Source organism: Argentina silus (genome assembly GCF_951799395.1).
Source record: "Argentina silus genome assembly, chromosome: 1".
NCBI lineage: Eukaryota > Metazoa > Chordata > Actinopteri > Argentiniformes > Argentinidae > Argentina > Argentina silus.
Window position 1 is genome coordinate 35,340,713 of NC_139655.1, and position 64,575 is coordinate 35,405,287.

Here is a 64,575-nt window from a genome sequence, read left to right on the forward strand (position 1 = left end):
GAGCTACAGTAAGTGAAGTGGATTTACATCCGGTAACAGAATGACTAAATGGGTCCCCCACAGAATGCATGATTTATGGATTTGAATGTCATTCTGTACATGAAATAAAATAGGGAAAAAAAGATATAAATATACAATAGACACTCTCATTCAGGTAATAATTTATTATTTTATGAAGTTATATATGACATTAAAAAGGATTATCTTTTTTTTAAACACTCACAAAACACAAGAAACATAAACCACAAAAAAAGCCTACACTTTTTCCACCAAAAAACAGAAACTGTTGGCCTATCATGTGCAGACACACACAGAGACACCCAATCTGCTCCTAGTTTGTCTCAGAGATAGCCTCTGCAACATGAAAACCTTGTTTATGGTCTGCAACAGGTGGGAAGGATCCTAAGAGTCTGTCTTAAGGACACCACACCATATGTGTCAGTGCGCTCTTTAATGATGAAGACAAATCCCTTGCTGTCTTTTTTATAGATGTGTGCAATGTGTGTTATCATTCTCAATGGCAGTTTGCAGTTGGCATTTTGTGCTACATATTTGTGTGATTTGCTGGCTTTGCTTTCCCCACTCTACTCAAAAACAATTAAGTCTCCATTTGGAGCATGAGATGAGGATGTTTGGTGAGGATGTTGATGCAGTGGTTTTTGTAACTACTACTGTATGATTTCTCACTGTTTTTCAGTTGTCCCTGTGGAAGAACCCTTTTAGAACCCTTTTAAGTTCCATGTAGAAACCTTTTGGGTTCCATGTAGAACCCTCTGTGAAAAGGGTTCTACATGGAAGGGTTCCTAAAAGGGTTCTCCCAAAGGGACAGCCGAAGAACCCTTTTAGGTTCTGTACAACCTGTACAATAAGTAAAATTCAATTTCAATAATTCCATTACCAATTTGATTTGATCATTCTGTTACTGATTGCTGTTACTTTAATTTCCAAAAAATATAGACTCTGAGCCTTCTATGAGAACCCGATTTGATATGCTCTGATGAATTTCACATTTTGGTTCTCATGGATCCTTTTACATGGAACTGCCCTCATCGATGAGCCAGGGCCAGGGGGGTCGATCAGTATCATTTGGAGGTACGATGTCTTATAGTGATTTTTTTTGTAATAGATATATATACACTCACCCTTTACTTTATTAGGAACACTATACTAATACTGGGTTGGGCCTCCCTTTGCTCTCAAAACAGCCTCAATTCTTCGTGACACTGATTCCACAAGATGTTGGAAACATTCCTTTGGCAATCTGGCCCATGATGACATGATTGCATCATGCAATTCCTGCAGATTTTTCAGGTGCACTTTCAAGCTGTGAATCTCCCGTTCTACCACATCCAAAAGGTGTTCTATTGGATTCAGATCCAGTGACTGGGAAGGCCACTGAAAAACACTGAACTCATTGTCATGTTCATGAAACCAGTTTGAGACGACTTTTGCTTTATGACATGGTGCATTATCATGCTGGAAGTAGTCATTAGAAGATGGGTAAATTGTGGCCATGAAGGGATGCACATGGTCAGCAACAGTACTCATATAGGCTGTGGCATTCAAGCAATGATTGATTGGTATTAACGGGCCCAAAGTGTGCCAAGAAAACATTCCCCACACCATTACACCACCTCCACCATGAGAAGGTGTACAGGTGTTTCTAATAAAGTGCTCGGTGAGTGTCTATGCCCCTAGAGTTGGAAAATGTGTGATAGCATTGCTTCTTATTTGGCCAGATGGAGTACGAAGTTTAAGATGGGTTTCAGCCACTGCAGTTCTCTACTAGGCCACATGGTATAGCCGGCTTCAAAATCTCCGGGCAGGATTGCTCCACTCACTGCTGGGTGTGATGACGCCTCGGGTTGCAGTTGCAACTAGGTAGGTGGTATCGAAGTACCGGCATACCGTGCACCACTACAGTGAGTGAACATACGGAGCCTGATATTTGTCGCTATTAAAATGATTGGTTAGACTATCCATCCAACGATAATGTTACCTCTGGGCAGGCTGTGTGACTGTATTTCTATTTGGTGGTATACTGGTAGCTAGCTAGCTAGGTAGCCTAGCTAATCCTAGGGTTTAGCTAGCTACACCAGCTACAACACCACAATGATAACAATAATGTTGCCAAGAGGCTAAGGTAATACATGAAGTTATACACAGATTAAAATCTAAAACACTTTTTATTTAGCAATCCGGCTACTTACGCGTGTGCTCTCTCGCTGTCACCAGCTATGAGGACACCCATAACAACGGCCATATTTGATTGTTTATTTATTTGGGACATGCGCAAACGGAATGCATTGTGGAAACCTACACGAGAACAGCGGAGGGTTCAGTCATGGGGATATGAGCTCCTTTGGCTTTGGTTTTGGTTTTTCGAGGTCCAGCAGTCTTTTCAGTTGATTACTCGCTTCATAGGTAGATAGCTTAGCATTTATGGTTGCTGTAATAACTCTCATCGCAAATGAAATAACGATCGTATCTTGTACGTGCCTAGCCAAACAGCCCTGGCTCCAAAGTCGTCAATGTACTAACTGTCCCCGTCCCGTTGTCACGCCACTTGTGAGTTCTTCAAGAACCATGTAGAGATTGAAAAGTGTGTTTGCCTAATGCTATTGATCACTGAAGAAATGTGCATCTCCTGACCTCGACCTAAGATGGTAGGTAAACACTGATCATTTTCATTCTGTGTTTTAGCCTCTACGCAGTCCCTCTGTGTCCCCATCCATGAACGCTAGAGGATGAGTCCTGTCAAAGATGACTACCAGGACGTCAAGCCAGTCACACTATTGCTTTCAGAACAGAGGGTCACCTCCAACTTGTATTGTGGCACTGCCAAGGGCATGGAGGCACAAGTGGCCACTTTAGTTGAAGCCTTCTTGGTGGAAGTCTACCGCTGCAGAGTATGCCAGTTCACCAGTGGTCTAAAAAATAGTATAAACACACATATAGTGGAAAGGCACAATGTGAGAGCCCCCTCCTGCCCTGGTCTCCCCTGTCTAGGAAAGGATGACGGGGAGGGCCTGGAGGTGGAGATGGGGGTAGGAGTTGATGGAGAGGACGATGAGCTGGAGCCAAATGGATCCACCTACAACCTGGAGGAAGACCTCCATTCTGGCTCTAAGGATGGTGATGATCAGATGGACCGTATGTCTTTTCTGCTGCCCATGTATGGCATGCTGCCCAATATCAGTCCACGGTCATGTGAAATGGGTCTAGGCTCCAACTCGGATGTGAGTCTCCACGTTGCACAAACTTGTGAGGTAAGAAAAGAGCTCTCTTGGAAAGGTTTCTTTCTCGTGCAGTGGCAATGATGTGAGATGCAAATGCATTCTGCTTCTCTTGAACAATTATAAGGTGATGTTGTGGTTGTCTAAAACATTGGTTGTCTAGTAATCTCGCTCCCAGACACTTCCGCCCAATAGCCTGGTGACGAGGTTAAGGATTTCTAGAGACACTGATTTAATGTGGCCTACAGTGCACAAAATACACATGATACAAGTAAGCCGCCAACATATCAGTTGTCATCACTGTGTAACAATGTGGTTATTGTAAGAAGGGACTGAAAACAATCCCACTACCACTGTTAAGTAGAAACAAGCAGGTTATTATTTAGATTTGTAACAAAAAATCTGGTTTGGTGATCCAGTTCTTCTCTTTTATAGGTAAGCACTCTGTTTGAGGAGGGAGAGGAGGGACGTGGTGAGGATGACGAGGAGGAAAACGTGTTTAGATTTGAGGGCAATGGCTCCGTCAGCCTGTCCTGTCCAATGGGTTCGGTGGTGGACAACCCTGAGAACCAGGCTGAGGAAATGGCTCAGTCGGCTCACCTCATGACCCTGGGGCTCTGTCGCATCTCCACGGCCAAGGCCCCCCCAACCCAAGCTGGGACCCTAGACTCCAGACTCCCCTCTACCCCTGTCGGCCAAGAGGGCTCAGATACTTCTCTGGATGAAAAGAGTACTCAGCAGGCATTGCAGGCACTGCTGCCTGCACCCAAGCAGCGAAAGTCAGCCAGTGAACGGGCGCTGTCATGTGTCCTCTGCCAGGCCGCCCTACCCTCCAGACATTTGCTGGAGATCCACCTGAAGTGTCACAATGTTGACAGGGGCTTCAAGTGTCCCGAGTGCGGATGGATGACTGTCAGGTGGGGTGAGATGGAGCTCCACTGGAGGGGCCACGGGAAGAGGAGGAGAAGGGGGGAGAGAGAGAGGGAGAGGGGGTCCAGGCCGCACGGCTGCCAGGTGTGCCCCCGAGCATTCAGGAGTGCCAAGTCCCGCGACGCCCACGAGCAGAGACACAGCCTGAGGCTGAGCACTCAGGCCTGCTTTAAATGCCTTCACTGTAACTACAGGGGTGAGAGACACAGCTCCAATTATACTCCATATTAACCAAACTCCTCTACAGTATAGCACATGGTCAGCTAGAAAAGTTCCTGAAGAAACTTTGTGGGCTTGTAAATTCTTATTTTGATAGTCGATAAAGTAAAAATCTATTTTGGACTGTAGATAGTCTGATAGATGGATAGAGAGAGAGAGTGTAAATGTGCTGTATACCCTATTATATTCTATTGATACTATTTAGCTATCCCCTCTGTCATCTCTTCCATCCCCTTATTCATCCATCTATCAGTCTATTTTTTATACTATTTACACTTCAGCTTTAATTTAATTTGCATGAAATCCTATTCATGCCTATACCGCCATGTGCACAGCCTAAACTGCTTAACCTATTCACTTATAATCAACTTTTAAATGCCCAGACTTGTGTAACTTGACTTGCTTTAAATCCTATTAATTCCTATGGCTATTTGCTCTGAAAGGGAAAATGCATTTCCATTTTCATCTTAAATGTGTAGACTGACTACATTTAAAGAACTTTCATTCAGATTTTAGATAGATTTTTTAAAATGTTAAGCCTTTTTAAGTTGCATGAATTAACATGGGTTTCTATGAGGACCATTGGGTTCCTATAAGGCATTTTCATCTTTTAAGCTTGACACCTCAATCCTACTTAAAGAACTTCTATTTAGACTTGTTAAACATAAAGATTCTATCTTCCTATGTACACTCACTTAACACTTTATTAGGAACACCTGTACACCTTCTCATTCAGGAGGTGGTGTAATGTGTGGGGAATGTTTTCTTGGCACACTTTGGGCCCGTTAATACCAATCAATTATCGCTTGAATGCCACAGCCTATTTGAGTATTGTTGCTGACCATGTGCATCCCTTCATGGCCACAATTTACCCATCTTCTAATGGCTACTTCCAGCATGATAATGCACCATGTCACAAAGCAAAAGTCGTCTCAAAATGGTTTCATGAACATCTTGTGGAATCAATGCCATTTACAGATAATCATGTATTCTTGCTAAGACTATATTTGTAATGAAAAATATGTATGTATATTTAATGAGCTGAATTACAAATGAAAGGTAGATTCAGCAATGTGACGTTGTTATGAGTAACAGTGTGACTTAAGAGCGCTTTTCTAAAAACAAGCAAGGTGTTTTACTCGTTTTCATTTGCGCATGGGCACGCCAATGCTGTGTGATCTGTCTTGAAGCATTTTTTTGAACCATTGAAAGAAAGGTTTTGTTAGTTGATATTATTTTGCCTCCTTTTTTTAGGGGTGTATATTCATTAGTGACCTTTTAGTCACAGCCAACTCTCTACTCAGTGATATTCCACATCTTTATTTCCATTTTAATCTCTATCTTTGTTATGTGTCTCTGGCAGGACCAACAAACACAATGTTGCATTTATGTCTATTTTGGCCCATGATTGTCTTACAGATAAGTCATGGGACAAGCTCCATGGGCACATTCTCTCAGAGCATAAAGCATTTGGGGACAGACGGGTGGATGCTGTTACAGATGGACAGAGTTCCCACATTGTGTAAGTGGCTTCCCTTTACCACAGTTTCAAATCACCTAACCTACTCACTCATTGGACACACCAACAAATGACTTAGAAGCATTTGTCAGGAAGGACTATATAGCTTACTCCCATTCCAAAATGAGTCCTTAGCCCGTAGCCTTAAACACTCTCATTAATCTGAAAGGATCAGATGGGTGTAGGTGAAGTGGTGGAAACATCACCTCACCTTTCATATTTTGTACAACTTTCTTTGAGAAGGGAGAGCAGAGCGAAAGTCTTTAATCGGGACTGAGCAATAGTCAACTATCAATTCCATTCTGATTACTTGTATAGTTTCAATAAGTTTTGAGTGTATATGGTGAATTTGAAGTCACTATTACCAGAGAATCTATATACAGGAGAAGTCCCACTCCTGCAAAACATATTTTGTACCAGCTGGGGATGGTTGCATAACATATTCTGTTTATTCAGGAAATGCTAAAAAGGGCTGTTCTACCTGCCTCACTTAGCAGAGTGCTAGCAGGTTTTACAATCAAAAGTGTAGTCTGTTAGTATGACATTGTCTATATTTCATTATCAATGGAAAGATAATTTAGGAAAATGAAATCAGGTAAGGCACACGGTTTTTGAATACATTTTGGAGATCGATTTTTTTGCTTTTTTCGCTTCATTACTTCAATGTCAACTGTCGTTACTGATGTTTTACTCACTTGAATGGGAAAGATAGGGAGTGGACCAGCTGTCCTTAACAACCACTTTGAGTACATGCATTATCCCCCGATGGGAGCCAGTGATCCCTGAGCCGGGTTATTCTTTGCTGTGATCCTTCTTCGTCCCTTTCTCGTGGGCCCGATGCCATATTAACAAAGCTAAATATGGCTACTTAGTATCTAAGCAAGCAAAATAGACAACTTAAGGCCAAAGTAAATGTAAAACCAGGTAAAAACATTTCAAAAGTGTAACTTATCTAAACCTTTTTACCTCTCCAACTCACAGGCATGCTTCAAGAAAGGAGCTCTGCCATGAGAGCAGTCAGCCAGGAGACCTCCCAGGGTCAGAGCCAGAGAAGTGGTTCCAGTCAAGGAAGAGGAGGCTGAAGGGGAGGAAAGGAAGAAGGGGTGGAGTGGAGGAGGGAAAGGATGAGGGCCAGAACAAGGAGGAGTCCGCCAAAAGGAGAGGGAGGAAAGAGTTCTGTTGTTCCCTCTGCAACAGGTACAGGCTGAATCTCAAGGCATCCTCCTCGCTGCCTTCCTTTCATGAACACTGATAGGTGAAAGGTTTGGAGAGATTTTGGGTCTGAAACTGCTAAATTCTTTGAATGTGTTCAGCAAATTCCTAGTCATTATGATCTCCTTGAATTCTAAGTTATACTTAATTTAGAGAGACTTGCTTCAAGAAACAAAACAAATTAACATCTAAATAGTTTGTAGGGTATGAGTGTCCAGACTTGGGCCGTGACCGAACATTCATACTGCAACCTATTTAGTTCAGTATGCAAGATTAGAACATACCAAAACTGAGTATGTATAAAATGCCAGGTTGTTATACTTAGATGTACCTTTCCATTAAGTATAAACACTACAGGAAGTGAATTTAGTTTTTAGTTCCACAATTCAATGGAGCAGGCTGTAGAGAAATTGAACAAATTACAGTGAACAACATTGTTGAGCTACAGATGATGATTTCTCACTATGAATGAGATGTTGTATGTTGTCGCTTACTGCTTAAATTTTTACTGAACAGTATGGCCTAAATAGTATGTAGTATGGTGAGTAAGTATATAGTATATATATATACGTTTAGTATTCAATAGGCAGTTTGAATGTTTGGGCACGGCCTTTGCCTTGTTTCCACAGGAAGTTCTCCACGAAGCTGACCATGCGTAGGCATATGGGCATCCACCAGGGGGACAAACCCTTTCAGTGCCCGCACTGCCACTACAGCACCCGACTCAAGGCATCACTGATGCAGCACCTACGCGTTCATACAGGTAGATATACAATCCACTCCTGATAAGTACCCCTCAGATAAGTTCCTCAAAAACGTGTGACTAGAGCAACTATATGGTCTCCATTAGAACCCATGTAAATTCATGCCACTTTAAAGTTCTTTAAATAGGGTCAATCTACACATTTTAAAGTTGGATTGAGGTGCCACGCTTAAAACGTGAAAGAGGAGATGCATTTCAAAATGTATCATGGAAAACCAGGTCCCTATGAAAACCATGTTAATGTATGCGACTTAAAAAGGCTTAATAGTCTATATCAAAAAATACTTTGATTTAAAATCTCAATTCAAGTTCTTTCAGTGGGATCAGTCTACACATTTTAAAGTTCAATTGAGGTGTTCATCTAAAAATAGATAAGAGAAAGTTAGAGGATTGTTAAGGCAAGATAGATAGAGTGGACAGTGGTTTTATTGGGGTAGAACTGTTTACAAGAATGTGTTCTGCAGGTCTCATGCTGTTTTTATTCAAGAGTTCTGAAAGTTCCATGGCAGTTGCAATAACAATGGAGCTCACAGAATGTTGGCCTAATTCAATATCTGAATCCTACTGGATACAATAATCAGCATTACATAAGTCTTACAGCACATTGTTGTAATATTATAATATTACCAATGTACCACTGGCATCAGTAACATAACAGTACCTTGTTTGTAGCATATCAGAAGTGTGTAACTTTCATAAATACAGTAACTACCAGTGGAGGCTGGTGGAGGTAGAAATCGGAGGACGGGCTCATTGTAATGCATGGAATGGAATGAGCCTGTTCCATGAGCATCCATGCATTACAATGAGCCTCCACTGGTATCTACAGTGTGTCAAATGGATTTGTTATCCTTGGTATCATTACTCCTAAGAATAGCAGTTGGGGAGCTTATGGCAGTAACCTAAACAAGAACACAGTTTTACCATCATTATCTCAATCACTTTGTAAAATTTAAAGTCGCTATACGGAGGATTGACAAGATACTTAAAGCAATTATGAACCTTCTGAAATGGAGCTATAACATGATACATGTACAGTATAATATATCATATGGATCACTCCCTTATTATAGCCGTTAAAATCGTCTACTGTAATCTATACATTTTCCTAAAGCAATTTCCTGGTTGACGAATTTCTCTCACAGTAGAAACACCCATTAAAACTCTGATAATCCTTGCAAGTGCTTTACTCATTCCTTTTCACAATTCCAGTAAAAATGAATCCCATGTATAGATAGAATGTTTTTTTAGTTTTTTTTTTAGTTTTTTCTTTTTTTTGCAAAGCTTTCAGAGCAAGCAAGTACAGTCTAAGTGCAACAGGGGGTTTCCCATTGTAGTTCAGTGTAGCTTCTTAATTTTCTTCATTTTTAGCTACACAGGCAGATGTACAAAAGTATATTTTTCTACCTTAATTCCTCTTGGGTCTCAATTATTCCATTTCAATTTTGATTGAAAGAAGCCAACCCTAATGAGAATTTAATTGGTACAGTCCATAAACACGCAGCCTGTGCACTACAGATCCACATGGTACGCACATTTTGGGGACACGTTTTTTGGCTCAGCAGTGCCAGGAATAGCAACTAAGGCTCCAGGTTAGAATTATATACATTATAGAACTGTTCTGTTGAGTAACTTTAACATTTTAAGTTTAACTGCCATTTCCTTGTTACAAAGCTTATTGTGCAGACAAGACAGGAAGAATAAACTGGCCAAGAAAAATCCAGTATTTATTGGGAACAGTTCAGTTTGAGGACTAAGTGGGTCCTCCATCATTAGTCCATTGTTTGCTTGTTCTTACAGAGGGGAGAATTTCACTGTGGCCAAATGTATTAGGGAACTTTTCCCACATACTCACTCAGAGCAATTACTTTGAAAGCTGTGCCCATGGCAACACTAGTAGGGTTACATAATGAGTTTGAAGACCGAGGCTGGAATCTTCACCCTGGCCTATGTAAGCCTGTTCTGCTGAGGTTATTAACACATCAGAAACACTGTTCAGTGGAATTCAGTGTTTTCCTCTGCTTTTTCCTTCTTTTAAAAGTGGGGCTAGAGACCCCAAGCATCATTCAATAATGCAGAAACCAACATTTTAAACTGAAATTGATTGCAGACAAGTTTTTTCGGTGGTTGGATAAGCTGGGGGGTAGACTATCTGGCCTCCCATTTAAAATTATCCACAGAATGTGCCGGTAAGACAACGTCCTCACAGAGGTGTGTGCATTAGCTCAATGGTTTTCATCAGGTTGCCTTGGACGTGATTTCAATATTAATTTATGAATATTCTAATCATGTATATACTGTTCACCTCATTAATTTCTTGGTGTTCAGGTTGCAAACTTTACACTTTTCCTATGTTAATGCTCGTGGGCATGGAACTGTCTACTACTTTTAATTATCCTGTAGGTGAGAAACCCTTCAAATGCCCCCAGTGTCCCTATGCCTCCATCGATAGCAGCTCCCTTCGTCGACACTCCCGCACACACACCCAGGAGAAGCCCTACTGCTGCCAGTACTGTCCCTACAGCAGGTACTGTAACACCCAGACAATACACACACACACACACCGCTCTATGTATCATGTTCCTTCAGTGCATGTGGTACAATGATTTATGCAGAGGTAGCTTTCATGTGAATTGTTACTAAAGTCTATTATTCCTTAATGACAGCTTTTGTCATTAAGGACACTGGTCCATTGTAAGTTACATTTCTCTCTCATATTTCCCTCTCTCCCCCTCCATCGCTTTCTTCGCATCTCTCCCTTTCTTTACCCTCTGGTCTCTTTCCATCGTTCTCAAACACACGGGGCTGTAGCATCCAGAAGAAGAGTTTGGACCTGCATGCCCGCCGCCACCACACGGGAGAGTCTTTCCCCTGCCATCTCTGCCAGTACTCCAGCCCGGATCGCCAGCTTCTTGTGCGCCACCTACGCAAGCACCACACCTCAGAACAGTCTCCTATACTAGGACAGCAGGAACCCAATTGCCCAAACAACTCCACCTCCACAGGGAGGACTCAGAGCACCTAAGACCGGAGTTTGGCACTTTTCCATTACACCATTCCATTTTTGTATTATCCAAGTCTATTTTCTTTTCCTGAACATACTGAGGCTACCAGTATATGCTGTAACTCCTTTAAAGATACAAGTAGATCTCAAATGTATTGCAAAAGTTCACAAATTGTTTTATCACTTGAACAGAAATCATAAAAACGTACATGTACAGGGTTTCCATTTAAATGAATTTGAAAAGCTTCAGTGTGTCAATACGATTAGGGAGCTTTTTGTTCTTACAGAGCATATTATGCAATGTGGCAAAGTCTACATTTGAGAACATTTAGTAGGATGGCTTATATCTTTTAGATTGTCTTTTTATGGATCTATATACTTTCCAACAATAATGAGTAAAGGTATACTATTCATGTATCCTGATTTATCAAACATGAAAAAGACATCATGACTTTGAAGATTGGTTTGTTCCAAATCGTTTTTCTAGGTCTAATTGAACATCTACCCAGAAAGTGGTGTCAAGCTATCAGGAAATGTATAAATAAAATTGTGGGACTAAGTTTTCATTATATTCAACTAAATCCAGCACTCTCATGGAAAGTCATGCCTTCTACAGATACAGTACATCATAGAAATCAAGTGCTGCATGTGAAAACCTTTTCTACATTGTTTGCTTGTCCAGTGGAGAGGAATGTTGCTGTGGCCAATGTTGTTTGGAAACTTTTCCAACTGTCTCTCATTTTAGACCTGTATCCTAGGCGATGGCAGTGGGGTTACATAATGTGGGGGTGAGAACTGTGGCTGGAATTTTCCCCCTTACCCAACACATTTCTGTTTAGTAGCCATTTCTGTGGGAAGGAGAGACTCACTTATTGTACAACTGATATTTGTATGTATTGTAAGTGCACAAGACGTCAGCCGGCCTTAATCGTGACCTCATCAGCTCACAACATGGAACAGAACAGTTGTGTGGAATGCTGGTTGTTGCCGCTGAGAGGGCGTTTTCATGTACCTTCAAAGGAGCATCAGTAACATTCTTATCCCCTGTTGTTTATAACACATGGGACACAAATACTCAACCTCTCACTCCTATGGTTCATTCAATACATTTTTACAGGAAGTTAGGCTACAGTAGCTGCAGTTTGCATTTTTTATGTTAAAGTAGGATGCTACTCTTTTTGCTTTGACTCCATGAAGCCTTACAGAAGGATCACAACAGAAGATACCTGGTGACAGGTGTAAGGCCACCATGCTGCATCTAAATCCCACCACCAAAACATATAATTGGAAATCATTTATTAGTTAATTATTGAGTGTTCTTTGCAGCATAATTTGCAGAACATCTCTAATTGCACATTTCTTGGTCGATTACTTAGGTTTACTCCAATACAGCCTACAGAACACTTTTGCTTTTACAGTGAGGCACAGGGCAGAATCAAGTGATCTACCTCTGGGAGAAGGGGCGGGGGTGAGAGTTCAGAGAGAAAACCAAGTCTGTCACTTCTGTCATTCCATGCTGAACACTCGCTGCTACAGGACGTAGCCTACATTTGTGGAATAAATGCAGGCTGCTGTCCGATACCCTATCATTAGGCCTACATCTTTTTTTCAGCAAAATTACTTTCCTACGAGGAATCTTTTAGTTTGTGTCCGCCCGTGTCTTTGTCTGATGGAATGATGATGAGAGAAATTAGTTAAATTGCAGACATGCGTGTCAAACTAAAACTACCCTATTGAAATTGGAGTAAATATATGAAAATGGCATCGGGTGCTTTTGTGGGAACTTCGCTCATGAACATGTTTGTTCAAAACTGTTGGGTGGTCGGCACTCAGCGGATGATCAGCCAGCACGGAGACGAAGAATTCATACAAGTCCGGACCGAGTTGTCGGATAGAAGCGTTCTCCATTTGCACAGGACAGACGCCGACCTTGTGGGGCTTCTAAAGAGGCTAACGGATTCATTCCCCGAGGATAGAGAAACTCTTTCACAGTCACATCTTCTGGAAGGTCTATATTTTCACAAGGCTAATTCCCTCATACTTTACCTAGATAGCCCATCTCATGTGTTATGAATTAAGTAGAACATCAAAAGTAAATGTTTAGAATTATGTATAGCCTATTCATTCGATGTAAATGTTAAGGTGTATTAAACCAACACAGATGTATTTCCCACTAGGACTAGGACGGATAAGAGAAGCAGAAGAGGCCAATGATGTTGAGGGCAGATTGCATGAGGTGGAGAAACTACTAAGGAATGCTATCAACATGCCCTGGAAGGTATAAGTTAATTTAACATAATTACAGTGGGCCTATGTCTACAATGAATGCTTGAACTCAGACAAAAGTATGAGACTATTCAACTAGATATCCCAACAGGGATAGTTAACATATTGCAGTATGTCTGTACTGTAATAGGTATTATGCATGTTTACATTCTGTTTAGGATGCTGAGCTTATTGATTAGGTTATGATGGACTTCATCATGTTACTCCTGTAAGTGTTATCCGAATATATTCCCATTGATATGTTCCCCCTAAGACCATGTGGATGTTACCTTTTGCTCCGCAGTATTCACGGTCAGAGGCAGTGCTCACATTTTTTGAGCAATCGCCGCTGGACCAGATGATGAGAGAGAATGACTGCAGCGACTTGGAGCCGTACTACCAGAGTCCAGTAACAATATCTGGTCTGAATTCATACAGTACAGTATAGGCTAACTTCTTAATAGCCATGTTTTACTGCAAACTACTTCTAGATATTATCATATTATTTTTGGTCTTAAATGTTCCAAATCATTGGCATTCTAACTTTTGATTTCTGCACAAGAAACCAATATAGTGTGGACTGCTATGATACAACATTATAGACTACTCTGGTATCATTAATTCAGATAGGGGTCTATTCTCATTTCCTTGCGCATCACCTTACGCCAGCGGATCTGTGCTTTACGCGCCAAATGTGCGTGCGGAGCTGCAGCGCCTATTCTAATATCAGCCCCAATACGCGTCATTGCGCCTATTTGGGGCGGAGAAACTCACATTTAAGGGGTGTATCTCATGAATATCATAGATCATATATGATATTTTACACGCAAAATCTTCATGTTCCCTGCACGCTGGAGAAGCTGCATTAAGTCCAGCAACACTATTGGTAGGGTTCGAAATTGCATCTTTTGCAAATCAGTATCAGTATCAAATCAGTATTTTATGGATGACGGTGACACTGGAAAGAATTGACAGACAGCTGAAGGCTTACTTTGGCAATGTTTCCATCACTGATTTCGCAACGAAATATGAGCTCCATGAACAACGGTCATGAATGATTGCATATACATCTTTCTGTGTCTGTGGTTTAGATGATTTAATTGAAATGCGATCATATTAAATGATAGAGAGGACACAAACACTGCTTTGAAGATCCCCCACAAGCACAATGAATCTCCTCATTAGAAGTTTCATGTGGCAAACTTGGCGCATTATTCTTCACAATTCAATTCCATTCCAGTTGGGTTATGGCAAATAACATGCGATTTAGTTGTTGTTTATAGCCCAATGATAATTATGAGATTCCAGTTTTTATATTTTACTATCCAGAAGGACTGCCTTCAAAATAAAGGTTTTATGGCCATAGGAAATAGGAATTCCTCAGACCAATCTATCTTGAATTGAATTTATAGATTATTTCTCTTGGCTACCATAGTGGTGGGATTTTGAGGCAGTGTGTGATTTTCCAAGTGCGTAATGTCTGGAACGGCTATTTGGCGAGATATGCGCGCACCTTTTCAAAATGGGAATAACAAACCTTGGAAAGTGGGAGGCAGAAGTGCGTAAGAGGCGCGGAACGCAATGAAATCAGAATAGACCCCATACATGTTAGAACCCAGATGTTTAATAAAAATATGTCTAGGAACAGTGTTAACAATTGAGCTAGAGGCTCAGATCTTCATCTTTAAGCTTACACCCGTCCAGCTTTGATACTTTGTTTATTGGTACTGTGAGCACCTTCAGGGTCATATTTCAGAATCATTGTATGGGTTCTTGTAAGAGGATTGCATATGAACTTGGTGCTTGGTGAAGTGGTGAGACATGACATCACCCTGCAAACCAGCTTTGACAGGACTATACTGTAGTAGTGAGCTCAATTTAGCTCGTCCAGCAATTATACTATACTGTAGTAGTGAGCTCAATTTAGCTCGTCCTAGATTCCACCCACCTGGTGCACACCACCTAGGTCACTTGACAAACTATCACTTGTTACAGTTAGTGTGTGCCTGTATTCAATATAGTCTCTTTAAGTAGCAGAGAGGCCCCACATACAGTATGTAGCTCTGCACTATGATAACGTGTCAAGGATAAACAAAGAGTTATATTGGGGCTTGATTCATTGTCCCCCACGATGAAATGGGAGAAGGCTATGGATCATTCGCTGTCCGTTCGTATGTCACAAAATTCTGTCCCTTCGTATGTCACACGCTTTATCTCCAACAACACTGGGACCATTTTGACGAAACTTGAATGATGCGTCTTGCAATAACGATTGAACGAGTTTCGAGGTGACGCCGGTTCACCTCGTGATGGTGTGGCTGAAGTCGTAGATAGTTATTAAACGGCATAATAGAGTGAAAGAGGAGAGCGCATCTCAGACCGCACCTTTTGGCCAATTTACTGTTTTCAAATAATACTGTTCAATCCTTGGAAATGAATCAAATAAGCACTACAAGCTCTGGTAACTTTTTAGCCTACCTCAAATCCATGGACTGCCTTCAAATAAATGCAAAGCTGTAAGAAGCAAGACTGATTATGAATCAGATCGGCACTACACGGTAACTTTTCAGTCATACGTTTGAATAATTTGAATCAAATCACACATGGAGTGGTGCTAAATCATTCGTGGGGGACAACATGTTTACTGTAGGCCTACACTTGTTTCGAATACCATTTTTGTTCTACAACCACCTGGCTTCATCGTGAAATTATTTAAAATAACTTATATTATATATATTTTTGCTTTGCAGATATCATGAGGTCCAATGGATTTTGTCTGGCCAACACAGAGACCATCTTCTATGACTTGAGTCCACAACAGACTAGGGACAGACCCCCACCAACTGACTCTGCAGGTTTTGAGTGAGTCCTCAACCATGGTCTTTTTGTCACAATTCATTGAGGTAATAGGGCAATAGGGCAATCTGCACTCACAATTAATTCTTAGTGAATTCACCCCTCAGTGTTTAAATAAGAAGAAATAGGAAAGATTTGAAATGTCTATTCTTCCCTATTTTCTGTCTTATCTTGCACAGAACAAGTCATCAACCTGCAACATGCCTGCAACTTTCTTACTTGTGTACCAGTGCCTTGACTTCAGAGTAGTTTTCATATTTTCCATTATTTTTCAGGCATGATAACCAATCTGGACAACTTGGACCCAAAAAGGTGGTGGACCACAAGACAGCATCACCGGAAAGCAGTGTTGACGACTCAGAAATGCATTTTCCCAACCTGACCTACTACCAACTAGTGACCTATGAGACTGACATTCTGGAATGAATGGCAGTGTTGATGTCATATGAGGCATTGTTTAGGCACAGCATACAGACCCAGCACAGACTAGGCAACAACCACTGTAACTAACCACTCTTGCATACAGTAGATGGCTACAAGTACTGCATTTGGTATGAGCAGGGTATCAATCTACCTTTGATAGTGAAGGACAGTGCTTTTATTATACCTGGTGAATGTCATGTTCTGATGTGATGGTCTGAAAAGGTTGTTTCTGCTTCTTTGGTGGTCAGTTGGCCACCCAAGTGATAATAGCAGAATGGGAATAGAACATAGGAATACAGTATTCCCATGGGAATAGAGCATCCGACCACAGGGAGAAGGAAGATGGAGGTAATTGACATTTTTCAGATAGTTTGGCAATAAATGGGGAAGAGGAGGTGGTAGGAGCACACTCTAGATGGGTAGTAGCTAGTAGCTAGTGTTGGAAGTAGTGTTTAGACCTGAATAAGAGTGTATTCTGATACAACTTAAAAATAAGTTGTTGTTATTAGATTAATTCCTAGTTGCTTCATGAAATATAAATGAACTTCATATTTTTGTAGTTTATTTTCAACTTTACAGTGAACTTGGCATGAGCTGACCAAAACTAAACAATGTTTTAACATGAATAATTGGAGATGCATAACATCATGGTCTGGTGCTTTACCTTTGAATATCTGTGTCAACTAAAAAAAAAAGTGAGAAGTATGTAGTTATCACTATGAGTTCTCTGTAAAATGTATGCGTGATTAAAGCCATGTCAACAATGAAGTTTGTTGTCTTCTGTGCGCTGAACTTATGCCATGGTAGTATGTAAGTTGCACAACACTGCCCCCAACTGTCCTACAAGGATAAAGACCATACTGCAGGCTACGGTACACAATGACATACCCAGTCTTACCCACTTTTACCCAGTTTGATTTCTTGCTGCTCTTTTGCTATCTCCATAAGGAGTGAACAAAGGTATAAACAAAAAAAGCGAAACACAACTATGTTAAAATGAGGACTAACGTATCAGTCCGTGACCTATGTCAGTTTTTTTTTAGACTTTTTATTTCACCATTAGCCTGATCAAGGGTTTATGTCTGTTTTCAGTGACGTAAATGATAAACAAGGAACTGGTATACATTTGTTACCTGACCTGCTCTTTGATTTCTGTTTCCCAAATAGAGATAGGACACTCTACAGTGCCCTCCATAAGTATTGGAAAGCAGAAGCATTTTGTCTTCTTTTAGCTCTATACTCCCAACAGTTATCAGAAATCAAACAATTACTATGTGGTCAAAGTAGAGATTCTCAGCTTTAATTCATTTTTTTTTTTCACCATTTAGAAAGTTTGAACTATTTCAGGGCTCCAAAAGTATTGGAAAAAATTGTCACAGATAAGACTAATAATATCATGTACGAGAGTGATTGCAAGAGAACATTTTGGAGAACAAAAAGCTATGGTTTGGGCATGTATAGCTACCACAAGAAGTGTCTAACTTGTCTTAATTGACAATAGCAGCAGAACGTATTCTGAAGTGTACATCTTGTCTGATCGACTATAAGCAAACACCTCGAAATTCATTGGATGGTGTTTCATCATACAGTAAGATAATGACCCCAAACATACTGCCATAGCAACTAGGGAGTTTTTCAGGGCCAAAAAGTGTCAAGGTCTTGACTGGCCTCGTCAAACCTCAGATTTAAACGAACTGAACATGCGTTTCATTTCCTGATGATAAGATTTTAGGCAAAATTGATTCCTATGCAAATCAGAGACCCTATACAAATAAAGATATTCATTCCAAAATTGCATGAACTATTATCCTTGCATTAAGATGGACTCAATTCAATTTATTGAGTGATTTGTTGATAACATTTTTGCATTTTAGCTAATTTTAAGAGTGTCATAGCAAAGGGTCTGAATACTTATGTACTGTATATGAAGTAACAAATCTATCTATCGTCCAAACCATCTTTAATCTATTTCCACAACCAAAATAAGACTGTCAAGTTTCTTCTGGAACTTTTTTTCCTCATTATAATTTATTTTTACTTCTATTATTGCCCTCCTTAATCCAGCAACACGTGGCCTACCTCCATGACCATTCCTTAAAGGGCTTTTAATTTGACAGAAGGCTCCTGACAGGTGTTCTACAGCGCTAAGAAACAGCGGGTCCGGCACAACACCCATGTATTTGCTGATCGATCACTTCGTAAATATGAAGACAAATAGAAAATTCGGCGTCATCTGGACAGGTGCGTTATGTCGGAATAACACTCGGTTGGTTAATGTTGTAGGCTGGTTTGCGCTCGGATTTATTATTCTGTAATATCATAACTACGAAATGAATCATTACAAGAATTCCGACTAGGAGCAAGATACACTTTTTAATTATTCTCGTTAGTTTGTGATATTTGCCACGTTCGTTTTTTTTGTAATATTTGCCACTATATTCCCCTGCATTGACAGTTATATTGAGTATTGCTGCGGTGTCAGCCTTCGTTGAGGAGCTCGATGACACGTACGTTACTTCGCTACTTTTGCTGTTATGATGAATACACTTTTGTGCTATAGTAATTGAAAATAATGATGGGGAAAGGCTATAGTGGTCTAATGTAATGGCTTTATTAGGCATATATCCGATAACCCTAAGTAACGGGACATTTAACCTAAATCCTTGTGAAATGTATGTGACTGTCAGTATTATAAGGGATTACAAATACAGTACCAGTCAAAAGTTTGGACACGCCTTCTCATTCAGTGGTTTTTCTTTATTTTTTATTATTTTCTACATTGTAGATTAATATATATATAAGACATCAAAACTATGAAGGAACACATATGGAATTATGTAGTAAACAAAAAAGTGTTAAACAAACCAGAATATGTTTTATATTTTAGATTCTTCAAAGTAGCCACCTTTTTCTTTGATGACAGCTTTGCACACTCTTGGCAAGTTTGTGTCCAAACTTTTGACTGGTACTGTAGTTAATTGTAAAAAAAAAAACAATATTGACACTGTCAACACTGTTCAATGTTATTACTATTTTGCAGGTTTCAGGACACACGGATGGATGAAATATGGCTGATTCAAGTATGCATGCATTGAATTTTTCTAAATTTAAGAAATAAATATAGCTCATGGTTGTGTGAGTAGAGAAAAGTAAAAAGGGTCGAATAACATGTCAACGAAATGTTGGAATAGAAATACATGTCAAAGGCTTTCATGTGGCCTGCATTACTGGGGCAGTGTTACCTACTGAAATGCTGTCAACACTACATGTGTGGCTTGTAAAACTTTCTTCAGTGTCCTTGCTTAGTGTGTCTGTGTGCAAGTGTGCATATTAAGGGGTCCTGGTGTAGGAACAGTAGACATACAGAGATAGTTTGCAGTCTTGTGAAATGTAGGCTATTGACACAAATAACCATATTTCACTTTCAGATTCATATCCACTCAGGCTGAGGGTACAATAGATGATACAGTGGTTAAGCAAATATTATGCACACAAGGCCAGTGGCCACACATCAAACAGATAATACAGTACAGTGGTATACTTGTGAGCAGTGGCCATAGCCTATCAGCATACTGTATGTCCCAAAAACTACTCAAAAGTAGGAATTTCCATCTAAGGACTCTAAGGGTCTTGCTCAAGATGTGAGATACATTCCTATAAAGTGAAGTGAGTTCACATTCTCATCTTGTACAGTTCTACGTTCCTGGGTGTGCATATTGCAAGGAGATGAACCCAGTGTGGTATGAAGTTGGAGCGGAGCTGAAAAGTTTGGGGTCTCCAGTCAATGTGGGCAGGATTGACGCCAAAGCCCATCAAAGTGAGTAATCTGCCAGTTGGCGTGTGTAGGTGTTTTTTGTAATTTTGTCTTTGTGAGCTTGAAAAACATTGGTCCATATAATTTGAATTAGAAGCCATTAATAAGATTCTACTTACTCAATTTTGCCTCCTTTAGTAAAGTTGGGGACGTTTTGGTATGTTAAACCCTTTACAACAGGTCCAAGGACAGTTTTATTGTTTAACTCTAAGCATTGTTTAAGCATTGATTCTTCATCAGTTGTAAATGGCCGGAAAGACACCAGAGCTAAATAGAACATGTATAAGCCCACAACAACAAATACTAGGAAGTCAACAAAAGTTTAATCAGTGTCTATTTTGTCACTCAGAATCCACTATTTACACTGACCACACTGACATCTACTGGTGGTTGGTAAATCTTTACTGAATGCAATGTCATTTAATCCATACATATGATTGGGTATTTCTTCTGATAGCATATTAAAACTAAGCTGAAATATGAGTAGAGTTAGAGTAATGGTTAGAGTATGAGTAGAGTTAGAGTAATGGTTCATCGAATTGTGCAACGAGGCGACCAGCCACAGAGTGCCACGTCAACATTCGGTCTAAGCCTGGGTGCTAGTATTAGTCCAGTCTGTTCACACTAATAGGATGAGTGGAGATTTACGGTACAGGTCTGAAGCCATTATGGATACGGCCCATTCCAAGTGTGTGTGTGTGTGTGTGTGTGTGTGTGTGTGTGTGTGCAACATATGGTAAGCCATGCTAACCAGATGGGCTAACAGCCTAGTTAGCATTTTCAATGGTTGTTCAACCTGATGAAGCCTTTAAATCCCCCATTTATCAGCTCATGTAAGAGGTGTAATGCATGATGGACAGTTTTTAGATATATTTTTGACTTGGGTTGAAATAGTATTTGTTTGTATTTAAACACTTTTGGGTTCCAAGTGCAGTAATGCAGAAATAAAATTATTTTAGATTCTCGTTAGAACTGTTTTTTCTAAGAGTGTATCAAAACTGGAAATACAATATATTTGTACCTTCATATTTACCTTCTCATAATTTGGTTTCAGGTATTGCAAAAGATTTTCGTGTTGGAGGCTATCCTGCTGTTAGGTTGTAAGTAGTTCACTTCCCAGCTGTAATGCCATTGACTACCTACTTACAACAACATTATTATTATTATCATTACTATTACTATTATTATCATTATTTATTAGCCTTGAATGTACTGTATGTTGTCATCAAAAGAGTGTTTGATAATTTGGCTAATGTTGGTATTTTTCTGTTGCAGTTATTAATGTGTGTCTGTTGTTTAGGTGGAAGGATGATATGAAGTACCAATACAGAGGTCCTAGAACCAAGGATGGCATCATCGATTTTGCAAACAGAGTATCTGGGTAAAACTGGGGATGGCTGCACTCTCTCTTCTGATCATTCTGTCACTCTATGTATTACTCTCATATGCTGTCTCCATCTGTCCTCATTCCTCTCTTGCTTTAGACCTGCGGTGAGAGCACTGACCAGCCAACAGTTATTTCAACACGTTATGAGTAGACATAATGTTCTCTTTGTCTACATTGGAGGGCCATCCCCCTTAAAGGTATGGACACAACACTTTACCAAGATCCTAACCTATAATGTAATTCTACCAAACCTGTTGATTTTGATATCAGTAAGTAATGTGTAAGTAATGGGGCAGTGAAGCATTTTTTCTTCTTTTGGCTCTATACTCTATATTGAAATCAAACAATTACTATGAGTTTAAAGTAGAGATTCTCATCTTTTATGTGATGGTATTTGTGTACATATTGGTTTCACCTTAGAACAAAAAAACAAAAAAACAAAGTATACTTAAGTATGATATTTCTAGTATACTTGAGTTTAAATATGCTTAAATATATTAAAGGATACCTAACCCTAACCCTAAACCATCTTAAATTGTAATTATGTTGTATTTAACATACTAAAATGGTAAATTATGTATTTTTTCTAGCATATTAAGTATACTTGAAATATGTTAAATTTAACATAACTGAACTCTTAGCAATTCTTCTAGTATTGTGACGGCCAATGGCCCCTGGTCTGAGCATAGATTTGTTTTTCTTATGATGACTGATGTATAGATTATTCACTTACTTGTGTTCACTTACAGATGTACTTGTTGTAATTCGCTTTGGATAAAGGCATCTGCTAAATGTCTAAAATGTAAAATGTATTATTCAAAGCGACCGTCAAATAGTATGAAGTATATTAGAAGTGTGTTAATAATGTGTCACTAGCATATTTCTGTGTATTCTAAAAGACACTTCAATTACATCGAAAATATACTGGTATTTATGCTCATTTTCATTTTAATATTCAACCTTTATTACTGCAAGAAGTCCCATTGATGTTGAGGGGGACATGACATGTAACCATGTATCCCTGTAACTCTTGCAGGCTTCTGACTTGTACATAGGACTGAATGGCATACCGTACACCTTGGTCCTATTTATGGTCCTAATTATTTTCAGTTATGGTTCGCAACTTAATACACATAATTGAGGGATAGCAGGAATCGAAGTATACAAAACTGTAAGTGTTGTTGTTAACAAAAAGTTACATTTGAGACAAGAATACTGGGTAATATGTCATGAAATTATATTCTAAACATACTTAATTTCATATGTTTTTATTGAGATTCTTTCAGGATATTCTACAAATGTTTTTGTTCAAAGTTATCGCTGAGATGGTTTACTCATCGCCCAGGACGACCAAGATATTTACTTGTCAAAACGGAGTTTCTAATTGATCCCATTAGAGGTGCAACTGCATTAAAGTTGAAGGGCCAGGTAACCTAACACTCAGGGACACATTTACAGACATGACATTCAAGTATACTTTTTGTAAGTATACTAAAATGCTGATTCAATTACATGACAATAAAGTATACTTTTTGTAAGTATACTAAAGTACAATTTAAAATACATTAAATTCTAGTATACTTTTTGCAAATATAAAGCACAAATTTAAGGGCATGAAATTAAAGTATACTTTGAGTAAATATGCAAAAGTACAATGTCAGTACAACTTTAGTGTACTTCAAGTAAGTATAGAAAAACATGAATATATTTTGAGCATATTAATTATTAATAACTATTTTCAATACAGCTATGTCTTTTCACTTGGGAAAACAGGTTAATCAGGCGTGTTTTCTGCCACATCATTTGTGCAGGCATAAGAGAGCTGTCACTTTCTAGTATTGATTCTAAGCTTTGCATTTGCCTTTGGAGTCTGCTATTGATGTCTGTCAACATGAGCAAAGAGGTGCCAATGAAAGTCAAGGAAGCCATTAATAGACTGAACCATCAGAAAAAAATATCAGAAACATAGCCAAAATCTATGGCTTGCCAACAAACATCATTAAAAATAAGGGAAAAAAAGTGAGCTCAGTAATCTCAAACGGGCTGGTAGGCCGAGGAAGACTACAGCGGATGAGCAAAGAATGCTCACCATAATTAAGAAAACCCCCAAAACAACTGTCCCACAGATCAGGAACACTCTCCAGGAGGTAGGCCTGAATGTGCCAGACTACTATTCGTAGAATACGTCACCAGCCGAACTACAAAGGCTTCACTTCAAGATGCAAACCACTAGTTATTCTATTCACTTTATTAGGAACACTTGTACACCTTCTCATGGTGGAGGTGGTGTAATGCTGTGGGGAATGTTTTCTTGGCACACATTCGGCCCGTTAATACTCAATCATCACTTGAATGCCACAGCCTATTTAAGTACTGTTGTTGACCATGTGTGATTGTGTGAAAAAGAGATACCATGTAAATCACAGTTTGAGTCTAATCAGGCAATGGGTCTGGATCTGAAGTTCCCCACCTTTTATCTCCCCAGGGGCAGTATGTTTTGGCTGCCAAGGAGCTGATAGTGCATTCAAACTTCTTCTCTGCCTCAAAGGCCATTTTACCCAAGGTGAGATTTGAATATAAACATTCCAAATGAAAACAGTAAAACAGTAAAACAGCATTAGAACACGCTACAAATCTAAATCTCAACATCTGTGGCTGCCTAGATTGTGTCAGTGCTTCGAGTTCCAATTCATTCATTCATTAAGGCATATTTTGCCTGTAGAGTAAATAAGTTTCTCTCTTTATCCTCAGGCAGTTGCTCTTAATGATGTCCCGGCTGTCGCTGTGTTCAAGGATGGGACTTATTTAATTTATGATGGTAACAGACGTAGACCCTGCTCAAATACTCTTAAAATTCATCCGTCTCTCCTGCAATTAGTGCAATGCAGTTGAAAGTTTAAGTATTTACCTTTATCACACATACTTCAAGTTATTGTAAGTAGGGTAATGCATTTTTGTCTGCCAGAGAAATAAATACAGAAGAGAAAAATTCCAGAGCCACTTAAGGGTCAGGTATGCAGCCAATACAGGAAATATCAGAGTAATACAAATCATGGAGAAAAGCCTGAGGTGAGACATTTTTAAAATGTCTTTTCATGATGATACAAGGATCAATATTTATCTGTTTGGTGTTTCTAATACAAGCAATAGGGCAGTGATCACTGATGTCATTTGCAAAGACCCCACTAGATAAGTCCTTATGGGGGCTGTTTGTAAAAAAATTAGGTAAACCAGTGAGGAGTTTGCTCCATGAATCTGACCGTAGGTTTAGTGATTATCTGAGTCTGAGGTCAATACAGATATTTAAGACACTCAGTGCACATTACACACACAAAGACCCCTCCCTCTTTCTATAATAAATGAATCTACAGATGATACATTTAAAGGGATTGTAAGTGCTTCATCTAGTCATATTCATTTATAGTAGCTATCCTTTTTAAATTTCAGCATCCCAGGATGGTAGCCTCTTATCCTGGATAAATAGAGAGCGTTTCCAGAGTTATCTTCCAATTGATAGCTACACCTTGTATGCAATGGGGGATACAGGTATGTTGAATTCAGTGGACTCAATTAAGCTGTAAATTGAAGTTTCTGAGGTAAGTTTTCACAAGAGAGTGTTAGAATTAAAAGGACACTTTTTTAACATTGCTATTAACACAAACTTAACTTTTCAGTTCAATCAAGCAGAATACCAAGCCTTGTTGAAAGATTATAATAATGTATAGTGTTGTTTGTTTTGTTTTAGTCAAAGTCTGAAAAATTATCTGATGTATTTTGCTCTGTCTTCAATTTAGGCAAACTGTTGGCTCTTGCTGTAGTGGATGAGAAACATGGTTTGGAGGATAGTATCCGGTATGAGGATACCAATTCAGATGATCTGATAGTGAGCTGTATACACACTTGAGATACGTGACAATAACACAATAATTTATGTTTTAGTTCCATTGTTCAGCTCAAGTTTGTACACAGTCAATGTTAGCAAAACAATTTCTAATCAACTGTCGTTCCAGCAATTAATATTGTCTTCAAAACATTGTATTAACTGTCTGTCTTTATTACCAATGGCTTAAATTAAATATCCTTCTTCCCTGTCCAGTTACAAGACACTGATGAAAAAAGTAGCCACAGAATATAAGGAGCACTACAGCAAGTGAGTAGAATTTCTGAGTTTGAGTTATCTTGTTAATCTTATTACAGTACCACCTACAAAGTGCTTTGTTTTATCAACAATGTACACTCACCGAGAACTTTATTAGAAACACCTGTACACCTTCTCATTCAGGAGGTGGTGTAATGGTGTGGGGAATGTTTTCTTGGCACACTTTGGGCCTGTTAATACCAATCAATCATCGCTTGAATGCCACAGCCTATATGAGTATTGTTGCTGACCATGTGCATCCCTTCATGGCCACAATTTACCCATCTTCTAATGGCTACTTTCAGCATGATAATGCACCATGTCACAAAGCAAAAGTCATCTCAAACTGGTTTCATGAACATGACAATGAGTTCAGTGGTCTTCAGTGACCTTCCCAGTCACCGGATCTGAATCCAATAGAACACCTTTGGGATGTGGTAGAATGGGAGATTCACAGCTTGAAAGTGCACCTGAAAAATCTGCAGGAATTGAGTATGTCATCATGGACCAGAATCTCAAAAGAATGTTTCCATTCCATTCCATCTTGTGGAATCAATGGCATGAAAAAAAATTGAGGCTGTTTTAAGAGCAAAGGGAGGCCCTATCCAGTATTAGTATAGTGTTCCTAATAAAGTGTTCAGTGAGTGTATAGGATTGTGTTGGTGTGTTCCGTTACATCATTGGCAGTTTTTCATTTCTTAATAATTATGTGTAATAAATTCGACTCTGGCTGAAATTAGCTGTTTTTTTAACAATAAATACATATTTCCATTTCCAAGTTCTACTGTCGTCTTCACTTCAGTTTGTTCCTCAATTCATGCACCTTGGTTAGAGAGTGAGGTAGTGGCAGAGTTCCTTTCCTGTTACACTAATACATTATATTTAACATGTAATGCTCTCAGAAAATTCCAATTTGGTCACATGGACGGGAACGAGTACATCAACGGCCTTATGATGGGGTGAGTGGAAATGTCTATTTTTCACCTCACTTTTCATCAGTTTGGAATGTTGGAAATAATCCAATGAACAAGCCTGGGTTGAGAACTGGGTATGGTTCCTCATCACCACAAACTCATTTGGCAGTGGTGCATGAGATTTAATGTAATTTCATATGAGTGATGGTGTTTTTTGCGCTGCACCACATATAACTTCTATGCAGTTCCATGGATGAAGCAGAGGGTTAATGGTCCGGCATGTTTGAAAGGGACAACCACCCCTAACCACCCTTACCACACAGTATCTAACAGCATGTTGATGAGTCAATGTTTCTGTGTTGACAGGGAACTGATCATGCCCTCCATCATCGTGTTAAACATGTCTACTGATAGCTATTTCCTGTCTGATGACAAAGTGGAGACAGAGGAGCAGCTGCTTCGGTTCATGAACAGTGTGTTGGCTGGTCATATTAAGGTAAGACAGTCCCACTTTGAATGAATTACAGCTTTAAAGACTAAATGAAGCCTTCTTAAACCCATTAGGCCTACATCGATACTTAACAAAACATTATAAACAAATTTGTACAACGTTAAAAGGGTGTTATAACAGGTCCTTACATCTGGCACTTTTGCCCACTTTTGTATAGCATCACATTTGTGTATAAAACATTAAGTGAAGCATCTGCAGTGCCTAGAGAAAGTCTACACAATCTTTCAAAAATGTTCACCTTTTGCTCTCCCAGAGCCTGAAAACTAAAGACATTATATCAGGTTTTTTCCCTCCTTGAACTGCACAGCCTACTGGACACTTCAAACTTGAAAGACATTTTATTAAAACAATTAAATGATAAAACATTTAAAACAAAAAAAACAACCTGTTTACAAGTCTATACACCCCTTGTTGTGGCTCTCTTAAAATGAGCTCAAATGCAAAAAGGTCTTTAAAAAGTTACTTCATAAGTTGAGTCAATCTGAGTGCAATGATAATAGATCACATGATTTCAGAATGAATACCCTTTTCTTTGGATGGTCCCTCATTGGAGTAGGAATCAATTACACACTGTGTTGATCAGGCTGTCACTACGAACTCGGAAAGTTTCTCAATTTTCTCTTAATATTTTCCTGCATCACTTGAATTCATTGTTGCAAACACAATTATAGATTTGAAATTGATGTATTTGATGCATTAAGGGATTCCTTCTGGTCACTCAACTGTTATATACAGTCATGAGAAAAAGTTAGGACACCCCCCAAAATATTAAGTTATTCTCTTAAAAATATGGACATATCAATATGTTATCTTCTTTCTAACAATGTCTATAGATAAAGGGGATGTAATTGAACAAAAAACTATGAAAATGTAACTTTGTAATCATTTATTTAACGAAAAATTAACAATAATGCCAATTCCTACTGAGGAAAAAGTTAGGACACCCTATGCCCTAATAGCTAGTATTGCCCCCCTTGGCTGAAATAACCTCAATTAGACGTTTCTTATAACTGTCTACAGGTCTCTGACATCAATTGGGAGAAAGTTTTTCCCACTCCTCCTTGCAGAATTCTTTCAGCTGTGTGATGTTCGAGGGGTGTCTTGCATGCACAGCCAGTTTCAAATCAATCCACAGCATCTCAATAAGATTAAGATCCGGGCTTTGACTTGACCATTCCAGAACTCTCAATTTATTTTTCTTGAGTCATTCCTTGGTAGATTTACTGGAATGTTTTGGGTCATTGTCATGTTGCATGGTCCACATCTGCTTCAGCTTCAACTTTCGAACAGATGGTCTCACATTTTCCTCAAGCACCCTCTGATACAATACAAAATTCATAGTGGATTCTATGATGGTGAGCTGACCAGGCCCTGCTGCAGAAAAGCAGCCCCAAACCATGACATTTCCACCCCCATGCTTCACAGTTGGTATGAGGTTCTTGTTCTCAAATGCTGTCTTGGTTTTGCGCCAAACATGTCTACTCTTACTGTGCCCAAATAGTTCAACTTTGGATTCATCTGTCCAAAGCACATTGTTCCAGAAGTTCTGGTCTTTCTCTAGGTGTTCTCTGGCAAACTTTAGTCTTGCCCTGATGTTTTTTTTTGACAGCAGGGGTTTCCTCCTTGCACACCTCCCATGTAATGCAAACTTGTTCAGTCTCTTTCTTATGGTGGATGCATGTACTTTGACATCAATTGTGGCAAGAGATACCTGTAGGTCTCGTGATAACATTCTGGGATTGTTGGAGACTTCTTTAAGCATCTTTCGGTCAGCTCTTAGGCTGAACTTGCTTGGGCGGCCTGACCTGGCCATGTTGGTGGTGGTTTTAAATGTTCTCCACTTGTAAATTATTTTCCGGACAGTGGAATGGCCAATTTCGAATAGTTTGGAGATCTTTTTATATCCCTTCCCAGACTCATATGCATCTACAATTTTTCTTCTGAAGGCCTCAGAGAGCTCTTTTGATCTCGCCATGGTGATGCAACTCACTTCAACAATCAAGAGCAAACCAAACTAAATATCTGAGGTTTAAATAGGACAGGCTCCTCCAAAATCCTCTGTAACGATGTTCTAATCATTTGCACCTGATGTGGTGCTCTTTATTATAATTTTAGGCATTTTAAGTGGAACTAAATGTAGGGGTGTCCTAACTTTTTCCTCACAAGAAAAGGCATTTCTATTAATTACATTTTACCAATCATTTTTTAAATAATTTGTTTCAGTTGTATTTGTTTAGTTATATTACCTCAATTTTTCAATATTGTTCAAATGAATATCAAATGTCCACATGTTTGAATATGTTGAAGAAGACAAAGGTTTTCATAGGGTGTCCTAATTTTTTCTCATGACTGTAGACAGGTTTTGTAGAGTGACTGGCATGATGTTGTCCATCCACTGTGCTTTTCCCTCTCAGCCATTCAACTTAGATCTTTTAAACATCTCTCCAGGCCTCGGAGTTGCATTTCTGAGCAGTTTTGCTGGGTTAGGGTTAGCTACATCAGCTCAGTTTGTAGCCTGATCAACATGGTGGGTAATTGATTCCCATTCAAATGTGGAACCATACAAAGATTCCAAAATCGTGTGAACTATAATCATTTCACTCAGATGGCCTCAATTCAACTTACTGAGTAACTTGTTGAAGGATTTTTGGCATTTGAGCTAATTCTAGGAGGACCACAGCAAATGATGTTTGGCCTTATGCAAACAGCTCTTCTCAGTTTTTCATTTTTAATACATTTCTGCTTTTTTTTTCTTTCTTTTTTTTAATCCTAATTTAATGTATTTCAATTTCAGGCTCTAGGGCAAGTAAAGTTGAACACTTTTGATAGGGTGTCTACACTTTCTAAAGGGACTGTATGTTGGCCTTAATACAGTGTTTATAAATGGTTCATTTAATCTCATCATTATTACCAACAATACTATATGAAAACAATGAGTCACATGGTCAAAACGAATAAATCTGAGGGTGCCATCAGAATTGGCCCCAGCTGTATATGTCCTCTGATGGCTGTAAATGTGCTGAGAAAAACCTGTCACCAAATTATTTTTGAAATGCATTGATCAAAGGAACTAGGTTTACATTCTCCCAAATCAATTAGTTGTATGCTTAGGAAACTATAACGTTGCTGTAACGTTGTCCTATTATTATTTGATTTGACTTGACAGCGTTGTAGGAGAGACAATACTGTACATTTGACTTTGAGCAACTATATGCGATGAAAACCATTTTGTGCTTAGCACAAGAGCGCAGAGATTATAATAATCAATAGAGTTGTCACACAGTCTACTTGTGCAGACTAGAAAGCTTGATACGGCACCCACTATGTGCGGCTGTCTACTACACGCTGCATAGCCAAAATAAGGTGTTGAAAGGTTATTTACGAATAAATAATGCCCGATTTATTTTATTTCTCCAGTCGGACAAGTTGACCACAAACTCTTAATGTTGAGCCCTGGTAGATCTAACATACACCCACTGGTTTGTATAATCATATTCAGTGTCGAGCCAAGTTACCTCCGAGTTAACTCCCACCTGAAATGTTCAGGTTGCCATATGGTATACCATGTGACAAACAACATTAATCACCCCTCTGGAGGGTTTTTAAACTTCATGCTGTAATATCTTGCTTTAAAATAATTTAATTGCCAACTGTTTTGTTTAAAACAGTCCCAAGGAGGAGATGGATTCGTTCAGGGCTTCAAGAGGTTCGTGTATGATGTCAAAATGACGGCGACGGTAAGTGTAGAGCATTGCCCAGAGACTGGAGGGATATACTACGAATCGAGTTTTACATATTCAGGATTATCCAAAATTAGCAGGCTTGATTACGTCAAATTCACGTTCAGGCTCTAGATTTCACGAACGCTGATCCTGATTCAACACCTGCTGTTTATTCAAATCAGACTTGAGTAGTGCTGCTCCTCAGTCGATATGCTACGTTCAGTGAATCGATAAATTGCTTCTAGATTATGTTGTGTCGTCAAATTCACAGACAAGGATAACACCCTGTTACACAGACATTTGTGAACAGGGATACTGCATAACAACAAGGATATGGCAGGAATCCAGCCCTCACACTGGTGGTTGTTTAAAGAGATGCCACAGCCAAACTTTTTTTAAGTTACTACTAGTCAATTTTGGCATGCAATTCAGACTACTCTAGATTGACATTGCAATCCAGTCTTTTGGGGAGGGTGCTGCTGACTGTTACTAGCCTGTGGTGTCTAGCAAAGTAGAACACATTTAAAGTTTAGATTATAGCCTATGAAGACAAATCAGGGTAAGATGAATTTGAAGCAAATCATGAAAATAGGCTGAAAACATCCCTTAAACATAGTATTTTATACAAAAATACCATGAAATTAGCTGTGGACTGAAACCGTTGTAATGTGTAGAATTGTTCCAAATGTAATGTATGAGTAATGATCATGGCTGACTTTATTCAGTGTTTACATCTATAGCAAGGTTCTCCTGCTCAGGTATGGTGAGCTACTGGGTGTGCAGTCTTGTGTTCCAAAAGAACAAACTGGACAACCTTGTATAATGATGGACTAGAAGTAAGGAGGAACATGAAATGTTCCACACAATCAGGGCCAGATTAAGACTACAGTACCATCGGCCCCGGGGCTAATGAATGTTTATCTTTCTTTCTTCTCCTCAGAATTTATTCAGCAAAGCGCCCCTACTAGTCTACTTCTTGGTTGGCATTCTGACGGCCATTGTGGGAATCGTGTGTTACTTCATATGCAGGAGGGTGCGCGATACAGCAGAAAAGCAGGAACCACTTACCGGGGACGGGGTAGAGGCCAAGCCACTGAAAGGTCCTGGGGAAAAGAGGAAGGGTGGGCAACAGCAGAAGAAATTGGCAGAAAAGAAGGTGGATTAACTCCTGTTGTAGGTGGGCAGCTGCTTCTTGTGAGTGGACGGGTTAACCTCAGTATGCTCATCTATACCTGAACTTAAATATCAGTCTCACTTTTTTAAGACATTATTTGTTTTGAAGGCACAATCTTTAACTTTCAGTTCCAGGAAGAAGTGCTTCCCCATTCACTTATTTGAAAGCTGTAGGGGTTACTGCCACTGAGGGATTGTAATTCTGTTGTTCTAATCCTTTGTCTTAGATTTTTTATTTTCATGGATTGCATGACTAAATACAAACTATGTATGTACAAGAACTGATCAAAATGTTGCAGTTAGAAAAAGAGCATTATGCTTAGTTAAAACCACTGGCAAGAGTCTGTGCAGTAGCATAATATTCCATCAGAACTCACTTTATACATTTTGAGTATTTATAATTTGTATCTGTTTTTATGTCTAGGAAGACTTGAGTATATAAATGTTAATTGCTTTTGTTCTATTCTGTTCTTTAGATGTGTCTAAACTCACTAGAATATGGTCAAGCATCAGAGGTTAGCACTATAAATGTCACAGAAAGACCAACTATATAATTCAGGTTCACTTTTAAGTTTATACCCTTAATTTCCCTTTATTTATTTTGTTCAGAGGTAGGAAGCACAACTGGTCATTTCCAGGCGTAACCAGTTTGCCAGTAGATGGCAATACAACACAAGAGGACCAACAGATATTAACTGGCCCAATTAATAAATATTTATGTGTCTATATTCCTCTGTCCTCCTTTTATTGAATTTATTGCTTTAGGAGACAGGAAAATAGATAGCAGGACTTTGTTGTACTCTGTAGTACATGATTGTCCATAGTTCCAAACAAACATACATTGTTTGTTTACAAAGGCATTGTTTACAAACAGTGGAGTGAAACACCCTGAGGGCTATACTACGAATTAAGATTTACATATTCAGGATTATCCCAAGTTAGCAAACGTATATTAATGTCAAATTCAGGTTCAGGCTTCCTCAATGTCACAAACGTGGATCCTGATTCAACACCTGCCCCTAAGTCAAGCCAGACTTGAGTAGTGCTGCCTCTCAGTTGATGGGCTACGTTTGGCAAATCGAACACTGATATCAATGCAGAAAGCAGTGAGTCCATGCCACATTTTCATTGTGTCATTGTCAGCTAACTCAGCTTGCTTGAAACAACCGCTAAAATGCATCCTTTACCATGCCATAACAAACCTGGAAAACACCTGTCAAACTACATGTCAGCGATCATTTTGCTGATAGATGGTATTTGTTAATATATGTTTTATCTGTCGTCTTTTGTGCAATAAACCTCTGTTTGGCTTTTAATGAAATGACGCAATTATTTGCAAGAGGGAGATTTTAGGGACACAGTATAGGGCACAAATTCAGGATAATGTGCAGGTTAGTTGCTGGCGAGAGGGTGAGCCACCTTTGTGACATGGGTTATCCTGAGTTGGAGCTCAATTTGGTCAAAGTTAGCTTGCTAACTCGAGTTTCCCACTCTGACTCTGACTTGGAAGGTCATCTCTTCATTATTTCCCACTCTGGAACTCGTAACTCACAGCTTCCTACAGCTGCCGAACGCACCATAAAACTAAGATAACATGATATATGCCTCTTTTTGGAAAATTCAGAGTTTATTCGATATCTGATTAAAGTTACTTGCTTACTCATTAATCTCGCTTTCTGGAATACCCCCTGAGCCACTAACTTAGATGAATGAAGTTTGCTGACAGATCAGTCTACAGTTTCCCCACTCTCGTCAAGCCCAAAAGTTTTATACACAGACAGAGACATGTTGGCCTCCTTATTCAGTGAAGTGGCAGGATATTCCTAACAGAGACGATAGTCATGTAAGGACCTACCTCATTGTATTCACTCCATCTCCATGTCTGTCTTTGAATATTCCATGCAAACTGTACACAGTCTGGCATGCTGGGCAGTCTGCACTTGTTGATATCCGATTCATTGACCTTCCTTTCAGGTGGAGAAAATGAGGTAACCATAGTGCTGCAAAACCATCCTTTCGTTGCCACACAGCTGCAGTCTTCCCTCAAAAGTTCAATGAAACCCTACCCTTGGTAGCGACAGAATGATGCTGATACTGTATATGGACATCAGCCATTGACACACGCGCACACACGTACACATGCTCACAAACACACAAACTAGACAAAATCATGTTGCTCATCACTTTTCCTCTCATTCTTGTACTGAAAACAAATAGACTTTGAGAGCATTGTAAATCCATCAAAAGTGAGTGCACCTCACATGACCGTAGGTAAACAGAGATCCATGCTCCTTTTTAAAGGATCAATGCCTCTAGGCACTACTTGCTGAATCAGGGAAATATCCTGGTGTACTAAGAAAGAGTGCCCCCTTAATCACTCTCCCTTCTTCATCCACATGTTCACTTTAATTGGTTTGTGTCTTTGTTCACTTGCAAGCTAACCAATTGTCCTTCTAGATTTCAAACCACATTGAATTTTAATTATTTTGCTTCAAATCAAATCAAATCAAATCAAATCAAATCAAATTGTATTTGTCACTTATCGCATACAGTTGTAATAGACAAAGTGACATGTTTTGGGATCGTGCTCCACACTCAACAAAGTAGCAACAACAATTCAATTAATAATAATAAATAAAAGTGACAAAAAATTACAATAAAGTGACAATAGTACTAGTAGCTTAGCTATTCATACAAATTATACAGTATGTTAGGTATTAAGTAGCCTATATCATATGTGTGCATAAAGTTAATGCATTGTGTGAATGCGAATGTAGCCTAATAATTAGTCTGAGTGTACTGTACATACAACAAAAGTACTGATAAGAAGTGATTGTGCAATTTGTGCAAACATCCTTTGCTTGAATGAATATGGTTAAATGAAAGTGATATCATGACTGACTCAATGTCTTGTCATCATATTCGAACACAGTACTGTAACCCTCTCATCATGATCTGAATTAATGATGCCAGGAGTGGTGTCCCCTGGGGTACGTAGTTCTCTCCGTAGTTCACTAAGCCACTGAACAAGGGGCTGATTGAACACAACCTCAATGTTAGGGGTTTCCCAATATTGGACTCCCCCTACTATTACTCAAGAGCACAGCACAAAGTTATTAAGAAGACAATTTCACTCTATGTGGCTTGCCTCGGTTTGTGCATTTCCCCCGATTGATTTAATATTTGATAGGGGGGAGGGGTCATCTCTCTCTCCCCCATTCTCAGTTCCCCTCCCACAAATCTAGTCTGCAGGACATGACTTACCTCTTGCCCTATAATCACCACTGCCCTGACCCCGGAGACTCATTCTAATTTCGCCCTGTCGCCCCAAACCAACTTCAATTACCTCCATCCCTGGATTTATACCATCACCCTCCTGGAGAATAAAGATTAGTAACTGAAAGACCAGCAAAGCATGTTTTATATATTGATTATTGTGGGTGTTTTGGAATTGGTCACTCTTCTCTCTGTTATACTTTGACACTTTGCTTTTCAGTCATCAATCTTCGTCTTCATCTTCTCTGCAAGAAAGACCAAAAAAAATTGAAATGTGTGTTAAACTTAACAAGATGTTCTAGAATACTGTATGTATTAATTGCATGTGCAGGTACACTGTTACTACTGTGTGGGCACTGACAACTCACAATGGAGATGACTGTAATCTACAACAATACTTCTAAGGTGAGGGGATGCATTGCCATTACATTACAAATGGCAGATGCTTTGTTATTATGTGAAGGTGGCATGTATGCTGATATCTGTGTTACTGTTACACTTTAGTTATCCGATAACCTACCAAAACCTTGGTGAGACATATTAAGTAGAGAAGCCATATTCTGTCATTGTGCAGCTAAAACCATGTGTCAATGTTACTAATCAGAGCTAGTGAACCCAAATGCAGAACACAGTGTCTGGACACAGGTATAAATAATAGAGTATTTCATGAAGAAATAGGGGGAAGGGGAAGGTAGGGTAGACTGGGCACGCAGGTAGGCAGGGCAGGCAGGTAATCAGACAGGCAGAGGTCAGGCAGGCAGATGGGTAGTCAGACAAGCAGGGGTTGATACACGGGTAGAAAGTTCTAGGGGAGGCAGATAATCCGACAGGGGTTATCACTCGTAGATCCGAAACCAGGAATCAACAGACTAGAAATGCTGGGACGTATAGGTAGGAAGTGCTATGACGAACTGGCGGGAATGAATGAAAAACCAGAGTATAAATCACAGAAGGGTGATGAGGAGACGAGCCGCAGGTGTGTAGATGATGACGTTATTATTAGTAGCCACGCCCACACCAAACACCCAGGCTGGGAAGAGGGAGAGAGACTGACAATGACTAGGTGGAAGTGGAGGGCATAACAGGTGTACCCCCCCCCCCCCCCCCCTCTATGGCCGCCACCTGGCGCACTACGGGGACCGGGTGGATGCGCCCAGCGGAAATCCCTGATGAGCGTCGGATCCAGGATCTGGGCGTGAGGGACCCAAGACTGCTCCACTGGACCCCACGACCCTGGCGGCGCACGTCCAGCATCCGCCGGACAGTGTAGGCTGGATGGTCATCGATCATCCGGGGGGGAGGGGGGACAGGCGCAGGCGGAAACAGAGGGCTGGACGAGACGGGCTTAATCTGTGACACATGGAAGGTGGGGTGAACACAAGGGGAGGGAAGGAGTTTTAAATGGACAGCAAAGGGGTTGACAATAGACTCGATAACATAAGGACCAACAAAATGGGGAGCCAACTTCCTGGCCTCCACTCTGAGAGGCAGATCCTTGGCCAACAGCCATACCTCCGCCCGAGAGACCGCGGACATCATGGTGGATAACGTCTTTCGGCTTCATGGCATTCCGGCTGATATTGTGTCCGACAGAGGTCCCCAGTTCATCTCTCAGGTCTGGAGGGCGTTTTGCAAGGAGTTGGGCGCTACGGTCAGCCTGTCGTCCAGTTGCCACCCCCAGACGAATGGTCAGTCTGAGCGGGCCAACCAGCAGATGGAGGCGGCGCTCTGGTGTGTGACCTCTGCCAACCCGTTCACCTAGAGTTCCCAGCTGTCTTGGGTGGAGTATGCCTACAATTCGTTGGTCAACTCATCCTCGGGTCTGTCCCCCTTCCTCTGTTCCCTTGACTACCAGCCTCCCCTATTCCCAGCGCAGGAGGAGGAGATTGCGGTCCCATCCATCCAGGCCCATATGCGGCGCTGCAGGAGGACCTGGAGACGGGCTTGCACCGCCCTGCTCCGCGCATCCATTCGCTCCCAGACAAAGCATCGTCCGATTAATCCCTGGCTTGGGATGGCACGTGAGGCGGATGGAGTGAGCCCACTGGAGAACCTGGGAACGGACAGTGTCAGCAACAACAAGCTAAAGTTGTTGCCATAACGACATTTCCAGTGCCCACCACACGGCGACAATTGCGTCGATACCTTGGTATAGCTGGTTATTGCAGGGGGTTTTGCCGCAATTTTTCCTCAGTTGTAGCCCCACTAAATGACATACTCAGTTCCTCAATACCGTTTGTGTGGTCTGCTGACTGCCAAACAGCGTTTGAATGCATTAAAGCACTTTTATGCAGTACCCCTGCCCTTAGTGCGCCGGATTTTCAAAAGCCATTTACCATCGAAGTCGATGCAAGTAGTGTTGGTGCCGGTGCGGTTCTGAGTCAGATGGATTCCGACGGTCTGGACCATCCAGTCTATTACTTCTCAAAGAAGTTTAACAACAGTCAGTCACGCTACTCTACCATAGAGCAGGAGACGCTGGCTCTGTTGCTCACGCTTCAGTTTTTTTAGGTTTACTGTGATCGTATATACTGACCATAATCCTTTGGTGTGCCTTCACCGAATGTGTAACCACAACCAACGCCTGATGCGTTGGTCGCTGATGGTCCAAGGTTTTAATTTGGAAGTCAGACACAAGAAAGGTTCTGATAATGTATTTGCTGATGCTCTTTCTCGTTGTTAATGTTGATGTGTATGTGTGGGTTGTTATATTGATAAAATAGTTGGGGGGGGAGCTTATTGATATCGCCAGCCCAGGCTTGCTCTTATGGGTGGGGGTGTTATGTCCCTCGTCCTGTATGCGGGTGGGGTCTTGTGTTCCCCTCTATGTCTCCTCCTCTCACTCTCACTCCGTCTATTTAAAGCCCTCCTGTCCTCTGTTTAGGAGTCGTCGTCTGTCCTGTTTTGTGGTTGTCTATTGTTGAAAGTGAAGTAGCCAAGCCATGTGCATATTCAGCTGCTTCTTGTTTTGGTTAAACTATACACGGTATAGTGTTTTTGTTTTGGTTAAACTATACATGGTATAGTGTTTTTGTTTTTGTTTTCACGCGAAGGGACAAGGGGATAGGTAAGTTGCCCATGGGTTTACTTTGCACCACGTAGCCACATCTCTGTTCTAAACATTAGGCTAGGAACGGGTGCCCCTCGTGTGTTTTTTTTAGTAGATCTTTTTGGTTAGGTAGCTAGGACTTTCTTTTAATGAGTTCTTTCCTTTGGCACCGTTCACATTTCCCTTGTTCCCATGTAGCGATTATTTGTTTAAACAAATATTCTTTCATTTTAGTCCCAGTTCATAGTGTTTGTGTTGCAGCGTCTCGCTGTATCGTGTTAGGCCCTTTATTTACCCTAGACAAAAGGCCCGTAACAGTGTGTGTATGTTTGAGTTTTGTCTGAAACATTGTTCTCCCCTGCTGCTGCTGTCTTGGATCAGTTCTCTCCTGAAAAATAGATTTTATCTCAATGTGACTAACCTGGATAAATAAAGGTTAAATAAAATAACATTTGAAGCACATTGTACAGTGTATGTCAGACTCTACTAGCTATAAACCCCGAATCATTCTACTCACTGTTAAATCACAAAGTCTCTAAAATCACTCAAATCATATTTACATTTACATTTTTGTCATTTAGCAGACGCAAAAAGTAACAGGTACATTTGTCTTAAGTAAGTGAATCATCTATACATCAGTCATCATAATAAATAATAAAAGGATCTATGCTAGGACCAGGGGCGATCACAATGCTAGAAGAAGGAAAGATTACTTTTTTTAAATTATTATTTTTGTATTTTTTTGTATTATTAACAGTAGAGGAACTGTACAGAGGGGTAGTGGGGGTAAAGAGGTCTTTAGGAAGGACAGTCAAGATGTAGCCTGAAGAGATGAGTAACAGACACAGTATTACAGATTTGGTAGCAAGCCACATAAAGGCTCCAATAGTTTTAATATTCAGGGGGCTTTATGTAATCTAATTGCATTATTTGGGTCCGGTATCTTCAAAAAGTAATTAAATTATCTATGGGTCCCTCTGAGAGAAAAATAAATAGAAAGTGGTGTGATGCATTATTCATAAAATGTGTTTGAGGGGTCCTCAGTTAGTTAATTCAGGATAGTCTGTTTGGTTTTACTTTATTGCCTCATTATATGTAAGAGGTATGTGAAGACCTGTGATACTGGGCACTCTGAAATGAGGTTCCACTGCATAGATTACTGAAATCAACATGAAGAATTCTTTTGTACATGCCTTAGCCTTATCATCTTATATTTGAGTCAGGACGTTGTTGGAGATTTACTACTCACCTCAGTACCTCAGTACTAGTCTAGGGTTGCAACTTGTAGGTAGACTCAACAGTATGACATCATCATACACTGTGGGGAGAATCTGCCAAGACAACCATTAATGGCTCCTTACACTGTAAGCATGTCTCAAAGGAGAGCACACATTGGGAATAGCTTCCAATGTGTTAAGGATCAGGTCAACATGTACTGAATACTGATTAGTTCTATGGCATGGAGCTTCTGCAGACACATTGACATAGTGTTGTTGAAGTGATAGACAAGTAAAAAGATATAGAACAAGGCATTGAAATGTGTATGTGATTAGTCGATGTGTATGTGATTAGTCTCAAATTGTGCCCAAAGCTCTCAAGCCCTATGAACTATGCATGAATATGTGGGGCCACTTGCCACGTCGCTAGCATGTTGCGGCTAAATTGACGTAACTTCTGCAGACTAGAAGCAGACATGCAATCATGTCAAGAGATTTTGATACCCTCGATACCATGTGACCATACGAGGCACTGCAGTTGGTGCCAAAAAGCATGTTTCCCCATTGAATTCCCCGTTAAATTTCATATTCCGTCTTGGCAAAATATTTAGTTTTGGACTGCGATTTCGATGTCTGTTATTTAATTCTATTATATATAGTCTTTATTTTCATAGCCCAAAAGTGATGTCAGAAGCATATATATGCAGTGCCCTGCGTAAGTGAAGCATTTTTTTCCTCTTTTGGTTCTGTTCTCCAAAGGTTTGGATTTGAAATCAAACAATTACTACAAGGTAATTAAAGTATAGATTGTCAGCTTTTATTTAAGGGTATTTTGGTTTCACCATTCAAAAATTACACATTTTTTACATAGTCCCCCTATTTCAAGGCACCAAAAGTAAATGGTGTGTTCTGTCACATTATTTGTGCAGGCATAAGAGAGCTGTCCATGCCTAGTGTTGATTCTAGGGTCTCTGTTTGTCTTTGGAGTCTGCTATTGTCAACTGTCAACATGAGGACCAAGAAGGTGTCAAAGAAAGTCAAGGAAGCCATTATGAGCAAAGGACATAACACTAGTAAAATCTGATTGTCTGGCCATTGATTGGTGGCCTTCGGCTAACACAGAGCGTAGTGTTTGCCATGCCTGGCATAACCCATTGGCAAGCAAGCAAAAATATCTGTAATGGACACTAGTTTTCTCAAACAAATCCTCTGTGCATCCTTTATCGATGTTAATGCACACTCATGACAGAACTGCATCATCAACTTATTCTGAAATGTCCATGTTGCAGAGCAGCTGAGTGCATATTGGGGAAACATAAACAGGGGGAGGGTTAGGGGGGAGGTGTTGTTAAACAGGGGTAATGTTTAATCTCCAATGTGTTGTTGGAGATGATTTGTTGATAGATTCATCTGATTAAGCTAATATGCGCAGTCCGTTTTTGACAGTCTACTGTTACTGTGATAACCTGGGGATGTACATTTTGCAACCTCATCTTTCTGAGAAGCCGTTCATATTCAGGGCAAAGGTGCAGACGATGAATTTGTCTTTTATACTTCTGGTGGGCACCTTTACCATCAATATCAATGTGACAACATTTTGGCAAAGGAACCTCTGTCAAAATTGGTCAATATTTCAATTGGGCGTTACCTTTATGCAGTTCAACACAAGTTTGTTTTATGTCTTCAAGGTAAATTCAGATATATGACGTTACCACGGGAGGTGCAGTGACTTCAGAGATGTTTCAGCTTCACCCAAGCAAGACCTTTCACTTTCTACTGTATCTATTGTGTAAGTGCACAAGCACCAAAATACAAAGTTCCAACATGGAACTCAAACAAAAGGTGTTCGAGTTTGACTATGACATGCCTCAGAATTAGCCAAGCAAATAGCATTAGTTGTCGAGAATTAATCTTTTCGCTATGGAAGATTTTGAAGGCAAATGTCGGCTCATTTCAGAGGGTAATACAAAACTCTGAAAGGCACTTACAACGCTGTCTCTTGTCATTAAGCCAAGCAGGTAGATTCATTTTCGCTCTCACATACTGTATTTGCACAATTTCAACAGAAACAATTAATTTCCTCCGTCTCATCTGAAACAGATTTACCCTCCACTCCGTATCTTTGTTCTCTGTCATTTGGAATGTTGAGTCTTATGTGTGTGTTATCACATTAGAAGAGAATTATTACAGCCTTATGGCAGTTAGTTAACATATTCCTCTCACTCTTATGGCAGTTAGTTAACATATTCCTCTCACTCTTTCACTCACATGAGCACTGCACAAGCTGCCACTTGAAATTCTGATTTTAATCAAATGCATGACAATCATTTTGGCTTGGAATTCTACACTGCTGTTGTACTGTACTGCTGTACAGTAGGCCTGCTTTAAATCTTTATCTATTCTACAAATGTGCAGGATAGTCAGGTTTGGGCATGTACAGCTGCCACTAGAACTGCTAATTTGTCTTAATTGATGATGTAACTGCTGATGGCAGCAGCAGAATGTATTCTGAAGTATACAGAAATATCTTGTCTGTCTGCTTGAGTACAAGCAATTGCCTCCAAATTCATTGGATGCTGCTTCATCATACAGTAAGGCAATGACCCCAGACATACTGCCATAGCAATTATGGTTTTATATATATATATGGTACACCTGTTCAACTGCTTGGTAACACAAATATCTAATCAGCCAATCACATGGCAGCAACTCAATGCATTTAGGCATGTAGACATGGTCAAGACGACCTGCTGAAGTTCAAACCAAGCATCAGAATGGGGAAGAAAGGTGATTTAGGTGACTTTAAACGTGGCATGGTTGTTGGTGCCAGACGGGCTGGTTTGAGTATTTCAGAAACTGCTGATCTACTGGGATTTTCACACACAACCATCTCTAGGGTTTACAGAGAATGGTCTGAAAAAGAGAAAATATCCAGTGATCGGCAGTTCTCTGGGCGAAAATGCCTTGTTGATGTCAGAGGAGAATGGCCAGACTGGTTCGAGATGATAGAAAGGCAACAGTAACTCAAATAACCACTCGTTACAACCAAGGTATGCAGAAGACCATCTCTGAACGCACAACACGTCGAACCTTGAAGCAGATGGGCTACAAAAGGGGGTCCAACCCAGTACTAGCAATGTGTACCTAATAAAGTGTTTCATTAGGTACACTTCATTAGGTACACCTGTCCAACTGCTCGTTAACGCAAATATCTAATAGTGTGGGGGATATTTCCTTGGCATACTTTGGGCCCCTTAGTACCAATTGAGCATTGTTTAAACGCCACAGCCTACCTGAGTATTGTTGCTGACCATGTCCATCCCTTTATGACCACAGTGTACCCATTTTCTAATGGCTACTTCCAGCAGGAATAACGTGCCATGTCACAAAGCTCACATCATCTCAAACTGGTGTCTTGAACATGACAATGAGTTCACTGTACTCCAATGGCCTCCACAGTCACCAGATCTCAATCCAATAGAGAACCTTTGGGATGTGGTGGAACAGGAGATTCGCGGATGTGCAGCCGACAAATCTGCAGCAATGTTGCCAATTAATGTGTTTATTAATCATGTCAATATGGACCAAAATCTCTGAGGAATGTTTCCAGCACCTTGTTGAATTTGTGCCACAAAGAATTAAGGCAGTTCTGAAGGCAAAAGGGGGTCCAACCCAGTACTAGCAAGGTGTACCCAATAAAGTGGCCGGTGAGTGTATATATATATATATATATATATATATATATATATATATATATATATATATATAGAGAGAGAGAGAGAGAGAGAGAGAGAGAGAGCGTGAGAGACAGAGAGAGAGAGATACAAAAGAAGACAAAATACATCACTGTTCCATTACTGACGCAGGGCACTTTAGGTGACTCACAATCAAATTCGAAACAAACTCAGACAATTGTGTCAAAACACAAGGTGGTTTAGAGACACTTTTATTAGTAGTGAGACATGTATGAAACAATGTATTCCTATAGTCAAACAGTGACAGGAACAAGTAGAAAAGGAAATGTTTGTGCAACGAAGCAATAGACAATTCAAAAGTAAAGTACTCAAATATAGCCATAATCAAATAAATGCAGCTATCTTCCCTTTTTACAATTCACTTTTGATTTAAAAACAGCCATGACTGTCCATTTTAATTCAATCTGTGAAACTGCGCTGAAAGCTGTTTTTTATTTTGTGAGCTGTAGCCTACAAGGCCTACATCACTCTGTGGGTAGCTTGTCAATGATGGCCATGGGGTCTACAGCAAATGATTTATAAAGATAATAGAGATGCATGTAATAATATGAATAATACTGTTTTATTGGAAAAGGGAGGAGGAAGTAGGTCAGGCTGAACAGAGTTATTCAGTGTCAGACAAATGGGTGCCCCCAGAGAGTGTAAACACTCAGAAACTCATCCATCAAACAAATTCACCCTAGAGTTAAACGCTGAAGTCTTGTGTTTCAACCCAATATAATCTAGGAGTAGACAGTGGGGGGGGCTGAAAACCAGAGGGCACCTAGTCCTACAGCTACAGTGTATTTGAAATGCGTATACATGTCAAGTAATATTTCCCGCTCACAATTCAGGATTTTGTGCTATGCCAATATTCAGAACCCTATTAGAAGTAAGTGTGTTAAGAGGAATATTATTTTAAGTTAATCAAATGTATTGTGCCAACAGTCTACCACTGGCTTTATATGGAAGATGCACAAGTTTAGCTGAGGAAGCCCGATAGAGTCATTGGAGGTTGTTGGTGGTCTCAACCTGCTGAGAAAACTGCAGGAGCCAAACAACCTGCGATATGACCAGGTGACCTCTCTGTCTGAACAGACATTGAATCCAAAGAAATATAAGGTGCTCCATGTAACCTTAGTCAAGTATGGTCAAAACGTACATCCTTTAACGTGGTGCAGGGCCGGAAAAAGTCACAGCCTGCACAGCCTGCATGCTCCACTACGTACCTTTATGAAAGAAAAACGTTTAGATCTGACGAGGATGCATGCATGACCCGACGAAGATCCTTGTCAGATCTAAACATTTTTTTTGTCAGATCTAAACGTTTTTTTGCAATTAGAGTCTTGAACTGACTTGCCAACACATGTGACCGTGTCCTCAAATACCCAATGTTAACCAGCTGTGCTATCAAAAAGCTAGCAATTTGACAGCATCGGTGGGGGTATTTGAACTTGAGGGGTGAGTTTGTCATCTCAAATCGGTTACATAAACATGCTGTTCATTAACAAAGAGAAAATATGGCATTCTGTTCCCACAGTCCCACCATATGTTCCTCATTAGTGAAGGTCAAAATAGACAAGAAGCTCCATTTGATAACTAGTGCAAGACGAGGCGGCTAGTGCAAGACAAGATCAACCTAGCATGAGGGTGAAGGAAGTAGGGTAGCCCTCCAGAGATGCCTGGATGGAGGAGAGGGTATGAAAGGTGATGACAGGCATAGGGAGGTTGGTGATTCTTCCCAATCAACACCAATTCTTCATCCCCCACTGTAGTATGTGGGAGACAGGAGACATGATGTGCTTGTGTGTGTGGGAACCAAACTTTTGACCACTATCTTACTATTTACATGTGGCTGATACAATGACAGTGCCCCCTCAGCTAGCCCAGAGTACTTATTTACAGTTGAATGGGCATGCCTGGTGGACGTCCTGAGGATATCGCGACTTGCCGGTTGATAACACTTTCTTAATTCCATGCCATTGTAATGTTTATTGTAGTTGGCCAAAAGGCTTCTCCCATCGATACTGGTCTCTGATGATTTATTGGTGGGAAAGGTATTTAAGGAGAAAACAGAGATGGATTTGTTGAGTTTGTGATTTAGGCATGTTTCTTTGAACTATTAAATTGGTTATTTAATACGCTATTCTCTGTGCAATAATGGTTCTGCTAAAACAGCACAACATACTCATGACCAGGATTTTACATAGAAACCACTTTAATGTTAATCTTCATGTGAATAGTTTACAACACATAGAATCAAGTCATCGACATCAGGTATTGAACCATGTGTAAACTCCTCACGATATCTTGTAACTCATGCATGGTCATAGCATATTGGGATTCTTACTATGATTTAGGATCAGATATGAGTGTCTGTCGCGCAGGGATGAGCAAACCATTATCAATCATTGTTAATTATATTATATCTTTTGGAGTCAGACCTGCCCATGTTGATTGTCATTGTTGAGTACGTTCAGCCTCTACAGCAGGTGAATAATCATTTAAAAACATCCTATTTATGACACAGGAGGTGTGTTCCATTCAGGTCATAAATTGCTCAAGTTGCATCAGCAAAAGCAAATAAACATTCTTGAAGGGTTTGGTTTATAGTCTTTATTTGTAAATTCAATCAAATACTGTATACTTTTCACCTATGATATTTGAATAACAGTTACTTTCACTGTTTTATTATACTACATTATATTGTATTGTTGAATTGTTGATTAATGTATGTGACAAATTAAATTTGATTTGATAACAATGTTATGGAGTTTTATTTTCTGTCACACAGTGGAAATAGTGGTCACACTTAACCTACTGTAGGTATTCCTGTTACTGTGTCATTATTCAATGCTACACTACGCTATGGTAAAAATCAGGATTAACACCAGGGTTACTGCTCTACAGTGAAACAATGAATACTTGTTACATAACAAGTATTATGTATTATGAAGTCATAATTTGCAATTACACAATAATAAACATCTTTTGTAAATCACTGTTTGCTTTGAAAGAGTTACGGTAGTCATGGGTTAGTAAGAGAAATTCACAGGTCAAAGCTTAACTAACCAAGTAGTGATTGGTGTGGGGAAATCACAAGAAAAAATACAAGGTAAATAATTTAGAATTGCCTGCCAAATATCTGTTGCTGCCCGTTGAACTACTAACTAACTTGGCCTAGATGGGTGCAGTAAATTACAAAAGGAAGTGTACTCGGGAAGCCTACAATGAAAAACCCATCCATACGTGGTCAGGAATATGTGAAAGTAAATCACAAATATTCATGGAGAAACAACTAGAAACTCTGTCTTCTCAGTCCAGTCCAACTAGAAACTCTGTCTTCTCAGTCCAGTCCATGTGTTGAATTATTCAACCATACCAAGGGAGTAGCCTATATTTCAGGTTCAATGAGGATTGTTTCTCCAGTCGAAGGAGACTCCATTTCCACGCCTGAGCCCCCACAACACATTCATTTCATTTTGTGGCAAGGCCTCTTGCTCCTGCAGTGATAAATCAGGTGAAACAGGTCTCATAGCTGATGTCCGCAACCATCCTTCCCGCGGTTAAACTCTCACTGTGACAGAATGCAGTGCTTGAACATGACTACTTTTTTGAGGGGTTTTGAATTAGTACACCTCCACTGTGAGATCTCAGCCAGAGCTCAGCGGATGAGGTGAGGTGTGATGCTAATGAGGCAGGATGTGGGGGTGATGATATGTATATTTACCAGCTGTTATGGATGTTGTGTGGGTTTTACCTCTCATTGTTAAAGGTCAGTGTCAGACTAATCACTCCAAACAACCCCAAACAGGTACCCAAAAGAACCCAAACAACCCCCAAACATTTTAAACTTTTTAGACTATGAGATGAATGCATACAAACCCCAATCAAAAAAAACATAAACATAGCCAAAACCTTAGGCTATCAACAGTTTGGAACATCATTAAAAATAAAACAAATGGACTGGTGAGCTCAGCAAGGCCTTGGCCTTGCTGAGATGTTCCAAACTGTTGATAGTCAAGGCCAAGGAAGACTTCTACAGTGGATGTCTGAATAATGCTCACCATAATTAAGAAACCTCCAAAACAACTGTTCTATGAATGTAGGCATGAATGTGTCAGAGACTACCATCTGCAGAATACGCCACCAGCCAAACTACAAAGGCTTCACTGCAAGGTGCAAACCACTAGTTATCCTCAAAAAGGATGGTCAGGTTACCGTTTGCTTAGAAGTACCTAAAAAGCCTGCAGAGGTCTAGAAAAGGTCTTGTGGAAAGATAAGACAAATATTATCATGTACCAGAGTGATTGCGAGAGGCAAGATTGGAGAAAAAAGGATCTGTCCAAGATGTATAGCATGCCACCTGATCTGTGAAACATGGTGGAGGTGGTGCTATGGTTTAGGCATGTATAGCTGCCACTAGAACTTGTCTGGATAACTTGTCTCCAATGATGATGTAACTGGTGAAGGCAGCAGCAGAATGTATTCTGAAGTGTATAGAAACATCTTAACTGTTCGAGTACAAATACCTAAACTTTGCTGCCATAGCAACTAGGGAATTTTTCAGGGCCAAAAACTGGAAAGTTCTTGACTGGCCAAGTCAATCTTCAGAAGGACCTCAAAACAAACTGAAGATGGCTGCAGTACAGGCCTAGCAGAGCATCACCAGAGAAGATACCCAGCTGCTGGTGGGGTCAATGGGTCGCAGACTTCAAGCAGTTATTGCAGGCAAGGGATTGTTGACCAAATACTAAACATGAGCGCTTAATTTGGACATTATATGAATCTGTCCCATTACTTTTGGTGCCCTGAAATAGGGCGACTATGAATAAAAAGTGTAATTTCTGAATGGTGAAAAACAACATGTACAAAAACGCCCTTAAATCGACTTTAACCTCATAGTAATTTTTTTATTTTCAATCCAAACGCTTCACTGTCCCTTTACTTACGCAGGGCACTGTATTTAATGACAGTGTGTCTGTAACTGCATATGTATGCATGCTGTGTTCTGTGGTGACTGTCACTGGTGTGCGCCCATGTTGGTCTCATCCTTTCTGAAATCAGAGAAAGATGAAAAGTCTATCAACTCCAGCTGATGTCCCTGAACCTTTAAAGCTTACCAAACATCCTATTTGTTGTTTTTAATGATCTTATCACTGGCGTTGTTTTCAAGGTTAAGTTTCTGCCTTATGTTTGAAGGAGGGTGTCAGTGCTCGGGCGTTATTGTGTGTAGCCTACATTGGAATGTCAATTTGTTCTTAAAGGTGCAGGATGTAACATTCAAGCATTTCTAATCATTATTAATGAGTGTGTTTAATCAGTAGTGATCAGGGAATGTGATCCCTTGAAAGAAATATAGAATTGTTTTGGCCTTGGAAAGCGCTTCTAAAATCGAGTATCTAGGGGCGACACATGTTGTTTACAATTGGCAAGGGTTGTTCAAGGGGATTGGACTCACCAATTTTGCCTTGATGTCTCTGGTGGCTGCCTCTGCACACAAATCGTGCGTGTGTGCAGAAACACAACAGCTGTGTTCATTTCGGGGGCTATATTATTATTATCATTAGGGTTAGCCAGAGGAGCACATTTTCAACAGACTTACTTTAATGACTTTGTCGAGACGTCAGCCACACTGGAGTCATCGATGCGGCTCCATCGGTGGACTTGGGGGTTTTAATAAAAATCTATGGGTTCAGGGGCATGGCCCACCGATCATTATCAATACTTCAAAAGATTAAATTGATTGTGCCTTTGAGTTGTATCCTATAGTGGTAGTTTATTGTGATTATACGAAGCACTATTCACATAATACATGATAATTGGATTGGCTAAGTCCACAATGAAGTGTATATGAATCTGCATGGTCTCATTCAATTTCATCTGTGCTGCATTCTCAGTTCTGCCTGTTAATATTTGTCTTAGTTAGTTTTTTATTTCATGAATTCACAACCCACCTCTATCAAGGCTGATTGCAGGCATTCAGTTTCATCTCCGGTGCATGAGTATATAGTATATAGCTTGCTTGGGAATCCTCTATAAATCTCTTCTTTGAGGCTTAAAAAACATCCTGAAGGCAATGACAAATATCTTCCTCTGACTCTTCCTCTAGTGCACAAGCTGGTGTTCTTTCTAAGAAGCAAGTGTTTAGTCGTTACAGTTTCTCACAGCTTCTTTGGGTTTCTACGGTGTAGTGAATACTCTACTTGGGTACGACATTCGATCCTTCTCATGACCTCACTCTCTCTGACCGAAATATGTATATAATCACATGTTCACTACACATCATAAGCACTCAAATATGATAGACCTTCCGTCATTTGTCAAACTAATACTGAGTTGTGTCACCTCTTTCTATGTCCCACTATTCGCAATGTGGACCACGGGCGATGCCAGAACCACTGTGGTGCCAGAACCACTGTGATGCCAGAACCACTGTGATATGTTGTGCATTGCAAATGAATAGCCTCACTATTAGTAGGTGGTTGGCTGGGTTACTGACTCACATATAGCAATGTAGTAGAGTGAACATTCAGACCTTGATAATCGCCATTATGGTTAGCAGACGTGCACCGGGGAACTATGGTAAATAGTCCTTAGTGGTTTCAGGATATTCCTTAGTCATCCTGATGTTTAGGAGCCAGGGATTTTTTCACTGTACATTGTATACATAGTTCAATATTTACCATGTCCCAGGTATTGTAGGTCTGTATCTTGCCTTCTTGTACATCTGTATGGGCAGCTGACAAGCTTGGAGTGAGGCAGTGCCTATCCTCTAGAGGGCAGTAGCAGTATGGTAGTCCCTGCAGGAGCAGGATGGTAGTCCCTGCCCTCATATACAGATGAGAAGGGCATCGGGTGATGTGTCACATGGGGAATAGTTACACATAGTCTATTATGTCACATAATTCTAGAATGACATCCGTCTGAGCCAGAAATGCATGGTCGCATTTCTACACACCTCTCTGTAGCCTACAATATTGTTGCTGGTACAGTTTTTGTGCTGTGAGAGTGGTGCTATTATCTATCGATGTGTGGGCTTCCTGCCATGTAACATACATGTATGTGTTGTAGTCGTTTATAACTCCCAGGCAAGGAGGGGGCTCTCAAAAGAGTGGAGCCATCCAAATACACATAGCCTAATTGTAAAACCATTTTATTGTAAAGAAACTAAGACATGAGTGTCCCTGACTGAAATACACAAATGAGACAAGATTTTCTAACAGACCTTGAACTTTATGAAACTGAACTGGGTGCAGAGAGGGATGGGTGGGGTGGAGGTTGAATTTCTATTCCATCACCTAGAATTGTAAATATACATTTCTCTCCATTTCACTCTATTTTTAATTTTAGTTTCTTTGTCCTGCAACAAAATGTAATCCACTTTTTGGGAGACAGCCATCATGTCGGTCATTACACTTAAGTCTGGATGTAATTCATTTTATTGGAGTGGTTAATCGATTACCGATGAAAAGGGAGATTAAACAGATTGCTCCCTTCTGCCTTCATTTGGGCCCCTGCTCACTCTTTTCCATTTGGTAAAGGGACTTTGGCTAGGCTATTACATCTTAATGAAATTGTAGCATGTCCCAGGCCCTAAGCCAGCCCTGATAAACTGAAAGAGCCTTTCAGCTCATGGCTCAGTGGCATTGTGCCTTTACAATAGGGTGCTCCTTTCAAGTGATTACCCTTTACTGTTGGGGTGACCTATATCCCATTAGCAGGAAAATACATTGTGAAGACAATATGTATTGTGTAATAGGAATTGTAGCCTACAGCAAATGGTGTTTCAATGGATGTATTTCATATAAGACCTGCTTATTCTACAAGTGCCCTGCGTAAATAATGGGACAGTGACGCATTGTTTTTTCTTTTGGCTCTATATTCCAAAAGTTTGGATTTGAAACAATTACTATGAGGTTAAAGTAGAGGTTCTCAGCTTTCATTTGAATGGTATTTGTGTACATATTGATTTCTGTAATGGCTGTTGTACTTAGGCAGTGGACTCAAATGCACGACTCGGAGACTAAAACTTAAATCCAATAGAATAGTCTTTACTTTCAAAAAGGTTTGGTACACAGGTAGGCAGTCAATGGGTAGGCAGATAATCCAAAAAGGGGTAGGCAAAAGGCAAAGTCAGAAACACACTCAGAGATCAAAAGCCAGGAATACTTATCACTAGGAAATGCTGGGACGTATGACAAGAAGGTACAAAGACGAACTGGCACAGAGACAGGGGAACACACAGACTAAATACACAGGGAAGGATGATGAGGAACAGGTGAAGCCAATCAGGGCGGGGCAGACAATCACACAGGCGGGAAACACACAAGGGCAGGTGGTGAAGTGTCTGAAACAAGAGATAAGGTGAGTAACACAAAAATAAACAGGAAACAATAAATGAATAACATGAAACAAAGACAAACATAAACTAAGGAGCAGGGCGAGACGTTACAATTTCACTATTTAGAAATGACAAAACTTTTTATACATAGTCTCCCTATTTCAGGGCACCAAAAGTAATGGGACAATTGGCTTGACAGCAGTTTCTTGGTTTGTGTTCTATCACATCATTTGTGCATGTCACGGTTCCGTCCGGCCGCCAGAAGGTGGTCGACATCGCCCCAGAGACTTGGCTCGGTGTTGCCAATTGCTGATTAGAATCCTTCCCTTTAAGAAGTGTGTTTTCTGTTGTTTCCTTTGTCTTGGCTTGGAATCTTCTAGGTTGTTTCTTTTGATATCCCCGCATTTGTATTCTCTAGTGATCCTCTGTTTTGTTATTTCTGTAGTGTTTCCTTTGTTTCCTTAGTTTCGAGTAAAGTGGCTGATTTGCCTTTGAACTGCATTCACTTGTATGGTGTAGCACCTGGGTCCTACACCATACCACCTTACAGTGCAGGCATAAGACTGCTGTCAATGTCTAATTTCGATTCTAGGCTTTGCATTTGCCTTTGGAGTCTGCTATTGGTGTCTGTCAACATGAGGACCAAAGAGAAGTCAATAAAAGTCAAGAAAAGCCATTATTACGCTTAAATCTGAAACATAGCCAAAAGCTTAGGCTTGCCAAAATCAACAATTTGGAACATCATTCAAAAGAAAAGAAAACACTGGTGGGCTCAGCAATCACAAATGGGCTGGTAGGCCAAGGAAGACTGAAGAATGCTCACCATAATTAAGAAAACCCCCAAAACAACTGTCCCACAGATCAGGAACACTCCTGGAGGTAGACATGAATATGTCACAGACTACCATCCACAGAATACACCACCAGCCGAACTACAGAGGCTTCACTGCAAGGTGCAAACCACTAATTATCCTCAAAAAGGATGGTCAAGTTGCTAAAAGTCAGTTTTCTAAAAAGTACCTAAAAAGCCTGCAGAGGTCTGGAAAAAGATCTTGTGGAGTGATTGCAAGAGGAAGATTTGGAGAAAAATGGATCTGCCCAAGATTTACAGCATACCACCTCATCTGTGAAACGTGGTGGAGGGGTGTTATGATTTGGGCATGTATAGCTGCCAATAGAACTGGCTAAAATGTCTTAATTGATGATGTAACTGCTGACAGCACAGAAGAATGTATTGTGTACAGAAACAACTCGTCTGGAGTATAAGCAAATGCCTCCAAATTCATCATACAGAACACAAAACGTACTGTCATAGCAACTAGGGAGATTTTCAGCGCCAAAAAGTAGAAAGTTCTTGACTGGCCAATCTTCAGATTTAAATCCTTTAAACTTGCACTTAATTTCCTGATGATAAGATTTTAGGCAAAAAGATCTCAAAACAAACAATGACTGGAAGATGGTTGCAGTACAGGCCTGGCAAAGCCATTTAGTATTCCAGTATTTACATTTTTCTATTTTGGGCCAGGTAGGGATTGTGTGGAAAATGATACGGCCGAACCATAGTCTGCATTTTTTAAAGGACAGTCCTGTAAAAACTACCTCATGCAAGGGGATGGGCGAAACCATATTTCTCTTCATGATCAGCCACAGGGCGCAGAATAATCATAATTAAACAAATTTAATAAAGGATGAAATGTTAACACCTGAAAAAGTTTGAAGTTAGGTACAGATAGTATTAAGCATTATGGACTTTGTTCCAGTAGCCTAGGAGAGGAGAGAGGGGAAGCAAAGAACTACAGTAATTTATATGTGGTAATATATTCATTTTTATGATCGAAATCCTACCTGATAATGACACTGGAATATTGACCTGTTGAGATCCAATTTAATAGTTTTGAGTGTCCTACTATAATTCCTACTACTATAGAATTACTACTACCCCTAGATATTTAAAGTGGGAGACAATGGGGATTCCAAAGACTGGAGTAGAGTAATCTAAAGGAATTGAAAGCGGTAATAAGGAGGATTTTGGCAAATTTATCTTATAGCCTGAAATGGAGCTGAACTTATCAAATATGTCGAGAATGTCTTTTGTCATCAATTCTTTGAGAGCACAGTAGGGAATATGGCTTCAAATTATTTCATTTTACACCCCAACCAACATGCAGCACGACTAATCGCCTGGTTTACTATGACTGAGACATCATTTTCTTTTGCCCCCTATCAGCAGCGATACATTAAAAACATCCATCTTCCAAAATGTATCCCTAACACTGCAGGTACGTTTTAAGAAAGCTGCTGATCTTGTTATTTGCACAAAGTGTGAGTACATGGTTGGTTAAGCAGTACTGTGCTTTAGGATGGATAACTCTTCTCTGTTAGTTACATTTGTTTCCTTGAATCTTCCATAGAGATTCAGTATTGTTTTTTACAGTAAGACTTCAGAGACCAAGGGTTAGAGTTTAGACATTTGACCTGAACTCGACGGGATCTAACAGGTTTGGATTGGGTCAGTCTAACTTTTTAACAGTTCTTTCAGGTTTTGTTAGGTTCAAGTTGAAATGGTCTAATTCTGAACAAAAAGTTGCAACAGCAGGAGTCACACACCATTTAACTAGCTCTCCCTCTTGAACATCCTGCATCTGGCTAATTCCACTATTACTGATACTGCAGCTCGAAAGCAAATCTTTCCTTGCATCAGCCATTGTGTCTTATTCACAATGTCTGTTTGTCTTGCATTTGCTTGCCGACTATTTATCTTAAAATATACTTTTTCATTCAAAGACTTCTGGCTTAACAGTGCTTACAGAAAAACCTTAGCATTGATATTCAAAACCTGACCATTTATGCTGAACTAACACGTATGAGCATTTTGACTTTCTCTTTTCAACTCAATTTGAGTGGTGATGCTATCAATATGTGTGTCCAGTTATGACATGGGTTTGATTAGTTAGCCCAGGTGCAGTACTGGCACCCAGGTGCAGCCACTTTGTCTCAGCAAGAGCTCAGGAGGCATGAGGCAAGGCTCCCCTAGGTGTGTGGAAAACAAAGAGACCAGGTGGTAGCAGAAAGACACAATTCTGAGGTAGCAGTTGTTTTTCTTGTCAGTGATACCGCTTCTTCTACTCCCACATACAGATCTGCCACAGGGGAAGGGGGCCCAGGATGCAGGAAAAGGCTCACTATGTTGGCATCAGCAACCTCGAAAATAAGTGTCTTGGTTCTTTACCAATGTTCAGTGCCAAACACTGATAATCTGGATGGTAGGTAATGTATTCTGATATGCACCCAGCTGACTCAATAAATTGGTGACGCAGAGCGACAATGACATTGTAATGCTTTAGATAACAGCCTGGTTTTGGTATTTACTAAGAAATGACAGTATGTGGTAACTATGTATATGGTGACAATGGATACGTTCTCGTACTTACATCAAAGAATACAATGCAAGAGACAAAGTGCCTGAGACTGACAGTCCATGACATTTACATGATGTGTTTTATAGCTATGTTGTCAATATACAGTACATTAATTGAAATGACTTTTCAATTACTTTTGAGTAAATAAGCATCTGCTTACTATGGCAAACATTCTCGTTGCACTGGAGATGGATGTAATTGTCTGCCATGATGATAATGGTGGTTATTATTGTTATCTTGTAATCATCAAAGTATCGCACAAGTACCATAATATAAGGTTTTCAAAAGTCAATTATGCCACAAACCGCAAACATTTTGCAGTGATGAAAGCTGACCTAAGCAACAGAAGCCTTCATGTGCAAATAAGTTATATTAGATAGTTGTAATATGTATTCTGATTATGTTTGATATTACAGCCTTGTCTGAGTTTTGTTTGGGGAATGAGGCAATTTGAAACTTCGGGTTTAGCAAATGTGAGTGTCTTTGTGACATTCGCAATACAAATGTGAAAATGATTGACAGGTTCATTGTTTCAATTAGAAGTAGTTTGCATTGAGGGAGAGAGGAGGAGACACTATTCTGTATTGTCATTGCAATTCCCATTGCAGTGAAAAGAGATCCTGCATATGATGCCTTAAATAGCCAGTGACTCGTACCTTTTTTTAAATTGGTGAGGCACTTGCCATGTTTTTCGAGGGGTATCGGCTATGTTTAAAATGTGTGCATTCCAATGTTTTAAGTCGCCTGATCGCCTTGAAAATTGTGATCTTTCATAGGCAGGCCTCCACTTTCTTCCTGGATTCAACCCTGGTCTGCATGTTGACCATGACCTGCCCGAACAGTCCTGAGGGCTCGACGGGCAATCAAGGATGCGTTTCCTCTCCTTCTCCAATGGTTTAGTCTTGTCGAGACAGAGAGCTGACCACAAAGATGACCATGCCCCATCACTCTGTCAGTAGCCTCAGCACTGACTGAGTGGTCAGCAAGGAGGAGGACCTCCATCAATTTCTTGACTGTAACCCCTCACACAGCTCCTTAGCCTACACTGCCAAGTAGACAAAGCTGTGGCTGTGGCGATGATGGAGCGCATCATCTGCAGCTCTGTAAATCCTGTCGTAGGTGGCAGCATTCAAGCTCTGTTGCTTGAGGGTAGCCATGGTGGAGGAGGGTCAAGGTATTCAGCCACGGGAGGGAGGGAGTTCCAGCCCACAGACTCTGCATAACTCATGTCCATGACGATGGTGGTGGCGAGAGGTTTAACCCATGTAGACTGAACCAATGATAGGCAATCTGGGAAGCCAGGCATACGCGTAGATGGGGGATCGCGTGCAGAGGGTGAGGGCAGGAAGTTTGACACAGAGCTTTACTGCGGCCCGTCTGATCGCTTTTCAAGAAGCAATTCAGCAATGGACTCCTCATAACCCTCACTTGTCTGTGCAATTAAACACAGGTTGAGTGGAGGGGAGGGCTTCCACTCACCCGCCTTGTCCGCAGAGTGGGAAGACTTATTCAGATTACTGGGCGGCAATTTCTATCGAGCAGGAGGATGGAAATAAAGAGAAATTAACTGGTATGGAGATAGCTCTGTCAACAACCACCCACCTCGCCATTGTAGCTGACAAATCGGACCATGCATGGGGTAGTAGCGAAGACTGGTTATATATAATCAAGTTAGTGGAAAACCCCTCTAGCAGGGTCAACAGTGTGACTCATATGCTAGCTAGCTCCGAATGCACGCAAATGAGCCAGTAACAACACGTGTAACGTGTCGACACACTATTTGACACACAAACTCAAGTTGAAGCTGAAAGGAACTATGAGAGAAAGCCATCAGGGAGAGGTTTGTAGTAATTACTTAATGTTGGTTAATACTAGCCAACCACTCTGTTGTTAGCCAGCAAGTGTTAATGTTAATTAATGTTAAGTGTTAATGCTCACTGATGTTAATGCTAGCGAGCCAGGCTAATAACAGTGAAGTGGGGGGAGCAGGCTAACGGTTGTGTACCGTAGGCTAGCTAGCCAAGCAATGCTGTAACCAAGTGTAAACTATTATGGAAAACAAGGGAGCAAACTAGACTCTTTCTTTTACTTGGTGTAGTAAAAGAGGGGAGCACTTCGATGGTGGTGTACACAACGAAAGCTTACCCACCAGCTAGCAAGAAAACTTGCCTGGCACCCGAAGGGTACAAGAGAAAGTAGCTAGACTAGTGACTAATTCAATCTCTTGTTGGTGAACCAAACTAGAGAGAACTTCTCTCTGTAAGAGTGAAACCTGAATCAGCAGGATTCCTGTGAGGAAGAATAAACAACCTAACAGGGAAAGCTGATAACAGTTCAAAGGAACGGTTCACTGCAGACAGGCTTGCGAATAAGCGAGTGAAGAATGAAATGGCCGCACTGTGCATGAGCTTTTAAAAGCTGGTGCTCCCAGCCTGTTCCAGGCATGATTGAATATGCATAACTATTTCTATATGAGAATGCTGCCGCCCGTCTGGTGTTCAATCTCCCCAAGTTCTCCCATGTCACCCCCCTCCTTTGCACCCTTCACTGGCTCCCGTTGGCAGCTCGCATCAGAATCAAGACCCTGGAGCTCGCCTACTGGGCGGCAAAGGAAACAGCCCCTCCCTACTTGCAAGCAAACCCCTGCCCGATCACTCCGCTCTTCCACCTCGGCTGGCTGCCTGGCACTTCTGCCTCTACGTGGATGCAGCAGTCGTGCTACTCGGTCACAGCTTTTCACTGTCGTGGCGCCCCGCTGGTGAAACGAGCTCGCTGTCAGGACTGCAGAGTCACTACCTATCTTCCGCTGTACACTGAAGAGCCATCTCTTCAGGCTACATCTTGACTGTCCCTCCTAAAGACCTCTTCATCCCCACTACCCCCCTGTACAGTTTCTCTACTGTAAATATATATTTTTTTAAAAAGTAAAAAAAAGTAATTCTTCCTTCTTCTAGCATTGTGAAATCTGTCTTACCATAGATTTGTTTTTCTTATGATGACTGATGGATAGATGATTCACGTACTTAGACAAATGTATTTGTTGTAAATCGTTTTGGATAAAGGCGTCTGCTAAATGTCAAATCTAAATGTATACACTACTATACAGAGAATCCAGGTAATATGGAGATTTTGCTTTCCAAGTCATAACAATGCATCTATTCCTGAATTGTCTGAATGACTGCCATTCTTCAGCAGAGTCAGTATGTCTAGCTTTGGCCAAGGCAGTATTCTTTGTATGGATAGCCTCTGACAGTAACCCTAAAGGGAGCATGTTTGTCATGTGCTAGCGAGCATGTTTGTCATGTGCTAGTGTTTATAATACCCATTATTTTGTCTGCTATGTATGTCCATTTTCCATTGTCAACCGTCACTTGGACTTTAGTCTCAGCTGCATTTTCAAATCAATTAAACAAGTATTGTACAGTAAGTAATAATGTGGTCAAGGTTACAGAACCATTAGCCTCCAGTTACTTTGAAGTTAGGCTACATTATGGTGGATTTTGCCTCTGGGGGTGCTCTTGAAAAATAAAATCTCACTGGTCAAAAAGGGGCACGCCCACTGCCCTTGAGCATAAGCTTATTTTTAAGTTGTAAGCCTAAAACTAAGCAGGGTTCTCCCCAGGATTTTTTAACAAGGTGGCGCTGGATTGCTTTATCAAAACCGACTTGCATTTATTTATGTCAAAATGCGCAAAAAATACAAGGAACATAACGTTTTCACTTTGGCTTTTAACAATCAGACTGGCGATCAAAGAGTTAATATATATTGACTAAATATCAGTTTAATTTGCTCTGAAATGTTTACATAGTGACAGTCAAGTCGACAAGGTGGCACAGCGCATCTTTTACATTATTTGGGGAGAACCCTGCTAAGGATTGTGTGGTTTAATGAGGCAAGACATTGATTGATCATAGGAGTGATCATAGTGTCACGCCTGAGGGTTCTGTCCGGTGACTCTGGCGCCCCCCTCTGGCTATACGGGTCAGTGCCTCCCAATCTACCTGGAATCACCCTCATTCATATCACCTGTGTGTTCTGTCCCCTGTTTGTATAAATAGCCTGTGTGTTCCCCCATGTCTGTCTGTCTGTCTGTCTGTCTGTCTGTCTGTCTGTCTGTCTGTCTGTCTGTCTGTCTGTCTGTCTGTCTCGCCAGTCCCAGTGATTCCCGTTTGTATTATCTTTCCACTTGTTAAGTGAGTACCTTGTTTACGGAGCTTGTTTTCTCCACCTTTGTTTTACCGTTTGGTCCCAGTGTTTGTTTGTTCCCGAATCCCTACCTTTTCTATTAAAACCCCCCGCTTAAGAACACTTCACGCTGTTGTCTGAGTATCTCTCCGCCCTTGGGCCCACCACACTACCACCCAGCCCTAACACAGTCACTTTTTTGTTGTTGTTATAATGCGCTTTTAAATTTGGATCTGATGCCGTCAAAATGTTATGAGGTGATTCTGTAAGTAATGTTAATCAGTACGCATATGATAGCCTTTTGGAGGTATCATGTTACTGTATAGAACCTGTGCTGGCTTTACAGATAGAATTTCTCAGCATCCAAACATGCTGTATTTAATATATATTTCAGGGCAATAAGACCAATGATTAAATCAAATCATTTTGTAGTTGAGACATGGTGCATCAAATTCATCACATTCATTGTGACCTTAACAGAGGACTATCTACAGACCTGTTATCTTGAACAGAAACAAAATACAGTAGGGATTGTGTTTTTGTCCTGTCCCCCTCCTATACTTATATAATTACTCCACTCTTTTTTGCCTACCATATAATCACAGGATTTTGGAAACTCTTGGCAAGGTTGAAGTCGTGCTGGGAGTATTGTGTGCTACACATTTCCTCTCACCTGGACTCTCTGTCTATGCAGGCAAGGGTCAGGAGAAACCCTTTGTGAGGTTATCCAAAATCACTCCACACACAGCAGTACTGTCTCTCTTCAATAGAAATACCTAACTTGCACGCCTGCTGTTAGGAACAGATAGGTTAGACAGTTACAGGGTGCAGTTTAAACAGCACACTGTCACATTTCACACTCCGTGGGGGGGCAGTGCGGCCAGGACCCAGGGTGGGAGTGCTACAGGGATCATACGCCTCATTTCTATATGTCTTAAATGTATAAATGCCAGATCTCTATGGCAAGACACATCATTCACCCTAGTTTTGTCAAAACTGTGCCAGTGGTGTCTGAGATATCGTGTGACATACAAACGGAAGGAGACATGTCCATAGTCCACTTCATCGTGGGGGACAGTTATAGACATTTTCTGTTGTGCAACTTTCAGGACAGGTGAAAATAGGCTCTGTTTTCTGCAAGGGAGACTCTCTCTTCTGTATGTCTCTCAGTGCACCTGCTTGGTTGAATAAAGTTAGACAATGGGCAGTGAAAAGACCTTCAAAAGCAACAGCACTTGGAAACTGGAAATGAATCTTTGGGCTATATCCCTTTCACTTATTCTAATCCAAGCCCTCCTATTCCATGGTCAGCAGCCCCCTCGCTCCAGCTAACTCCTCATTTTGTCATACATACATTATGGCCATACGTGAGCCGATGAAAGGATTGTGGAGAGTAATGATTTTTGTGGGCTAGGTTATTTTTTTCTCTGCCTATTTCAAAGAGGAATTAAACCTCATTGTGAACAGGAAAGATATCAGCTGACAATGACACACAAAAGACAAAGATGACGAGGAAGGGATTTTCAGAATGTGATTGAATTCTACTGAAAGACAACTAATGGCACATATTCTTCTGACTGAATGATCCTTTAAATCCAGTAGAAGGATCCCAGGAATAAAACCACGCCTTGTAGGAAGACTGATGAGGGAATTGGACATTACTGCTGTCATAATAAAGACCTTGGTCTTGTAAAACAACCATCCCTTGCTCTGCTTCTTTGTGTCTATGCACCATAAAAAACTAAACACAAATTCAGCAAAGACTCAATTTGCAGCCAAACTGTAAAACACTATTGGTGGATTCTTTTTACATTACAAGACAGGAGGTAGATAAAAAAAAACCTGTATATCAATCAAATGACTAACACAACGCAGCATATAGCCCTGAGAAGGACAACCAAATCAAACATATGAGGCTATAGGGGGAGAGAAAAAGGAGATTGATATAAATCATACCAAAAATGCAATCCCAGCATACATTGAGCTTGTTGACATCCCCTATCTCATATTATATATATCTCAATATTGCATAAACCTACAAAGATATTGTCACAGCTCAGTCTGGCTGTAGGGATCTTTACTCTATTGTAGGAATATAAACACTAGCCTAATCTCTTCCTTGTGTAAGACAGTTGTCAACTTGAAAGTGATTTGCTCCCTGACCTATGCAAAATTGTACATGATATTAAACATTGTATGTGTCTGTCATAATGACCAAGATATTGTAATAGGGGAAACGTTCTGGCGATCCCTGTGAATGAAGGACGCACGCACGCACGCACGCACACACACACACACATACTTAGTAGATGTGAAGACCAGTCAGAGCTGTCAGTCATGCATTGACGTCATCCACCATAACAACTCCACTGACGACAGGGATGGTCTCCATTACACAAAGGCATGTGGCACTATATAGCCATGATATGACTAACACATCTAATAAGGAGGCAAAGAGAGTCGCTGTCCTTTTCCACTGGTTGTCTTATTGATTTGCAGTCAGTGCAAGAAGCATTAAATCGCACTAAATTATCTCACATTAAATATGTAGAGATGAGCGACATAGGGGCTGTCAGTGTCAGCATATGGAGGTTTGGAGCATACAAGCCCTATAAGCTAGCAGGCACCATTGTCAATAGCCGTCGAGTATGACTTAATGCACATGGTGCTGAGTGTGCAGCTTACTTAATGAAACACTGCCCTAAGCATGTCATCCCCATTCCTTTACTGGTGGTGGGGCACAGCTGCCCTTTTCTAACCAGACCAGCAGTGTCTCATCATTTCTATGCAAGTTAATGGTGTGTTCGGTAGCTGTAGGAGATTCGGAGATACAAGTTCCCGAGTAGAAAAGAACCACTAGAACGACCCTCCAAGTCAGAGTTCCAAGTGGTAAACTCGGACCAATATGATGATACCTGTGTTTACCAGTTGTGGCACATCCACCTTAACCTTTCACCTTGTCAGAAAAGAGATGCTGATTTTGACTTGAGTGGTAAAGATATCTGTATTCATCTTTCTGTACAATTTCAATATATTTAATTGCTAACAAGCACACGTGTATGTGTAATGTATGTTTGTAGTTTGTTAACGTTCATTGTAGATTGCAAAAGAAATCTCATTGGTTGAAGAGTTGTTCCCACTTCAAAAGCACTCCAATGCATTAATATTGGAGATATGACTTCACCAACTGGGAGCTACGAGTTCCTGAGAACCAAACTAACATACCACAAATTCCTCCTGCTGCAGTGATGGCACACAAGATAGGCTTTCCGTAGACCTGAACTCTCTTCACCTTTCTGTTTTGTAAGATGTTTTGAGGCGTCTATGTAGGCGTTATAAAGGGAACCTTAGAAGTGGTACTTTGTTTACAGTGGGACTGGATCTGTATTATTTACCTGGTATGCTTACACATCTGTCTGTGAGGTGGGGGGGCACAAACTAAGAGGATGACCGGTCCTTCACCACTATTTCTTGAGTTATGTTATCTCCACTGTCAAACATAGCTCTTACTGTCATCCATGACAGCATAACAGTATGGCAATGTGTTTGTTCATGGCAGTCAAGGGAGTTTTAAAACATTAACGTCTCAGAATTAGCATTAAAATATATACCATTTTGGTCCATTGTTGGCATTTTGACGGCTATTGGAATGTGTTTGAGGGCAAACAATGTCGCTGACATACTGTAAGTAGGCGCACCATCATAAGACACTCTGCACCAACGTGAGTAGGAGTGATTGTGGCTTTTTAAAGACATTGATGAAGTGCAAATTATAGTACAGATGGATTTACATCCCAAAAGGACAGCAAAATGATTCCCTGTGAGCATGGCGTGCACATCACTAATGGTAAAGTTGACATACTGCGTGAATGAAAAAATGCACATCCTGCGTGAGGTGCTCACTAATGTAGTAAACTGAGCTTAAAGAAGGAAATGGAAGTGGTATACTTCCTTTTCATCATGGTGAGATAAATGACTGCAGTGCACTGACGAGACAAGTGTGTTGCTCGCATTTCTTTTTCTAAGTGATACATGTAGGGGACAACAAGCTGTACTCTAGAGATTCCACAAACTGGCAGGTGCTCCCTGATAATGTAGTGTAGGTAAGTAATTGACATAATTTCCTAAAACTACCAAAGCTAATGTCAATGTTCACAGCAGATGACACTATTACCAGAGCAGATGGAAAATCTCATTCTCTCTTATTCCGTCACATCACAGCAAATCATTTGTGTCTGAATTGAAATCAATGTAGGGCCCGTCTTAATGTCACTTTTGCTTTGAGTGTGAGTGTAGTACTGAAAAGGTGAAATGTATCCATCACTATGAAGATAATTCCATGGGACGTGTAAATAACTTTGTCTGTGTGACTTGTGTCGATTGGAGTGATGGATGTGCTTTGACATCTTGACATTGCTCAGGCTTGCAGGGTCCGTAAAAAACAATTCCTCTTTCCCATTTTGTGAGAGCTCAGAGATTTGATAACCTAGACTTCATGATTTCCATGGTGATCAATCAGTTGCTGCTGCATATTCCTGAGACCCAGCAACAACAAGTTTTTTTTAATTTTATTTTTTACATCACATACATGTTTGGGGTGAGAAAAACCTGTTACAAAGAAAGAAATGTCAAAACATACTGTATTTTTATATATTACTTATTGTAATATATGTTGATAGTAAATATGCAAAATTTAAAAACTGAGCTGCAAGAGCCCATAATCTACCTGAGCCGCATGCCTGCACTGGGAGACCCAGAGCCCGCTCACCACGAATGGGAATAACAACTGGAAATCGCCCAAGGCAGCAACCGCCGGCCCCCCAACCTGTACCAACTCAGTGGTGCCAACACCAGTCGCCGAGGCCGACCCAGTATCGAAAACGCCAAGAGCCACCATCCCCAGCCCATGTGCGTGCCTGCACGGGGACACCAGCGGACCGGCCGGCCCGAACCTTCAGTCCACCAGAGCCTGCGTGCCTCCCATGAGGGGAAGGGGAAACCCCAAGGCCAATGTTAAAAGCTGGTCTCAGTTGTACGGTTCTAATCTGTGGGTAGTCCAGTATCAGTCTGTCTGGTGGGGGGAGGGTGGTAGTCCTGGAGAGCTGCAGTGTCTGCTGGTTCCCTCGGCTGCATCTCAATGGTCTTTAGTGGCTTCCTCTCCTTGTCTCTTTTCTTTAAAGCAAATTGATACTTAAATTGATATTGGAGCTTAGGAGCCATTGATCGCCCAGGGCTAGCATCATGACCACCCCAACCCATGCAAC

General features: G+C 40.5%; 3 protein-coding genes across 5 annotated transcripts; all 3 read left to right on the forward strand.

Moving 5' to 3' along the window:
• The first annotated feature begins 1,831 nt into the window (after window positions 1-1,831).
• LOC310804840 (uncharacterized protein) lies at window positions 1,832-11,433 on the forward strand. 3 transcript variants are annotated; one of them, XM_083670210.1, is made up of 8 exons: window positions 1,832-1,922; window positions 2,704-3,269; window positions 3,672-4,362; window positions 5,805-5,907; window positions 6,886-7,101; window positions 7,746-7,879; window positions 10,283-10,406; window positions 10,691-11,433. In XM_083670210.1, the coding sequence occupies exons 2-8, from the start codon at window positions 2,748-2,750 to the stop codon at window positions 10,902-10,904; spliced, it is 2,004 nt and encodes a 667-aa protein (XP_083526336.1). In that variant the 5' UTR covers window positions 1,832-1,922; window positions 2,704-2,747; the 3' UTR covers window positions 10,905-11,433. The 3 variants fall into 3 exon arrangements, with proteins under 3 accessions (XP_083526336.1, XP_083526337.1, XP_083526338.1); XM_083670211.1 differs by having other exon boundaries at window positions 1,855-1,881; XM_083670212.1 differs by lacking the exon at window positions 1,832-1,922 and adding an exon at window positions 2,519-2,568.
• Window positions 11,434-12,641: 1,208 nt separating this feature from the next.
• pxdc1a (PX domain containing 1a) lies at window positions 12,642-16,430 on the forward strand (the record flags this gene model as incomplete). The annotated part of the gene is made up of 5 exons (XM_083690002.1): window positions 12,642-12,891; window positions 13,061-13,161; window positions 13,453-13,570; window positions 15,899-16,010; window positions 16,280-16,430. The coding sequence occupies 5 exons, from the start codon at window positions 12,642-12,644 to the stop codon at window positions 16,428-16,430; spliced, it is 732 nt and encodes a 243-aa protein (XP_083546128.1).
• A 2,201-nt stretch (window positions 16,431-18,631) lies between these two features.
• Window positions 18,632-32,078, forward strand: tmx3a (thioredoxin related transmembrane protein 3a; the record flags this gene model as incomplete). Its single annotated transcript, XM_083690125.1, has 16 exons — window positions 18,632-18,668; window positions 18,883-18,934; window positions 19,468-19,507; window positions 20,121-20,244; window positions 21,296-21,341; window positions 21,542-21,622; window positions 21,726-21,825; window positions 24,114-24,191; window positions 24,380-24,446; window positions 25,076-25,174; window positions 25,423-25,480; window positions 25,725-25,778; window positions 26,669-26,725; window positions 27,047-27,176; window positions 30,860-30,928; window positions 31,854-32,078. 16 exons carry the CDS (start codon window positions 18,632-18,634, stop codon window positions 32,076-32,078), a joined length of 1,317 nt encoding a protein of 438 aa, XP_083546251.1.
• Between the last annotated feature and the right edge of the window lie 32,497 nt (window positions 32,079-64,575).

Bases quoted from the DNA above. Each gene is read 5' to 3' on its own strand.
- LOC310804840 (XM_083670210.1), top strand. From the start codon at position 2,748: ATGAGTCCTGTCAAAGATGACTACCAGGACGTCAAGCCAGTCACACTA. The intron at 4,363-5,804 runs GTGAGAGACACA...ATTGTCTTACAG, and splicing joins CCTTCACTGTAACTACAGGG to ATAAGTCATGGGACAAGCTC. The intron at 10,407-10,690 runs GTACTGTAACAC...ACGGGGCTGTAG, and splicing joins CAGTACTGTCCCTACAGCAG to CATCCAGAAGAAGAGTTTGG.